This window comes from Zonotrichia leucophrys, chromosome 11 (genome assembly GCF_028769735.1).
Source record: "Zonotrichia leucophrys gambelii isolate GWCS_2022_RI chromosome 11, RI_Zleu_2.0, whole genome shotgun sequence".
NCBI lineage: Eukaryota > Metazoa > Chordata > Aves > Passeriformes > Passerellidae > Zonotrichia > Zonotrichia leucophrys.
The window spans coordinates 4,938,252-5,009,509 of record NC_088181.1 but is presented as its reverse complement, the minus strand read 5'-3'; the positions used below and the strand labels follow the sequence as shown (position 1 = coordinate 5,009,509).

The following is a 71,258-nucleotide window of genomic DNA, read 5'->3' as shown; positions in this document are numbered from 1 at the left end:
TTAATTCAGAAATTGAGAAGTGGGGTACATGAGGATGACATTGCAGAAGCTGGTGGATTTGGGAACCACAGTACTTTGTCATAATATTTTTATGCAAGGAAAGGCAACGCTAAAGAATACAATATTAAAATAAATTCTAAACCCAGTTCTTGCTTTTTATTGATCTCTGGGAAACAATATCAGATTTTTACTAGTTTGTATCATCTGCTAAAAACAACACTAATCTATCCAAGCACACCACCACTCAATACCCTTTTACAGGTGTCAGTGAGCACAGCAGGAAGCTGAGATCACATCAATTTCTCAAACTTAGTTCCTCAGTTTTAAAACCAACATGGTCCCAGCGAAGACTTTTGTCATTTTCACAGCCTGAATGGAGCATGAAGCTCAAAGGCAGTACTTGGACTGGCTCTTTATTCTCTCAAACGTCTCAAATAATGTATTTTCTGCTTGTATTGTTTTTAATGTAGATATTTGCAAATCATTTAGATTATCATGGCTGCCAGAAAGATAAATATTCATGGCATCAAATATTGGAAGGAAAATTCTTCAGAACAAGAGCCTTAAGCCCTAAATTATATACCATTATATAGTAAAATGTATGGAGCTGTCTGAATTTACATCCATGGAGAATCTTGTTCATTTCATATGTCTCCTAAAATATTTTGTCCCTTGGTCATGATACAAACATCAAATTTAGGATTTTTTCATTTTGCAGGTCCTCTAGTGAGCACTACACTACAGAAGGCACTGAATTGAAAAAAAGCATCCAGATGAAATAGTGTCACTAATTTCAAAACATGCAGCTGATTTTTATCACATTTCAATAACGTTTCTAATCTCCTACCATAAAATATAAACCAGCTCTCTGAAAGGCTAAATAACCAACTTCAGCTGCTGTGATCTGCACAAAGACTCTGCTTTATTAAAAGACATTTGCTTCCATCATTTTTAATACATCAGTTTCTGCTGTACTAGATAATCACTTATTCAGGTTTTAATTTCCAAGCTCTGTACTGTTTTATGGTACTTTGCATTTTACAGTACTTTCAAAACATGAAAATCAAGAACAAAAACATGACAACCAAGAGGATGGTGAGGATGATCTAAGAAAATATTTCTATTTTTTTTAACCTGCCTTAAGTGTGTTTTATATTGTGTGTACTGAAATCCTGCAATGACAGGAGTTCATATTAATTACTTATTATTCTCTTAATAAGAATGTTCATAACAGATGCTGGTTCATCTTTTGACATGATCAAGAACTCAAAATTTAAGTACACTCTATATACCCACAGGAGATGTCACATAAAGGAACATTTTTCATTTATTTCTGTTTACGGACATTGCTCCCAATCTTTAAAAAAGGAACAGATTTGCTCTGCAGACACACAGAAAGTGTCCCAGTGTCCTGGGGACAGCCAAATCTGCCCCCAGCTGCTGCTCCAGAGCAGAGGAGGGCTGCTGCTTCACTACAGTGAGAGCCAACACTCACTCATAGCCAAGTTCCCATCAAAACCTTGGTGGAAGAGCTGGAGAAAAGAAATAAGAGTTCACACTTTGTTATAATCTCATTTTTTCTTTTAAAACAATGCCACAGGTTCTTAATCAATGCCTCGTTAAGGGCACCAGATTGGCAATACCATAATACACAACTTCTACCATCAGTTCTTCCCTGCTTTACCTTGCTACAGATCCTCAGAGGCCTTGACCAAGAGATGAGAAGAGAAGGAAAATGGGCCTATTAATTCCTGAAGGAATGTCATTCAACTAATGGGAAACAAAGAAAGTAAAGAGCAATATATTCTCAACATTTTCTTCACCCCTGCAGAAGGATCTCTGCCAATCCTTTAACTGACAGTATGTTCAAGTGTGTTTTCCTGAGATATTTCATAGCAAGACTTCCTTGGGTTCTGTATTCCAATGAACTAATAATATTGGAAAGAGTAAGAGAGAATGGGAAATGAACATGGAGAGCTCCCCACACCCAGAGAGTACCCAAGGTCCAGGTATTTGCAGGCCCTCCCTTCAGCCCTGCAGAGAAGAATCTGGGCTGTGAACAAACACCCACCTTGTGAGGAGTGCATTGCTGGAACAGGTTTATCCCCAGCTGTTCATCACCATCAGCTGCAGAGGTTTCTGCCCCCAGCTGTCCCCTCTAACCAGAACCAAAACCACTGCAGCCAAAACAAAGCAGATTAGCACAGATCTGCCTCTTAATAGTGTTAGAAAAATGCCAATGAAAGCTGGCAATACACCCCTGCCCTTCCCCCTGCAATCCACTCATCCTCTGCCTCATGCAAGCAACAGCACTTAACTGACCCCTTCAGGCATCACAGGATGCTAAATAGACAAATAATGATTTTTTTATTGAACAGGAGAAAAAGCAGAAGGGGGAAAGTAGGAAAGCCTTCTTCATTTGCCAGCTTTGTGTCTTCTGAACTAAAGTCACCAGCAAGCCATGGCTTTATCTTCAGTACACAAATGGGAGAAGGAAGGTTAATTTATTTCACTTAATGAGAAACATAATGTTTCCTCTTTAGCAGATAAAACACAGAATGGGCCAGAAAAGTGTAAACTAAATGTACTGCAAGACAGGTCTAAACTATCCTAGGTCTCCCTCTGCTTTAGAATCACAACCTTCTATCCTTCTCATGACAAGGAAATATTTGACTGCTCACCATTTAGAAAGACTATTCAGATTGGTTTGCCTTACATTTTTCAAACCTGAAACACAGAATGAATAATTACAAGTGTTCACCCTTTCTATTACTTTAGGACCCTCTAGGGCAAGCTGTTTAATTCTTGCTTTAAGGCTAAACACTATTTTTCCTTCTTGAGAAGAAGTTCAGAGAATGGCATGGGTTTGATCAAGAAATATTTGAAATACAGAATAAAAAGAATCCTCTTTTTATTAAAAACAATAAAAATTATGGGCAGATGCTAGGAATCTCTTCCCTCCACCTCTTTTTTCTGTCTTTGAGGAAGACAAATCACTGAAAGTTCAGACATATAAAAACTAACAGCAACATCAATTTTGAAGCAATGTGTATTTCAACAGACAGTACATCAGTCAGTTTGGTTTACAGAAGCTGAGAAATGATGTTTTAACCTTTACTCTTGCTTCTGTCAGAGTAGAAAAGATGTAGTTTTTCTGCTTTGGAGTACAACAGATAATGCTGTCATATTCAAAATTATACTTATTGCTTATGCAAATAATAACTACAGCATTTGTCCTGCATTTAATTTTTTGTCTGAGTTCAAGTGCTTGCTTGGTTAAAAAAAAAGGAGAGAAAACCAGTGCATGTGTGTTCTGCATGTAAGTGCATTTGTTTGATGTGCAGTGTCTAATGTGGGGCCAGGAGAAAACAAAAGGAAGAACTGTTGTGGATTTTAGGGAAGGTAAGGCAAAAGCCTTAAATTATTAATCTAAAAGCTAATTACACCTCAGCTATGGCAAGTGCACCTCTGCAACACAATGGCAACAAACTCAGACCAAAACTTTCTGAACTCTTCACTTTTTCCTGCCCACTGCATAGATAACCCTCACCAGCAGTGTTAGTCATAACTAACATGTTTTAAAGAAACAAGTAAAAATCTTGCAGTGACAAATTTAAGCCATTCACTAAACTGCCCTGCACAGAACTCCAATATGAGCTTTTCCTGCAGAAGGTAAGGCCTGAGCAGTTGTGTTTGTAACCCATGGCAAAAACACCAGGTTGGACATTGAACTGATGTGAACCAAGAAGAGAGGTCTCATCCCTTCCACACTGGAATGGCAGCTGGAGCTGAACCCCCCCACAGCCCAGCCCTGTCCCCTCACACAGCTGGGGGACAGCTGAGGTGAATTCAAGTAGCAAATAAAGCACTGAGGGTTACTCACAGTCCCTTCCCTCCCTCCACACCTGGAGCCCAAGCTCTCCTCATTCCAGCACAAACATTAATCTTTCCTCCTGAGACATATACCCAGGACAGCTTAACTCTGTATCCTAACTCCAAGTATTCAATTCCAGAAACACCAGCTCATTCTCCTTCCTTGAAAACTGGCTAGCTAAAATGCTTTAAGTGCCAAAATATTAGTATTAAGCCAGAAGTGCATTATTCAGCCAGTCAAACAATACCTCAAAAGAGCAAGTACAAGTAGCACTGCAGCAGGATCAATAACGTCCAGAGGACAAGAGCAGAACGGATCCCTGAGGATCAGTCTGCTTGAGCTCACTGACAATAACAAAGACTAAATACAACAGGTATCTCTGGCAGCTGAGGCACTTCACAAATATAGTGCCCTGGCACAATGTACTCTTTGGCCCTGATGGAGGTAGCCCCTTTAAACAACATCCTCCCTCAAAAAATCACTACCATAGACAGTCTTGAAAATTATTGATCTATTCCATCTGTTTCAAAAATGACAATAAGTCCTCACAATTTCACACACTTCCTTGTTCCTCTGCCTGGCCTATATAATTGTCAGCTCTTCAGGGCGGAAGGTAGGGGCATTTTAATACTGCAGAGAAGAGTACTAAACCAAATATGGCTTTAAGCACTACTTTATTGTCAAAACAATAAAGGTCTACTTCATCCAAATACTATCTGCTTTGTCCAAAAAAGCACCATCTAGAATCCTCCCCTTTTCCATTTCTTTGTTCTAAGATAAGTAAACCTTTTGCTGGGTTCATCACTAAAACATATTTGACTCAAAAAGGACCCCTAATAAGACTTCCTCAAGATGCTTCTCTTTCCTCACTGCTAGGACTTTTGGCAGGGGACTCTTCCTTGTTTTGCTGACTCCTCCTGATTTCCCCGTGTGTGTTCGTGCTTACGTGCGCGTGTGCGCATTTCCTCCTCCTCTCCCGAGCTCTTCAAAGCGAGCCCAGCGCTGCACAGAGGCGGCGAGGGAAACAAGGAAGCCAATGTGCCTCAGAGTGGCTGCGAGGAGATGGCAGTGCAGTGGCTCAAGGCAGCATCAGCACCGCTGGCAGCCCCCCCGTGCTGCGGTTCCACAGAGTGAACCGCTCCCGCCCCCCACAAGAAACCCTCCCTGACCTCGGCTGCCAGATGGGAGTGACGGCCCAGAGTCAGCTCTTCCTTTGTCACCAACATTGCTGTATTGATCTGTGGCCCCTCAAAGCACAGAACTCCAGCTCAAGCTCAGCTCTCCCACCACAAGCTGGTTTAAGTGCTGGGGCAAATAAAATATTGAAGCCCCATAACTGAGACCCCCTGCACAACACTGGCTCTTCACCCCGAGCTGGTATTTTACATTTCCCAATGGATAACCTGCCCAGGAGCCTTTACACCACAGCTGTGAGTGCCAGTGCAAGCTGAGAGGAGGGAAGATGAGAGATGCTAAGGTGGCACAGCATTTCATTTCTTTAGCTCATCCAGCCCTCTTATTATTGCTGGAATATAACATTACCTCTTTTCCTATCCTGGATAATCCTGACCTTATATTTTAACACCAAAACTCTCTACATTACTGTCTCAAAGAACAGCAACAGTAGACACCAGCAGAGAACAGCCTGACCTAAGTGGTGCAAGGGAGAGAAACCACTGAAAGCCTCTGTATCCTCACTGTGATCTGTTTTTCCTGCTTCTCCAGGATTATGGGCTACATTTTTTGTTGGTGTGAACCAACACAGGCTACATCTGCATACACAGGGTTGATATCACAAACCTTGTAAACACACAAATGTCTAGAGGAATTTGCATCCTTCAACGCCATGCCAGCACTACCATCTCCTCAGACACGCTCAGCAAGCACTGCCCCAAATGTTTCAACTAAATCTGACATGGTACAAAAAAAAGCTGTAGAAGAGATCTCTAACTTGACAGAAATAGGTTGCAGGGCTGGAAGATGGCCCCCTGTCCACAAACTATTGGAAACCACAGACAGACATCTTTGCCAGATTCAGCTGAAGTCTACACCCATCTCTACCTTCTCATCAATATCCACCAGGACTGTGCCCTCCAGCAAAGGTGGATTAACATCTCTAGGAAGAATTTCCCAGGGAATGTTCACATGGCTTCTACTGCAATACAGAAACCTCTGGCAAAGAAAAGTTTCTGAGGTCACCAAACTGTCCCTGTAGCTCAGAAAAATAAACTTCATTTTATGGTACAGAAACCTCTGAAGCAGATGAAATGATATAAAGGCAGAAACAGCTGCAGTGTGGATCTAGGAATTACACAGATGCTTATGTGACCATGGAGAGCACACAAAGAGGCAATGCAAATAGAGATGGAGGTAAGAAACAATCCCTCCTCAATGGATCTGTCCCTGTGGAAGCAGCAGCCCTTTGGATTTAGATTTACTTTGCACAGGTACAAAGCAAGCAGTGCTGGAGCCACGACTCAGGGCAGAGAATGGCACTTTCCTGAAACTGCTTTGAGACAAAAGCATCTCCTGTATCCCAAAACCAGACTGAAGTACCTAAATCAGCAGTTATTCTCCTGATTGAACAGTTTGAACAAGAAAGGGTATTTTCAGAACAGCTTTAGGTATCGATGTGTGGTAACCACTGGCAGTAAGAAAAACCATAAAAACCCTGAAGGATGATACAGACTTTCCAGGTGTGAAATAGCCACTTGTCTCTAAGAGGCGACAATAGCTACAGCAGTGAATGCTGAGAAGCCTCTGCTGCTGTAAATGTTGTGTTATTTTAATACAATCTTGCCTTTATTTTCACACAGAATCCAGCCCCTTTCCTGCACTGGTAATTTTATGCCCTCTAGAATGCAGTACTGTAAGAAACACTCAACACTGTGGTGAGTTCCAGAGAACTGGTGATGACAGGATATTGTCAGCATCAGTTTTAACATCTATTGAGCTGGGACACTGAACAGGCATGGGGAGCTTCCTCACAGACACACAGAAATTAAAGGCCTCTGTTTGTTCCTGTAACAAGATCAGTATATGCATTAAAGGAGATTCAAAGCAAAAGTAAACTGTATTTCAGAAAAGCCTATGCAAATGGAAAATCAGGTGCATTGTTTTAAGTATTAGGCAGCCTGTTCTGTGATATGGCAGAGGATGCTGGTGGGTCTGAGTTCCTCTGACTCCTTCTGTAACATGTTCCATCCAGGCAAGTCACAGCCTTCCAGCCCCACTGTCCTTGCCATGAATTCACAGGAATCTGATGACACAGAAGCCTGCAGCTGGTTTGGGGGTAACTCCCTCCCTGAACATCCCCGTGCAGTGTCCATGCCCGTGCTCCTCAATCCTGTGCAGGGACCCTGCCCCAAGGAGATTCCATGGGAAAGCTGCCTGGCAGGGCAGCCATGGAGCACGAGGAGAACAGGGAATGATTCCTGCCAGCACTCAGCACTGCCCCAAGTGGGATCGCTCCCTTCAGCACCTTATAGCACCATCCTAGTTAAATTTATAATATTTAAGTGCACAGGGCTTTCTGATTTTTTTTTCCTTTTTAAGGCTAGAAAATGAGGTCATTGTGGACAGCTCAGGTATCTTGGAGATGCTTCTGTGGGGTTTGCAGTACCAATTAACTTTCCCAAGTAATGAGGTGTAATTCCCCCTGAGAATGCCTGCTTCATCTGCCATATACTCCCCACAGAAAAGTGGAAATTTCACAGCCAAGGCTCAGATACAGCAGAATTTTTTTCAGTATTCTTTGAGAAGCAACAAGAATAAAAATTTTACATGGGAGCCCTTCTACTGTTTTCCTCTCTGGGACAAACAATACATAATCATTGAGAAGTGTTTTAACAGTGAGAAATGTAACAATATTTTATAATCAGTGCCCATATAAAACTATGTGTATTAAGAAGTTCAGTCAATCTCTGCAGAAAACAAAGAAGATAAATGATGCTGTGAATTAGTTTAGGGCTGCTCCTACAAGACAGCTCAGTTTCTCTCATATAATAGGTAGTGAAATTCAAAATTTACTCTGGTTTTTATTCACAGCCACTGTAATAAAACACCCCAACAATTTGGCAGCAATACAAATGGTTTCCCATCAACATGAATAGTGCCAGTGTGTGGACCTCTATCTATTTTTACGTGAGCTCAAGTAAATCAGAAGTTAAGCACTTCAATGTGAATTACAGTGATACAAGTTTAAGAAGGAAGAAATCAGACCTGGACACTGATTCTGCATGGCCTTTGCTAATGAAACCAGCTCTGTCATTGTTTTTACCCTCACTGAATCCTCTCACAATCATCTGGATACAACAAAAAGCTCTTGCAGATGGCTGACTGCTAAAGAGGAGGAAAAAAAGAGGTGTATAATGGCCACACTAAAAGGCTTTGATAACAACACATCAACTTCATAAACTTGTGTCCTGCAGCAACACAAGTGAACATTCAGCTGACCACAAGAAACAAAGGAGAATGTGGATGACTTCATCAGCCATTAAGTCTGTTGTGCCCTGATCTAAGAGCATGATTCAAAACTAAAATCAAGGAAATTTGTCAACAAGCATTTCCTCAGCTCAGAAGAATCCTCAATTGTTGTGGCTTTTCCTCTGCACCCATTTGGGAGTGTCACAGACAGTGGATGGGGAGGACTGGGAGCAGACTGTCCCTGTGTTTTACCAGTTCTGAATCAATAAGCCCAGGCAGTGAGGCAGAGGCTCAGCCTGTATGGGGGTTAATTCACTTTAATTCACTCGGGGATGGAACAGATCTGCCCCAGCTCCCTCCAGCAGCTGCAGCTCCTCCTCCTGCCCCAGAGCCAGAGCAGCCCTGCGAGCCCCAGTCCTGAGAAGGGAAATCCAGAGTGACTCTCTGTGCCTGTGGGAAGGTGCTCCTCAGCAATGGGAGTCACACAGAGAACCAAGAACAGATTAGATGAATATTCATTATTCAAAGTAGGATTAAGAAGTAAATGATGGTTTGAGGATGTAAATTATGAGGGAGAATGACACAATCCCATACCATTTAGAGAGTGCCTTCTCAATCTGCCCCCATACTTTCACACCCACACTTTTCCCTTCCCTTAAATGTTAAAGAGCTGGGGAAGAGGCCTCATGCACAGAAACTGCATATGGATACCTACCCATTTTTTCATATATTTGTGAAAAAAATCTGAGCTCTGGAAAATGCAGGGGAAAAATGGCATACAGAACAAATTATTTCAAGGCACATTTCACCCCTCTAGCCAATAAGTATTTCCAACTCATACACAAGATATTATTTTGCTGGTCTAGAACCTTCTTGTACAAATACTGAGCCAGTTTTCTACACCAGTATTTCATACACAACTGACTTCACATTTTGCTTTATCAATGAATTCAATCATTTTTCAGCAATTAATCTGTTGGGCTTTTATTTTTAAAAACTTCTGATTTTATCCGACGAACTGCAACATAAACTAAGATCTTTATTCAGCTTCATCCTTTAGAAATCTACTTTTTGGCAGGTGTTCAAAGCAGCAAATGTTTCTATAAACTGCAAGTACAAATGTGTCTCACAGAATGCATTGAAAACAGAAGATCGAGGAGATATTTAAGAAAACACAACTGAACAAAGGGGTGACCTGGATTACAGGGGTGATTTGTTTTATACACCAGTATTTTATATATTTGTTTCTGGCCAAAGCTCTATTCTTTTGGAGCATTCTGCTGGGTAGTGTAACAGGGAATTCTCTTTGTACTCCAAATTTTCCAGCTTTTAACGGTCTCAGTCTAAGAAAATTTAAGGATTAAAAAAATATCAACAGAGAAGAGAAGAAAGAAACCAAACTAAAGCCTGGGAAGTAACTCCAAGCACTCTACCCATGGCTGGTAATCCCCACTCCACAGACATGGCTAAAGCAAAGGGATGGGTTAACCTGCCTAAACTCACAGCCCAAAACAACAGGACAGTCAGGAACAGAGCCCTAATTCTCCCTCCTCACCTGAGCACCAAGCTACAGCTCTTAGAAATGGAAAAAAATATTCACAAAAAGCCTACTGCTATAAAGGAAGCACAGGAGAGAGCAGCCTCATTGAGGTAAATACTTGTTTGTGCAGATTACTGCTTGTCTCACCAACACCCCAGGGACCAACTTGTCTGCACCCATAATTAGGGCAAGCCCCTCTGTAACTGCATGAGGTCATGTTTTTCTTTCAAGCAGCAGTAAATTACCATGCTTGTTATCACTCCTCTCACTACACAGATTCTCTCAAAAATTAGATTATCTCTAGGGCATCCTTTGCTATTTTGTCATTTGCAGTATCACTCTCAGTATAGTAGGAAAAAAGGCCAAAAAATTCAGCATTTAGGGTTTGAGAAATAAAGATATTAATGCATTAAGGGGAAAAAAGAGTGAAAGAAGCACATCATCCTGGAACTGCCAATTTTCTATATCCTTTGAGGATTAGATCCAAGCTTATAATTTCTGTGAGCAATTATCTAAATAGAAATGCTCTAATTGCACTAGGATTGTGTTTTCTCTGGAGTGTTATTTCTTTCAAGTATCCTGCTGTTTATTTATACTCAGCTAAATAAAAGGTGTGCTGAGTTACCCAGTGATTTACACTGCAGTAGGGACATTACCAGTGGTACACAGGAGACTGCTGGGGTAGCACAGAAAGCCCTCTAGGCTCTTCTAACTTACTACAACTAAGCCCATTCCAGTCCCTGTCTTCTAAACTCACAGTTTAATAAAGAAAACAAAGCAATACTTCCTGGATGAATGCCAATGAGCTGCTTTGTTGCCTCTGGAATCACTGCCAGCTCAGGGAAAAGTAGGGAGAAAATGAGGTAGGATGCACAAGTACCCAAGGAAAACAGCTTCCCCAGCCTGGTGTCCCAGGGGCCTGGAAGTGTCAGAGGAGAGCCTGGCATGGAGGCACAACCACAGGCACACACACTGTGCCCTCAGCACTGACACAACCACAGGCACACACTGAGCCCTCAGCACTGAGCAGTGACACAGCCACAGGCACACACACTGTGCCCTCAGCACTGACACAACCACAGGCACACACTGAGCCCTCAGCACTGAGCAGTGACACAGCCACAGGCACACACCCTGTGCCCTCAGCACTGACACAACCACAGGCACACACTGAGCCCTCAGCACTGAGCAGTGACACAGCCACAGGCACACACACTGTGCCCTCAGCACTGACAGCACTGACACAGCCACAGGCACACACACTGAGCCCTCAGCACTGAGCAGTGACACAGCCACAGGCACACACACTGTGCCCTCAGCACTGAGCACTGACACAGCCACAGGCACACACACTGAGCCCTCAGCACTGACAGCAGTGACACAACCACAGGCACACACACTGTGCCCTCAGCACTGACACAGCCACAGGCACACACACTGAGCCCTCAGCACTGACAGCACTGACACAGCCACAGGCACACACACTGTGCCCTCAGCAGTGACAGCACTGACACAGCCACAGGCACACACACTGAGCCCTCAGCAGTGACACAACCACAGGCACACACACTGTGCCCTCAGCAGTGACAGCAGTGACACAGCCACAGGCACACACACTGAGCCCTCAGCAGTGACACAGCCACAGGCACACACACTGTGCCCTCAGCACTGAGCAGTGACACAGCCACAGGCACACACACTGAGCCCTCAGCAGTGACAGCAGTGACACAGCCACAGGCACACACACTGAGCCCTCAGCAGTGACAGCAGTGACACAGCCACAGGCACACACACTGAGCCCTCAGCAGCTTACATGACCACCTCATGTGCCTCCATGGCTGCTCTGATCGATACCAGATCACTGCCAGAGGCAACAGCACCAGCACAAACAGCCAGGACAAAGAGCCAACACTCCTTAGAGTTCATTCCTAGAAAAGGGAGCTTACACAGGATGGCTCTGCTGTTCCACACCATGTACTCCATTGCTCTGGAAAGGTTCATAAACCTGTAAAATGTGCACACACTGGAGGGGAATGTAAAAACCCTCACAAGGAATTGTGGTTGTCTAAAAAAGGGGTCCTAGTCAGAAGAAAAGCAGCGAGGGGAATCTCACAGCTCACTGCTTTCAGCTTGAAAACCAAAATTGATCACATTGCTCTCCAGATCTTTAGTGACAACATCAGGAGTGGGATATAATCCTTAAAGGGTCAGGGAACACAGGATGTTTTCTATTGCACATATCCATATCAAACAGTACTTACTACCCTGATTTGTGTTTATTTATGTTTATAAACAGTAATGGAGAAACAACAAAAAACAAAACAAAACGAAAAAGAAAAAGCTGAAAGGCCCAAAACGAAGTGAGTTTAGAAAACTCAGGAGATTGAATGAAAATTACATTTTCAGGGGCACTAAGTATCAAGTCAGGAATTATTCCCTAGAAATGTCACTGCTTTTTGAAAATTCCAGTCAAGAATAACTGCCTTATGTTAACAGGAAAGAAACAATGAATAGCTCCTTTTCTTAATGTGCCATCATTAATAGACAACTCAACAGGAGGAGTAAGTGAAGAGGATTTCTGGTTTAATTCTATTTCTGTGTAGAATAAATTAATTTTGACCATTTGCAAACAGGAAAACAACTAATAGAACCACGGCTCTGTTCTCATTTCAAACAAAAAAAAATCCCCACAACAAATGGGAGTTTGTAGAGAAGCCTAATTTTTGTACCAAATTTTACCATGCACATTTTAACATGCACAGAGCACTTGTTGATGAGCCACAGACATCTGTGAAACAGGTCCCAGGAATAAAACACAAAAATATGTTAACTAGCAACTAAACCCATAACAGCAAATAGATTCATAGATTCCAATCCCTGTCAGGGACTGAAAAACATTCATTTCAGAAATACACCTACTTAAACCTAATTTTCTATGCTGCCATGAACATTACCAGCAGTGAAACAATATCTCCTTGCCTGTCCTTTAACAATGAGGAAGATGACTGTGAGTAAAATAAACATGATCATTTCTTGTCCAAAGCTGTCACTCAGACTGATGGAAGAAGTCAGATTTTCCAGAGCTGAATTGAAGGAGAGACATACCTGATAATTTTATTGCTTTTCTCTGTTTCTCCACTGGAGAGAGAACCTTCAGAGCCTGGGACATCCAATACCAGAACAGACAAGTCCTACTTACACATACACAAAACATGAATTAATGCCAAAAAAAAAGGCTCTGCTGATCAGACCAGATTCAAAACTACTCTTAAGGGGAAAAATATTCTATTTTAACCAACTGGAAGTTTTTCTAGTTAAGTGGGTTTCTACCCTTTAAGTCCATAATTCAATTCAGCCATGTAAGAAATATTCTTGCTTCACCATATTCTCACACAGAAAATTTTCTAAGTGCATTTTAATGGCTAAGCCTTTGACACAAGAGGTCTTTGCTTCCTTCTTGTTCAAGTTTACTCCCTTAGAAACATGAGGTCAGCACAGAAAATCTCCATGTGGAAGCAGAAATCCACAATATGAATTAAGGGGATTTTTTTCCTCCCAAAAGAGAGAAAAACCCAGGAAACAAAGGAACCTGATGAAGGGTCCTGGAGAGCAGAGCACTCAGGAATCCCAGAGCAGTCTTCTGTGGGATCTCAGCACCTCAGGACTGAGGTGTCACCGAGACCACCCTTGGGGGGCTCGGGAGTCCTGGAATGTTGCCAGAAGTGTCTGGTGGCTGGACTTTGATCCTACACAGGAGACAACACCTGTATGAGGACAGGAGGGTTTCACCGGGGTGAAGGGATTAGTTAATTAGAGGGTGAGACACAGGGTTTAGGATTTCTGTACAGGGGGGTTTAGAGAAGTAAGATGGAGGAATTGGGGCGTGTCCTGTCCTTCTTCTTCTTCTTCTTCTCCTCCATCTTCTGTGGTGATGGTGGCACTTTGGGATTGGTCATTACTAAAAGTGCACCGGGCAATAAGGGTGAAAGGTATTGGGGAAAAATGATAAATATTGTACACGTAACTATGGGTATAAAGATAGGTGACTGTCTGGAGGGAGGGGAGTGTGCTCATGGCTGGCTGCTGAGCAGAGCTCTGTCGGGCCGAGAGAAAATCTTTTAGATAAACAATTAATAAACACAGAGACCGAAAGAAGAACTGAAGCCTCTTCTCGTCCTTCGATACGCGGGCTGCCCCAAGGCCACCCCGGGCCTTTCCAGGCCCTCCAAACAGCCGAAAACCGGACAGTCTTCAGCTCTCCCAAGCTTCATTTCAGCTGAAAGGGCAAGAATGTGCCAGTGAAGAGCTTGGTGTTTAAAGCATCACACACAGATTTGGGGATCCACCTCTTGCAAGTCCTGCCTGCTCATCTTTCTTCTTCTTCTGCCTCTAGAGGAGCCAAAATGGTACTCAAAGCCAGAGCTCTCGTGGGATTTTAATGACCTTGGGATTCCCAGTGCTCTGCATGGAGCCCCAGATGAAAATCAGGTCCTCTGTAAGTACCCAAAGGTTTATGAAGGTCTCTCTTCAGGATGTTTTGTTATTTTTATACAAATATGATGATATTCAGTGGCAGAAAGAAAGCCTTTCTGAAACAAACTCATACTCTGCTTTGGCTTCCACAAAACAAATTTTTACCACCTAGTTTGCAAAATGTGATTAGACAATTGCTCTTGCCGAATTCCAGCAATCATTCAGATTTCCAGAAAAACAGGTTCAGGGATACCAGATTTAGAACTGAAAACCTGAAGGATGCACAGTAAAACAGTACTTCAAATAGCAAGTACTTTGCTAGGTACTAGCAAACCATTAAATTCTATCAACATTCTTTTAAATTTATTCTTTATAGAATAGCATTGAATAAAAATTAGTAGTTTTCCATCTAGGACAGGAAATAATTTTTGAGATTCCTCACTTAAAGACAAAATAAGAAGAACAGTTTTCTCTGCAATAATTTGGTGATAATTTTTACTAAACCATTCAAGGAAGAGACAGTATCTCAAAGGCTCTCAGTACCCAACATACTTAATGAACAACCTCTGGATTCTGAAGGCACAGTTTGTATCTCAGGCTTAAATCCTATTTTATCTCTGCTTCATCATCTCCATCTCAGTGGAAGACAGTTCCATACTGTTTTCCATGTCATTACTGGCTGCAGTAGCATTGTATTTCTATTTATTATGAGAGCAGTACTCTCATCACATCCTCTTCTGGCTGTTTCAATGCTGCATTCTTAAATATATTCTCTGAACTGTGCTCCCAATTTCCTGTGAATAAGACTCTCTTATATGAAGATGTCCCCTACAATAGCCTTCTCTTCCTCATACATATTCAAATATCAAAAGGAATCTGTATTTCTCATGTATCTTAGTGATTTTTTGCATATTAATAAATTTTTTTAAAAATCAAGACATTTAAGGCAAAAACTGAGGCACTGTTCCAGTCATAATTCTCACACATACCAGAAAAAGAGGATCAGCTGCCTTCCTGGTGGAATTTCACCTTCAGTTTTATTTGATAATTGTGGTTGATCCAGCCCAACAGACAGGCACTGGTCCCTTTCCCAGGGAACAAACCCAATCTGTTCCATTACTGTCCAAGAGAGAGAGGCTTGAAAAGTTGTAAGAAATCATTCATCAGCTGCATTCCTAAATCCTCTCTGCTTATGGAGAGTATTTTCAATACCATTCAGTGCACTGGTGACCTTAAAGAATCAAAGATCCAGGGATGTAAAATGTTCTCCCACACTTTTGTCATTACTTCTCAGGACCTTTCATCTACAGCAGGCAGAGCACAGGAGTGCAGTGGTCACATTCTATGTTCTAGAATTTCTAGCTTTTCATTTAATTAAGAGAAAATATTTAAGCCATCACTGCCTCCATGAACTGTTCTTCCCTAACATGAATGGAGGAAATTACCATGGGGTCTATGAATGAGAAATTTTCCAAACTACTTTTCTCCTGTCCTGAACCAGTCTCTAAGTAAAGATGTTTAATTGCATGTGTGATGTTTAATTGCATATGTGGATGTAGATATACCAAGGTGCCACTTCAGGCTCTATAAACATGGAGAGCACGAGCTTTGAAAAGTTTACCAGTTTGAAACTGCTTAAAAGTTTATGAAAAAAAAATTACAAAAAGTGATACTGAAATCAAATAGGCTACACTAAATGTATGTGCTGTGTACTGCAAAGCCAAGGGGACAGGATCAAATGGGTTTGCATTAAACAAGGGGGTGGGGGTGGAAAAAATACTTCAGGAAAACAGAACAATGGCATAATTTAGAATATTTGTACTTGGGTCAGGTCCAGCTGATTGCTTTGGAAAGGATTCTTCTCAAAGTGAAAGGTGAATGGAGGAAGGGAGTTCAGGAAAGAGGCGGGTGTTTGTCTTTAAAATAAATTATTTGCAGAATGCAATGAGAAGTGAATGTATTACGTGGCAGTAAACACTCCAGATACCTCAAAAATACTGCAGCAGTGTCTTCACTGCTTTGATTGTCATTAGGTAGAAGGCAAAAAAATGTTACTTTGTGGAAAAAGAACCAGGAGCTCTGCCAGGAATGGTCACATCTAACACACATTATTTATGACTGTATAAAGTGCAGAATTAGTCACTTAATGAAAAGCTGGAGGGTGTCTGTTACAGGATATGAAATGATCATAACTTGTTAAAAGTAAAGAAGGTTAAAAATGGGAATCTCTTCACTCAGGAAGCTGCTGTGAGTCTCCACCTCGTGCCTACAGAAATGCAGTCTCAAGCTCCTGCTGGAACACCGACATCACTGCTGACCCTTGTAAATCCCAGAGCCAGCACTGCCTGCTCCGAATCTCTTGCACACCCCACTGATATCTTGGACATCACAATTACCCATCTCTCCCTAAAACTTTACAGTTTATACCCTGGGCTTCTCCTTGCCCCTCTCTTTAGAGCTCCATTCAGTGCCCTGTTCTCCCTCCTCCTGCCTTCACACCCTGGGGACATTTTCCAAGGGGTTTTTCTCCCTCCATCCCTTTCTCACATTGTCTATTTTCACCCTTCTGTTGACCCCATTCTCTCACATGGCCTCTCCTCAAGCAGGGACTGACAACCCTCAAATATTCCTCTTGTGCACACCTGCACCCTGCTACCTTTCCCTTGGCTCACAGACACTGCAATACTAAATATAACAATAGAATTACACATTTATCCCACCTAACCTCATTCCAACCATCGCCTTCCTCTCCAAAAAGAATCTTTTACCCAACTACAGATGAAGATTTTGAGACAGAGCAGTCATAAGATACATATTTTTCCTTTATTTATACCTCACTTATTTCCACTTTGTATTGTTTATTCTGCATATTAAAGAAGGAGAAAAAAAGAGCTGTCTGAGAAGGAGGAACTCTCTTTGGATTTATATTCAAACAAGGAGATGAAACAGGGCAAGAAGAAACAATAGCTTTTTGTTGTTGTTCAGAAGAAAACTGAAATTTTGTGAAATGCAGAGCTCTTTGTACCTGGAATCTAATTACATAAAGTGTTCTGTAGCTCTGCCACTGAATGCTGTGGGTTACAGGGTTTGTTGCTCGGGGGTTTAAATTGGGCTTTTATATTATTTTGCTCTTTTAAAGCAGCTCCCCATTTTCCTGTTTGCAGCCATCAGACTTTGCTGCCTCTGCCACAACAACGTGACCGTGCCTGGCTCAGTACTTGCTCAATCTATTTATTCAGTTTCCAGCACAGCTCAGCACCATGGATCATACACATCGTGCAAAAATTCTGCTCCAGCATAATCATGGTTCTTAAAACTCCAACTTTGCCACACAATGACAAGGTCTCCACATTACCAGAATTACTTTCCCTCCTCCTCCACCCCCATCCAACTTCTCATCAGTCTCCAGCATGACTCAACCCCGTTGAAAAGCTGTAGGTTTACAAGTCATTTCATTTCTTTCAAGTGAGATACATCATATGGAGGAAATAAATAAAATGTTTTCAGTGCCTGGTCCCCAGTGGATAATAGGGTCTATCTGATTTCATAAGCTGCTTCTAACTGGGAATTTTTCTACAGTAGTTTTGGTTTAAGCAGAGTGAAATCCCCATTTTGAAGCCCACTCTCTGATGGCAGCAGAACCTCACCCAGTGGCACAGCAACGTTTCCTCTTGCTCTTGGAGCTGACAAATGTATTTTGGAACTGTTCCTGTTACAATCCCCCCTTATCTCCAAGACTGCGGGCAGGGAAAATCTGCCTTCGGACAAATGCATTTTTCCTAAGGTCCTGTGTTGAGAGCCATCTTGTACTTGCCAAAACCCCAGACTTCAGCTGCACTCTGAGGTTTTCAACACACTTTTAACCATTTCACTTCCAGATCCTGGGCAGTCTATTGGCTAGCCAGGAGATGTTTGTGTATGTGCTCTTCTCTGTCTCCCTCTCACTAGCCTGTGTTAAAATTTATTTTATTTAAAATTATTACAAAACAAAAGGGGGGGGAAAGAAGAAAATTACAGTCATGAATCATCCTAAGGAAAATGAAGTTACAGTATCATGTTTTCATAGTCATGAGAGATTAAAAGCAGAAGAAAATATTTATCTGGACCAACTGATAAACCATAATGATTGCAGCTGCTTCCCCCCCAACAGTTTCATGGTGTTAAAATTTTGAGGATGAATTATGTCAAGTTTTGAGTATCCCCTGCTAGCTGCTACTTGCCCATATTTCTAGTCAAATTACTTGAACTGATCACTTCAGCACTGTGCAGAATTGCAGAATTAAAAGCCCCATTGGAAAAGCATCCCCAAATCTACAAAAATAATTGCAGAAGAATCAAAGGGGGCAGATGTGAAAAAAGAGCAATGAGGGCTAACAGAGAAGAGATGGTTCATTGAATTGAAAGGGGCCAGGTAGTAGCTGAAATTTCAGAATTATAAATAGGACATTATGTAGCTGAACTAAAAATAGGAGTTTTATTTTTACTTGATGTTCCTCACTGCTGGCTGCTGACCTAGAGAAAGAGGACTCACAAAGGAGAATTAAACAATTCCCCACAACCATGCAAAAAACAAAGCCACTAGTCTGGTGCCAGTACCTATTTGTAAACTAAGAAGAATACAATTTTTTAAACCAATTTCAAAAGATGCTTGACTGAAAGAACTCCCTAATACTGCTGTGAGAAGAATGTGATAGCAGAGGACAATTTCTGCAGCAAATCAACAGCAATTACAAATTCCCTGGCTGTATACTCACTTGTAAGAGAAAATGGCTGGTGTGTGTACTGGATTCCTGCACCCCCTGTGTGTGTGTACAAGGGCTCTCTGTGCTGGAAGCACTCACACAATCACTGCAGGACTCAGCTTCAAGGCAAGACTGAGGGAGTAAAATTCTCTGTATTTGCCACCTGCCAACTGTCTCAGGGCAGCACCTTGTGTTCTTCCCTTTCCTAAAGGCCAATTTTACACTTAAACTGAAATCCCAATTTAGGTATGGTAAGATGGCAGCTCTTCTGGCCAGCTGCTGAGGTTGTTCATACTTTGGTTTCATTTTAAAAAGAAAAAAAAAACAATTAGCATAAACCTAAACCACCAAATCTGGACTGAAGTTTCAAGCCAGTGCATCTAATCTTCAGGACAAAAGAGACTTGAAACCATGGTTTTGGTTCTGCTTACAAAGATAAGAGGAAGTTGTAAAACAGAACCAGATCTGAACTTAGGCTCACAGCTGTTCATCCCATGGCTTTTGGAGCAGCCTATCACTAGCTCACATCTAAAGGACTCAGGAGACTTGAGGCTTCCCTGGGCTGATTTTGGCTTTATCTGCCAAATACTGGATCTTTGCAATGTACCACAGAGCCCAAGGGGCTGTGCTCAAGTATTTATCCATCCCCCCTTCTCTAGAAAGCTCAAATGAAGATGAAACATGGGGATTTAATTTTGAAGAGTAAGCCATAATAACTTAAAGGATTTTATAGCATCAACAAAAATAACTTGCGTTACTTCTCATTGCTGATCAAATTGAAATAAAGGCATTTATTATAAGGAATTATTGTAATTATTTAAGGAAAAAAACTTAGCATCTGTGTAGTCTAGATGCAAATCTACTAGTCAGTCATCCTTTCCCATGGGCTGAAAAATAGCAAAATTCTTATTTGCTGTATTTGTACACTATTCACATCTGTCAGTACATCAGTGATCTGATTTGTTTGGGAATGCTAAGACTCAGAACATAATTCAGCACTTAGCTGAAATAATTCTAAAATGCAGGTTAGCACAGAGGCAGATGATAATTCAGAACTTCTTGCTGCTGCTAAGCTATTTTAGCTTCTCTCACTGTCAAAGCCAAGTCAAACACACCTAAATTAAAATGCCTATTTGCAGTGTCTCAAAAGACAACAGAAAGATTCATGTATTTTGTTTCCACTCTTGATTTTTGGTAATATTTTTTCAGTTTTCATACGGTGAATCAAAATCCCCAAATAAAAGTAACACCCTCACCAAGGCTGTAGTGTTGTGTTACTGCTGGGCTTTGATCCATCAGCCAGCTTGAGAGAACAAGGACCAAAACCCTTCCAAACTGGAAATGTTGGCTAAAAGGTCATCTCCTTTCTTTCAATTTTTATGCATTTATACACATAAATGCATAAATACAGATATAGGTACACATGCATGTGGGATCTCAGCACCTCAGGACTGAGGTGCCGAGTCACCGAGACCACCCTTGGGGGGCTCGGGAGTCCTGGAATGTTGCCAGAAGTGTCTGGTGGCTGGACTTTGATCCTACACAGGAGACGACACCTGTATGAGGACAGGAGGACTTCACCCGAGTGAATGGTGAAGGGATTGGTTAATTAGAGGATGAAACACAGGGTTTAGGATTTATGTACAGGGGGGTTTAGAGAAGTAAGATGGAGGAATTGGGGCGTGTCCTGTCCTTCTTCTTCTTCTCCTCCATCTTCTGTGGTGATGGTGGCACTTTGGGATTGGTCATTACTAAAAGTGCACTGGTCAATAAGGGTGAAAGGTATTGGGGAAAAATGATAAATATTGTACACGTAACTTTGGGTATAAAGATAGGTGACTGTCCGGAGGGCAGGGAGTGTGCTCATGGCTGGCTGCTGAGCAGAGCTCTGTCGGGCCGAGAGAAAATCTTTTAGATAAACAATTAATAAACACAGAGACCGAGAAAAGAACTGAAGCCTCTTCTGTTCCTTTGATACGCGGGCTGCCCCAAGGCCACCCCGGGCCTTTCCAGGCCCTCCAAACAGCCGAAAACCGGACACATGCACACAGCACCACTCCAAATCCAGTTGGAGATGCTACCAATAATTTCAACAATCCAACACTTCTGCCTTTTCCTCTTCCTCTTCCCATTCTTTAATACCTCCCTTGCATAAACCAGCCAGGAGTTGTTGGGCACCCTGTGGAGCAGCACAAATGGAAGGAACACAACTAAGGAATGGACAGAGCAGACACCCAGGTCCACCTGACCATCCTTGCCAGGCATGACCTACATCTCTTAAACACCATTTTTGGTGTAAGAAAACAAGGAAACTTCACCTTAGCAGCACCACAACACACTAAAACTGGCCTGATGATCTGTAACTACATCAACCCCAAATAAAAGTCCCAATGATTAATGTCCCAAGTTCCTCCTCAGATATTCAATCTATTAAAAGACATGTTTTCAAAATTCCAGGTTCCCCTCCTGCTGTTCTGTTCAAAGGGAGAATTTTCACTTCCCTTGCAGGTATCTTCACTTTCTGTTCTCCTGTAATACATCTAGAACACAACTTCTGTATGCAGTGTCTTCTAAAACATTTTAACACCTAATTAACAACAAGAGATAAAATTACAACATTTCCAGTGAGTACTGGACACTGGAACTGGTTTCCACTCAATGCACATTCCCTGCAATAATTTGCAATTTCCCAAGCAGGAGATTTAGACCAACTAAATCATTTTTGCCCTCACCTTGAACACAGCCCCAAGAACAGAAACAGAAGCCCATGAACACAAGCCCAGCACAGGAAAAAAAAAAATCCAAGGGAGAATGTCTAGCTCTTGTTATAACCAGATGATTTAAGAGTCTCCATTTTGAATACCAGGCAGCTCCAGAGGAAAGTGTCAGGTTTCCTTGTTGCTGCCCCTCTCCAGCCCTCACCATCTATTCCTGGCCATCCTGCAAACAGAACCAACAGCAGCACAGCTGCATCACACTGAGGACGAAGTGGCTTTCTGAAGAAACTTCTAGTATTTATACCTTCTCCTCACATGAAATACCATAACTCAAATGAGCCTTTTCTATTTTCCTAGTTGAAATAAAGTATCTTATCACCAATAAAAAAAAGCATCTTGACACCCATTTTTCACAGTTGTTCCCTCTCTTGCAGTGAACAGCCAAGAGGTTTTGGAGTGTTTGCTGCCACACACCACACACTTGTACATCCACCTAAATGAAGCCACTGTGGACCAATTATGAAAGATCTGTTATTCCCTTCAGAGTTACTCATTTGGGGATTTGATTTTTGATTTGTTTTCCTCTGAGGTTTTCTTGGAGCACTAGTGGGATGAAGTTTAAATTAAATTGGGACCATCAGCATCCCAAAGACAACTATTCAGTAGCACACATTTAATATTGATTTAGTATGATTATGTGGGTTGTTTGTAACCGCAGCTGTCTAACTAATGCCACTTAGACACAAAGTACTTTATATATTCATTACCAGGAATGTTAGAATATGAACCAAACCAAAACACAGCTAAATAAGCCACACAAATATGTAGCTCTGAAAGCTACAGCAAAGTTAAGAATTAAAAGCTGCAGTTTTCAATTAACAGACACAGCTGAGGTGGATTGTTTTGTGCATTGCATGCATGGTCTAAGGTGCCACTGGATAAATAATTACAGTATTACAGAATACCCAGAACAAGTGACAAACCAATCATTAAGCTACACAAAATGAATCACTAATAAATCAAAACTTCATCCATGCCAGTTGTCTTTGAGGATGATCTTTAATTCCTGGCTGCTTCCAGAGCCAGGTGCATCAGCCAGTTCCAATACCATGCTGAACTACGGAAAACAGGAGTGGCTGTACTAAGGCACAACATAGCTGTTCCTAAAATATCTCTTATAGCTTTAACTACCAATCCAGGGGGAGGAAGAGACTGAGGTGTAGTTTTCTAACCCTACCAAACACCACAGGGATGAGTTTTTGGTACTGTCAGTGTCAATCCCTGCTGTGGTTTGTGGCTACACGTGAGGCCCTGTGCCAGAGCCTTGCTCAGTGCTGGACACAGCAAAGTCCAACCATGTTTGCTAATTTCAACACTTGAAATTAGCACTGTTGTGCTGTTCTGAGCACAACATGGACTTGACTTATATAAATAAAAACATTGGGTGATAAACAGGAGTAGGATTGTACAAGAGAATTCACATCAACGAGCAATCAGCAGCATCCCCAGAGTATACAGAGCACAGGGGTCAGCTGTAACAACTTTGGGCCCATGAGGGAAGAGTGTGGATGTCGTTTTACCTGAGGCAGACACTGTGGTTGGGCTGCACAGAATCTAGGTGCGATGGCACCTCACCAGCACCCAGCACCCGGTTCTTACAAGGACTGTGGCCATTCCTCAGCACAGCACGGGCACCTGGGCACAGACCAACACCTCAACACCGCCAGGCTGCGGCAGAAGCAGCGCCCACCAACATGGCGGTGTGGCCTGAGGGGGCCCCGCCCGCGCGGCGGGAACGCCGCCGCCTCCCGCGGGACGGAGCGGCCGCTGGGCGGCGCTGCCGAGCCCCGCAGCGCGGGGTGCGGAACGGGGCGCGGAACGGGGCGCGGGATGAGGAGAGCGGGATACGGGGCACAGGACACGGGGGACTGGTCGTGGCCGCCGAGCCTGGCGACGTTCCCGGCTGCCAGGCGGCGAGAGGAGACGGCGCTGCCGATCGCGGTGGTCCCGCAGCGCCAAGGGCTGACGGCTGGCCCCGGGAGGCAGCGCAAGCCACCCTGTGCAGCTCCGAAGCGGCCGCCGCCCCGCTCAAAGCACGATCACGTCCGGTGTCTGTCGGCTGACAGCGATCAGTTCTGCCAGCCCTCGGGGAAAATACCAAAGCATTCCCAGTGTTCTTCCTGGCAGTCTGTAAGGAAGGGTTTCCAGTGGCACTGCCGGGACGGAGCCGCAGCCACCGAAGGCATCGCGGCACGGCCGGAGCGCGGTGAGGGCAGCGCGGGGAGCAGCCGCCTCAGGCCGGGGCTGGAGGGGAAATCACATCTGCTTCAAGTGGAACAACTCAAGCGTCCGGCTGCTGGCAGCAAAGGTTTCAAATCAAAGCAAACGGTTTCCAATCAAAGGTTTTTGTAAAAATTAGCCCGCTAATGTCATGCGAATAAAACACGGCCTGTGCTCTCAGTACCTCAGTGTTGTGGATGACATGGGGGTATCAGCGCTACTGTAACTTCGCCACACGTACCCATACTCGTCAAGGCATTTGAAGATTTGCTGATGCTCCATTCTAATCCATGCTAATAAAACTCACTGTGTAACTTAAGTTGCAGCACTAAAATCCATTATGTTGTCCCGGTAGAGAATCTCCTTTGCTTAAGCATTAATGTTAATAATTCATTTTTAACTCAACTGTCAGAATGTGGTATCAGTTTCCAGTTTTCCATTTTTTACCTAAATCCTTTTAGGTATTCCACAGAAGTGTGTTTTCATTTATAACAAAAAAAAAATTGAATTAGATGTCACGATTTTTTTTAAGCACGGGCAGTGCCAAATTCAGGAATGCCTGACTGTTGAATACACTTTATACATGAGGTGAGGAGCTTCAGCAAAGTGCATAACACATTGAAAATATTCATTACAGTGATTTCCAATAACAGAGGGAATAACTAACTCACAGGACTAGTCCTCTCCCAAATTGTACAGTCAGCTCAACTAAATCAAGGCTTTGCTTCAAGGTCCAGAAATGACACATCATCTGTATCAGCAACAAAGGACATGATTCCTTGAGTATGTTATCAACTAAAGTTTAAAGGGAAAAACGAGTGGTACATTCATAATATATGAACATGCAGCACTGCAGCTTAACAGGAGACAAGCCTTGCTGTATAAAGAAATTAACACCAGAGCAAGAACTCACCCTGCTGTTCTTACACTATGCTGCTGCTATTCAGCAGAATATTTTTCCTTTTACTAAAATATAATTTTTTTAAAAAATTAAGGAAAACAGAATGTCATTTAGTTTTCCAGCAAGAGAAAGTACACTACAAATAGTGTTAGCAGGTGTTTCTGGTAAAACTAGAGGGATTTTGCTGGACAGTTATAATTCCCTTTGCTCTGTCCTCCTCCTGTCCATGTATCCTAGACTTTTATGGCACTTCAATATGGAAAATCCTCATCGTTATGGCCAGAGCTGCCATTTCCCTTTTCTGTTTCCCCCTTCTTCACTTTCCAGCATGAAACACACGAGCTTTTCACATGCAATTCAACACGAATTCCATGAAATTTCTTTTCTCTCTCAAATACAATCTGTCAGAAAGAACAATAGGCAAAATGTTCCTATAGACAAATGACATTGCAATAAACTGTCTTCAAAGTCTGTAGAGAAAAGGTTTATTTCACCCAAGCTTGCTTTAGGAAACAAGAAAAACACCCAAATTTACTATTTCACCCTTACCCCTTTCTCTGTCAGATAAATGATCAGTATTTTTACACCAGTGTTTTTCAGCTTCAAAATCAAATTAGCAACATGAATCTCTGTCAAACAAAAGGAACAAAACCCACAGGAATCAATGGCACTCTCATATCACACTACTAGTGGGCAATTAGCAAAGAGAAACAGAAGGAAGACCATGATCAGACTTTCACTAGGTAAACAAAGCTGATCTGTAAAATAGATTTATAAATAAATGTAGTTAAAAGTATCAATAGGAATGGTGTGTGCCATTTGGTCTTTCATTCACTAAGCACATTGATCTTTGCAAACATGATTCTGACTAATGAGCTGTGTTAAGTGGCTCTTGGTTTCTTATTTTGTTGCTTTGTGAAAGACTGGGACTCACAGAAGCTGATTAAGGAAACAAAAGCTTCAATGCTTCTGCACTCAGCTATCAGCTTCTCAACCTAATCTCTGGAACAATTCTCAATTTATTTATTTACTTAAAGGCTACAAATCCTATTTAAGAGCTTGCCTGAAGTAGGTTGTGTCATCTCAAATGGAAGAAGTACCATGGATGCAGAGTTCCCAGATAGGGGAGTTCACTACAAAGTACTCTTTCAAAATACTCTGAAAAATACCAATAAAAGCTGCACCACTTCCAACCATTCAAGTACTAATTCAAGCAGTGCATCATTTACTTGTTCTAAGAAACAAACAGCATGTCAAGATGCAGAAACAATTGCTTCAGCTTTGCTTGGAGCTTTCACTGAAAACATTTGTGGTTTAATTTTACTGATTTAATTGGGTCCATCGAGGTATTGAAAAATAAAATTATTCTATTTCACCCTTCAAAAGAGCCCACAAAATATCATTTTCTTCCAAAAACAGGGGCATGTACCAATTTCAAGATTGAGTATCAACAATGGTTTTTACATCAAACCATGTAATTCACTGTAGAACAGGCACCTTTTTTCCAAAAGTTTTCTAGATACTTTGTATATTTGGCTCAACAAAATTTATATTTTAAAAAAGTCTTTTGCTGCTAGGCAGAACAGAGGCATTATTTAAAAGTAAGGCGAATCCAGCAGACACACAGAGAAGCAGCTCCATCAGTGTATGTTTTCATATCAAATCTTCTGAATTCTGAGACTTGTTCTGGGCTTCCAGCAGTTTGATGGAAAATAAACACCTTTTATAGGCTAACAAGGCAACCTGGTCACACAACACACATGGACTTGCCTGAGAAAGTTACACTTTTCTTCACTTCAGTGTCAGCTTTGCTTCAAGCTCAATTGCCATAATGTGACTTTACTTTTGTACCAGAGAAAATGGAAGAACTTCAGCTTATCTTTTTGGCAGCACTCCTCTTCAAAAATCACTCAGCACACATTGATTGTACTCAACAAAAATCAAGGGGAAGCTTTGTAAATCCCTGGAAATGTTCCATTCTGAATTTCTAAAGCCGCTTGTTTTGGGTATGATGAACAAATTGTCTTACAACAGTCTACACTGTACATATGGTTGGCAGGGAGGATTTGTAATCTTCTCAGCTGAAGACAGTAGCTTCATCCTTTTAGCTCCAATAAAAATACTAGAACTCCAATTATTCCTTGATAGGAAATTCCCAATTTCAAGCCACATCTGTTTAAAATTTCTCTTTCCTAATCCAATTAAAAGTGTTATCACAACACTACAAAAAGTGATGGGAAAAGTAACTTAGTGTTTTGCAATGAAAAACAAACAGAAAGTCCCTACAAAACCTATGATAGGAAAGAGAAACTACTCAACACAAGGATATAAATGCAACTCAGTACAAAGTGGGGAACACATAGTACCTCACACACCAACTCCTCATTACTTAACAACCATCAAAGTACCAGAACAAAGATTTGCCACCGCAGTTTTCTTTTAGAGGTCGAAAATGAAGTCAGGTTGTGAGCAATGTATGGTATTTATTTTTTCACATTGTTTGCCTTGCTGGGAATGAGTATGTATTAAATGCCTTTATTTTGTCACCATCTCACAGACCACAGGCTGGACAAGTGACATCCCTGCCAGCTGCAGCTGCCCGGCCCCAGCGGCGCTCACTGCTCTGCGGCTCTGTGCGCGTTCATTATCCTCTGCCGCTTCTCCCGGTTCCTGCGCCTGTTTTCTTCGTACTGCAAGACACAGAAGGAAATTAATACATCAACTGTTATCATTAAACACATGTGTCAAATTTAAAACTGTAGAAGCATTTTTTACCCAGGAACAGAAACAATGCATTTGACTGATGTGTTAGAAATACAGCTCTTGTTAATATCTAGATATAGGTTTGTTTTTGCTTTGAAATTAACATTTGTACTTTGAAATTAACATTTATTCCATTAAAATACAGGTTTCTAAGTTTGAGGTTATGAAGCTAAAGACTATTAGAACATTCTAATAATGAATATTCAGTTAATCTTAAGGAGGAACTTAATTATACAGTGATCTAACGTACACAGCTACACTTCACACGAACTAGGAAAAAAAAGTTGCACTGGTGCTATTCTAGAGCACAGGTCAGGCTCTTTTCCTTTTGCAAGATACTGATTAATGTGAATCTGCCTTCTGAAAGATGAATTTGTCATCACAGGCTTGGTCTATTTTTGATCCTGGTCATCAACTACAAGCACAGATCAAGCAGGATACCAAGATGAAAGGAACAAAGACAAATTTGGATTGAATGAGAGTAAGGCATGTGGGGATTTTTAAGAGTTTAAACAAGAACCACAACAGAGGACTCCAGTGTAAAATGCAATCTAGGAAGCCTTCACAGGTAAGATACATGTATCAGATCATCATGCTTTCAAGTACTTCCCTGCACTAGCAGAATCTTGAAGAGCCCTTCTTTCATGGCAAACAAAAAGGAAACATTTTCATGGCTCAAATAAATGAAAAATTAAAAATCAATGCATCATTTGATATGTATTTCATGAGAAGAAAATTATTTTTGTCCTTAGGTTAAGAGCATATATTTGTTCAATATTTTAATAATTGGTATCAAGAATAAAACCCAAGTAAGCCACAAATATTCAATTCTCTATATAATGTAATAAACTACGAAAGAAATTGATTTTGAAAAGGATTTGCAGTTTTTGATCCATTATACTGATTGGTCTATAACTGAAATAATGACCCAAAACATTACTTAACATTTACAGAATGTTTAACTTTTTCCCTTGCCAATATTTAATTTTTCAATAACCCATCCATGTTTTTATGGGGAATGAGAACAATGGATCTTTAAAAACTACATCTTTACCTATTCAATATTGGTGAACAACCTTTCAGGGGCTTCTTAGTAATGGCATATCAATATAGGCACATTTTAAGAAGGCAGATAAATATAATCATCAAGAACTCCTCTAATGTAAAGGCTTCAGTGGAAGAAAAAATAAGAATAATAAGATTATGTGGAAAGAAACTTTTTAGTACAGTGAAATTTATGTAAAAATTAGAAAGTACAGTTTAAAGTTAAAAAGTGTGTGAAATGTTCATTTTTATGTTCTGTCATGTAGGTACAACTACCATAAATATAAAGAGCACTCTACTGAAAATGTGCCTATTAAAACAGTTAATGCACCTAAACTCTGTCTTCATTCCTTCATATCTGCAGATATTTTCATTTAGGGCCTAACTCAGCAACTCATTAAGCAGTTTCAGTCAGTGTAACTGACTTCAGCTTTAAGTGTTATTTATGCAGAAGTGACCATTACTGCTTTATATTAAATTCTGTGCAAATACCACTACTAAAAAAAAATTAAGAAAAAAGTCAGAAGCAATCTGTGAAGCATCAGTTCCTATCTGCAATATTTGTTTCATTAAAATGTGTTTGCCTATTTCTGTATATCAAAAATACACCATGCCATTTGTTAATGCCAGATTTTATTTGACAAATTTATTTTTAAAAGTTTGGATTTGGTCTCAAGTGCCCACAGCAGAACGTGCTTGAATTTATTGATTCATACTACTTAGTAAAAAACAACTCTAGTTCTCTCCCATTTTTTGTTAAGCATTTAACTCACAATATTTATAATTTATTGCTTACCTCTTTCTTTAAGCACTTCCTCATCTCACGGTCAATATCATTGCAGTGGCCAAAAAACTTCAAAACATTGTGCTGATGAGTTAAGGAGAAAAAAAAATTACAATTCAAAGGTTTCTTCCTCTGAAGCTCTATATTTATTTAAATTCATTTGCATTTTTCAACATATCCTGGTCTTGTGGAAAGTGGTGTTTGGTAACTTCTTTTCCAAGCAGGAAGAGTTCACCTGAGCCACCCCTGCCTGGCTGAGAGTTGAAGGAACTCACCATGCATAACCAGAGTAAAGGAGGACACCTAAGCTGAAGCTGTTGTTTAAATGCAGAACATCATTTTATTGATCTGGAAGTCAGTCTCACAACTCTCCCTCACACCAGTTTAAATAACATACAAACAATAAATACTCTGAACTCCAGGTTGTGGTACAGAGGCAATGTCCTCCCTGCATTGCTTTTCATTATTTCTTTGTGACCCAGAGAGGCAAAGGACTCACTGCTCCATTGCATGAACAATGTGCTGTTGGCCCAGAAGATGCAGGCACCAGGCTTAACTGACTGGAACATCAGAACCAGTATAAAAAAATCTCTCTGGATCTTGAGGTTAATAAATAAGCTGCATTTACCATCTTTATGGCACAGCTCAATTGTGGGCCTTAAGCACATTCAGGTGTTCCTTAGTTTCTAAAAAACTGCAGGTCTTGTTCTCATGAAGGCTCTCCACAGCTAACATGATGGTATTCACATTAAAATCTGTCCTCTTAGCCAGGATTCCTTAGAACAATTCCATTTTTCTGGCCATTAAAGCCCTCTCAGAATGCATGGCTGTGGGACTGCCTATTCAGGGCCATGCTGGTGCCATGCTGCAGAATCTCAGGGCAGGACCTGGCAGCAGAGCACCCCAGTGAATTTAGAAGACCTGAAGGAGGGGATTTTTAGTAGATATTTGCAGCTACACAATGAATGGAGACAACTCAGCCAATCTTACAGACAACTCATGAATTTAAACAAAAAAGACCAAGAAGAACAAAACAGATGCAAATGAAGTCCCTTCCACATTTCAGAGGAAATCCTATGTGCATTTCCACAGCTGGATGGATTCATACAAGTGATCCATGAACACTATTAAGGATTCAAACTATGAACAAGATCTCACCCAACAGAACACAACTGAAGTAGGAGTGGGTTAATAAAGTTTATGACAAACACTTTACTACAGCAGTGCTATAATTAGCTTGTTTATACCTCTGTGATTTATAAAGGGCATCAGGGGACTGAAGCACTTGCATGGAACAAGTTGTCACTTTACTGCACACCGATCTTGCTTTTACAACATTTTCATTCCAGCTAATACAGATTTAATTTTGCATTCTACTTGCATACCTGCATGTTAAATTTCAAGGTGAACACTCACATTTCAAGCTAACTCCACCCTGACTAGTGCATACAGTGGGTTTAATCTATGTTTATTTAGCCAGATTCCTAAAATGTCAATTCTTGGCTGAGATTATAAGGGAAACAAAGAATCAAAAATAGCTATTATATATTTCTCAAAAATAGCTATTACACCTATTACAGTGATACAACTGCAACACAATACACATTTCTTTGAGCTGCTACCCATAAAAATTCGTCTATTTATAGCACATACTTGGCACCAGAGTGGAATTATTAAAAAAAGAAGTGACATCAAATAGGAATCCCATTAACCTCTCTTCACTTGATACAAAACTTGATATACAGGGCAGGTTCTAGATTAGGGATAAAGTAAATCAAATTGACTGTTGTGAAAATGGACACCCAGTTTAAAAATAATGCTTTTCATCCCTCAGGAATGGCAATTTAAATGGCAGATTAAGGTTCTTAGGACATTTTGGCATTTTAAGAAAACAGCAAGTAGTCACCAATAACTCATTAATATCACTGACTTCAGATTTCAGTGAGTTCAATTTAAAAAGAATATTTCAGTACATTCCCACTGAATTTCAAATGAAAAAGTATGGCTCCCTTTCAGCTGAGTGTGAAAAAGTCATCGTCACCCTTTCTGTTCTGAGACTGCCAGCACAAACATCCTCTCCCAGCTGAGCACAAGACTGACAAAAGTAATTCCTCTTCATGCAAAGATCAACTTCAAACAAAACCAAGAGAAGATAATTCTGTGCATGATCATTATTGCTGCTCCCAGTGCCTTCATAAGTCAGGCTGACAACAGATTCCTTTGAATCACTTGCTGCCAGGGAGTTCAGGTGCACCCTTTAGTTCCAATCCTCAAGGCAGTCCAATAAGCAACATCACACAAGTCCATGACACTTCTATCTTCACATTCATTTAAAACAAAAAAAAAATCCAAACCACAAACAAAAAGCCAGCCAACCATTCACTACTTGCAAGCAGTAAATCAATACTGCTGCATTCCTAGTCAATGCACAGAAAGCCCCCCTATGTATTCAGGACAAATCTGAATGTATTTTCTTTCCTAATTGGATTTCACAATTATGAAAAAATAATTCCAATAGTTTCACTTTTTAATGCTTACATGCTGCCTGTTCTCCTAACTGATGGTCATTTGGCAATCCTTTTGATACCTGCAGTCTTCTCACTAAATTCTAGCTACAGAACATTTACCCATATTATAACATTAAAGTTGTTGCAAAAAATATCAACTAGAAAATGAAGGGAAAAAAGTTTCTATAGTCTCTCAAACTACCTAAAACATTTTTAGGCAAATTAAAATTTCTGAACTCAGAAGAAAAGCGTAATTCCTACATTCAATTCAACTTTTAGTTTTAAAGCTTGGAGATGTTCTGTGCAGGAGCAGTGGAGATGGATACCACCTCAGAGGTGAGATGGTACCAACAGACTGCAGTGTGCTCATCTTTCAAGATACTGCACTCCAAGTGCCAACAAAACAAATTACATGTTGCTGAAGAAAACCAGAACAATATACTCCCTGCAAATGAGTTTTAGTATTAAAACTCTGCTCCCTTCATTGCTGTAATTTAAAAGTCATAACAAAGTGTGGTGCTGAAAATGGTTTTTAATATGTTACTTTAGCTATATTAAAATCTTGCAAAAATGTTGTTACCCATCTTTCAGATAAAATGTCTTCTCTCACATTTTGTGAATTATCAGCCTTGCTTCTCATCCTGCAATGGCTTTTGAAAGGAAAAATTTACAATTCTGTTCAAAACAATAAAGCTAACATTTGTATTGTTTTAGAATCCAACTGCATTAGAAAAAAGTATCAACATCACAACCAACCATGGAGGTGAAAATATTGTAGATTGCATGTACTGGTGTAAATCAAGAGTTTTCACATGCATAATGAATACTTAAATATATTTTTATCTCAGTAAAAAGAATGAAATTTAACTATTTTATGCACTAATACCGCAAGATTATTTCTGCAGAACATCTGTTTAGAATATATGGGGAAAATAATTAACAACACTGCAAGGATGCTGCAGAAAGCTTTTAATGCAAGGGCCAAATATTCTACATTTAGGAGATGCAGACAAAGCAAATTTCTAAAAAGGCTTTTAAACAAGTGAGATAAGGATTCCATAATCCTGAAGCAATGAAGAGCCTGGAGAAGCCTGAAGACAAGTTAGCATTTCACATCCTTGAGTGGGTGCCCAATAAGATGGAAGTCAAGGAGCAATTCCCCATTATCTCTCCAAGCCCTGAACATCAGGCATGAGGCTGTTGGGATCCCCATCCACACATCTGCTTTAACCACCCTGAATCATCTGCCCCAGGCACAGCTGGAAGATGGAGATGCTGTGAGCATACAAAAAGAGAGCATTTGAAGCTGATTTTATCATTGTTTTTTGAGGGGTTCACAGCACTAAGAGATGCAGGAGTTATTCCAGTTCTTAAAACAGGTCCCTAAGTGTTAAGCTGTAGCACAGAAAATGTTAAGGTATGTTGTATTTCCTAAATAAATCACTGGCATGATTTTACACACAGTCATCAGACAGCTCTTCAGTGCAAACACACCAGTTCTATTTCATGGCTGTTCTGCCTAGAGGAGGGTTTTCTCTCCATGATCATGTAATATCACCACTAATTTATCTGACACTCATTTCCCCCACCCACCCACTCTTTTCTCTGCTCAACACTTCTTACCTCCCTGTGACACTTCTTGAGCAGACTGATAATTAGGTTACACTCTTCAGTGTGCAGATGAGGAGACAGGTCTGGATGCATCTTTAGTTAGGGATGATTTTAGCAGCACAGGGACAGGAATCAGAGAAAATTTCCACCTGCCAACATTAAAACAGTGTCACTAGCAAGTCTGATTTAACATAAGATATTATCACTGTGTTATTTTATCAATATTTGAGCTCAAAATGCAGTTAATAATATAATTTATATTAAATGGTTACAGTCATTAAACCCAGCACATGTCTGATCTTCAACACAACCCAAATGAAACAGTCAGCTAGAAGTTTATAATCTTGGCTATCACAGACAAACACAAAACTAAGATTTTAATTTTCAGGGATTCTCTAGCAGCATTAATCTTTCTTGAACTCCAGATTATCTTTTCACCTTCCTACTTCAATTTTCTGTTTTCTTACTTAAAAAAGTTGACTGTATGTGATTTTCTTTCTACCTTTCACAAAGATTACAACAGGAAGCACAAAGCACTTGGGGAACTGGCATCTTTTTTAGCTATCTACACACTTCAAAAAAAATCCTAATCCAGACATTGGTGATGCTTTAAAAACCAATAATCACTTCATCAAAACAGTATTGGTAGTTTTTCTAAATCACAAATAATTGAAATGTCCCTTCTTGCAACTCCATGCTGCTGCCTCTTGCTCTTTCACCGTGCTCCTTTGAAAGCAATGGGATTGCTCTCCTACATGAATCCCCCACCCCATCACAGTGGAAGGAAGCATTTAGGTTTCTCTGATGATTTCTCTCTGAAATACTAAAGAGGACACCCTTTCCTGCATGATTCTGTGGGGAGGGAGCAAGTTCTTTAGCTGAAATGGATTGAAAGCATTGTATGGCAGTGGCTGAAGGAAGATACCATCTTTGTTCAGGAAGATCATGAGGAAGGGGAGGAGAGAAGTCCAGTTCATACCACGATAAACAGGCTCATCTTGGTGAAATTTTATTTTTATGGCCCATACTGCCACAGAATTTGAGAGATGCCTGTTTGCTTATTGGTTTGTTTGCTGAGTATTTTGTCATTTCCCCTTCTCCCAAAGGCATCACCTCTCCAGCTGCAATACCCCAGGCAAACACCACCACAACCTGCAGCAAGCAGCCAGCACTGTGTTAACACTCCTGCTAGACAGACTGGACCAATACAAGCAGCCAATGGTCAGATTTTATATTGCAAAATCCCAAAATTCAGCTGCAGGGCTGACAATTATAATCTCCACTGTTATTCCTAGAATGCTCAAGGAATATATTCAGCTTAATATATATGTACACTCATATATCCAGTACTTCCCATTATGTGTTCAGCTTAACAAGAGTTAGATTCCCACAAGCAAACTTGATTTTAAAAATCCAAACATTTAAAAGCCACTTGAGAACCATGAGAATATGTTCCACATAGTGTTGTAGGGATTTCTTCCAAAACCTTCCCCATTCTATCTGGAAGTCCAATATTACACTACACTTACTCTTAGCACAGAAGTTGTTGGAAACTGTACAAGTTGCTTAAGCATTCTTTCCAACAAATTAACAAATGAACCTTTAGAAATGTGACAGCAGGAGCACGACTGTAACAGCAAAGTGATTCAAAACCTGCTGTGTTATTGCCACCAGCTTTTGATTGCATGCCACACAAAGTCAATATGTTTTAAATTTATCAGTAGAGTTTTTTGATAGCTCTGGAGTTAGCATTCCCCTGAGAGGGTGACCAGCTCCATGGCTGTGTGTTACTTTACCACGTGGGAACAAAGATGATTATTAAAGCTCTTCATCATTCAGCTCTGCCTGTGCCTCCTACAGCTGTCATCTGAGCTGGCAGTCAGGAGAAAGCCAGAGCAGTGTCCAGAGAAACTGGGAATGCACATCAGCACAGGCCAGCAGGTCAAATGGAGCATTCCAAGGAAAGAGTCATCATTTCTAAAGCAAGAACAGCAATCACTGCCATTGTTTGCAGAAGTATTCTCACACCCTGGATGAAAGCCACCAATGCCACCACCAGAGGTGATGGTGCATTTTTAGTTAAAAGCCTTCTAACAACTCCAATCGATTTTCCAGTGTCCCCTCTTGTGGAATAGATACCACAAATCAAAGGTCTAAACTGTCACACCAGTTCATAGATCAGGACTCCTGACATTTTCAAAGAACATTCAATATTAGAATGTTTCAAGTTCTAGCACTCAGTTCTTGCAGGATGTGATGGACTAAGGAACAAAACATCTTTCTGAGCCTCCCTGGATGTGGGATCTCAGGATCTGAGTCCTGAGGTGCCGAGCCACCGAGACCACCCTTGGGGGGCTCGGGAGTCCTGGAATGTTGCCAGAAGTGTCTGGTGGCTGGACTTTGATCCTACACAGGAGACGACACCTGTATGAGGACAGGAGGGTTTCACCGGGGTGAATGGTGAAGGGATTAGTTAATTAGAGGATGAAACACAGGGTTTAGGATTTCTGTACAGGGGGGTTTAGAGAAGTAAGATGGAGGAATTGGGGCGTGTCCTGTCCTTCTTCTTCTTCTTCTTCTCCTCCATCTTCTGTGGTGATGGTGGCACTTTGGGATTGGTATTACTAAAAGTGCACCGGGCAATAAGAATAAATGGTATTGGGGAAAAATGATAAATATTGTACACGTAACAATGGGTATAAAGATAGGTGGCTGCCGGAGGGCAGGACAGTGTGCCATGGCTGGCTGCTGAGCAGAGCTCTGTCAGGCTGAAAGAAAATCTTTTAGATAAACAATTAATAAACATAAAAACCGAAAGAAGAACTGAAGCCTCTTCTCGTCCTTCGATACGCGGGCTGCCCCAAGGCCACCCCGGGCCTTTCCAGGCCATCCAAACAGCCGAAAACCGACACCTGGAGGCTTTAGGCACTCCTGAAGTTAGGACAGGGCAGAGTTCCCAGTGCTCAATATTAAACTGATGTTCAGAAATGGCAGATCAGACAGTGGTCTATAAATGAGCAGGGAAGGCTGAAATATTTTTGCTGGAGGGGAATGACTCTGACAAACAGAAGAGTTGCAATAGAAACAATAATTTGTGTGAAGAAAGGACATTGGCTTCCTTAGTTTCTTTTTAATAACATTCTAATGAAAAATAAGAATTGCAAGTTGCCATCTTAACAGAATCTAACTCCAAGTGGACAGAATTTTATACAGGTAACTGATACATAAAAGAATACTGGGAAAACAAAACAGAACAAAAAAAATCACAGGAAAAAATCATGAATAAGCAATATAAATTGCTCTGAGGAAACTACTAACAGAAATATGGGTAAAGAATGCCAAGGTAAACACACAATTTCTGTAGAAGAAATACTGGAAGTGAAGTAGAAGAACAATATTTAGAAAATACAGGAATTGCTTCAGAACTGCAAAATGCTAAGCAAATGTTAGTATCTGAAGTGAATATTTGGAGAGAAGTAAAGAAATGATCTCTTTACATAATGGCACTGACATATTTCAGTGGTTTGCACAGAAATGTTCTGCCCTTTAATGTGTTTGATAAGAGATTCCATGCAGTTTTTTCTTTCTTGATAAAAATTACATTACATAGGTATCTCAATAATTTGGTTAAAATACCTCAAAAAAAACTTTTCTATAAACTGTTAGTCTCTGAACATAGAAAACATGGATAAAGATAATTAATCTTTCAACTTCCTAAACCAGTTTCTAGATCTATGTTATTATCCTGGGAAAGAAATAATTAAGAAATTGTCTCATTCCAGTATCATAACCTGCCTGGTTTCTCCTTAAGTAGGGAAAATATAGGATATTCTAGCTGTATTGTTTCCATCATAAACCAGATTTTTTCAAAAGCCTAAAGCTGAAAATTCTCTGATAATGATCCTGAACTTCCAGTACTAGTATTTCTGTTTAGAAAAATAATGAGATCATTCCTTGTAAGCAATCTTGGGAGACTGAGCATCTCAAATTTTAAAAGCAATCAACATATAAATTATTGAGATGTGATAGTCATCCCTAATGTGAAAATTGATGTATAGGTCTGTTCAATACATTACATACTTCCTATTATTTGCAAAAGGAACCTACAGGTACTACAGAATTCAAATAAAACTGCAGACACACAGGAAGGAGGCAGAAACCAAAGGCTGACACAAAAAAGGAGGGGAAAACACCGTGGGCATTCCATGTTTGACACCAAAATTTAGGATAAAATTTCTCTCCATGTGCCAATTTCTCCTCCCGACTTCCTCACACTTCCCGTGTGGAGAAACAAAGGCTTCAGTACATTCCCAAAATCAACCATGAGGTCAGCATGTCAGGAATCCAGGGAAGTTCCTTTCTTTTCTCACAAACTCCCATAAATATGAACTAACCAGCTCCCTGATGCAGCAGGAAAACTGAATTAGGTGCCTTTAGTTTTGCTGCTTAGCCCAATGCTGAATCTTTCCAAGCTTGAGGGGCAACAATGAAGGGAAGGTTTAGGTCCAGGTAATTGTTTCCATAAGATGCTTTGTCTATATTTAATTAAAATATGTAAACAGACTACTTTTTAAACTGAGTTTTACTATTTTTCCATTTGAAAAGAACACAATCATATTTTTTTCAACTTTCTAAGATCAATGGTAAAAAATACCCAAACCACTGTTCAGAAACATGACCTCTTAAAGCAAAATGCAAATCCTTGTTTAGCAACCCTGCTGATGAAAAATGCCACCTGAACAGCTGCATTGCTAAGGATGGAGCTCTTTACAGGAGCACAGAACACAAACATTTCCTGCAGGCGCTCAAACAACGCCCACAAGGCGGCAGCAGGAGCGTGCAGAGCCCAGCAGGGAGGGGAACAAACCCACCACTCCTCTCTCCACGTTTAACATTTCTTTTTGTGGTTAATGTCACTGTCTAACTTGATTAATGCAAAACATTTGGAGTTTCGCACTCTCGGTTACACGGTATTGTTCTGTTTGGTGTTTGGAAAAAAATATCTAAAATCTCAACAATTTTTTGTTTACTCAAATCCTCTTTTCTCTAAGATTGATTGTATAAATTTTTAGCATAAAAAATCCAGCTCCACACCCAACAGGCTGGTATTTATCTCAAGGTATCATTCGTGCCACTTCAGCAGAACTCCTGCATTCCTAAATGTTCTTTCCTACACAAAGAATTATGACAAAAGCTCTGAATACTCAATGATCAGTGAAAGGATAAACCACAGTTGACAAACACCATTTCAAAACCCAAGGGAACTCAAAACTCAGGACTTTGTTTCTACCTTTCAATAACATCATTAACATCCTCCAGACCAGGATATTCAAGTGTCACTCTGTGCTGCTGTCCTTTAGGCTATGATTAGGCACATTGAGAATGACCCCAAACTTTCCAGCATCTTCAAGAAATTTAAAAATCCACTTTAATAAACCAAACTTAGCTAAATCTTACAAAACTTACTCATGACCTCTTGTATTTCAGTCTCTAAAACTGTGCACTGGTTTTTCAACATTACTTATTAAAATGAGGGAAAATAATTTACAAACATATCTATGAGGACTAGAAAGGAAACAGAAAAAGGGTCAATTATGTCTACTTTGAGATCTTTTAAATTATGTAGAATGCATTTACTTTCCCTGAACCTAAAGAATAATATTTTTTTAATGCTGATAAATAAGATTCATATTGATTTTCTTTTTACATGATTGTTTTCTGCCAACAATTCAACCTCCCTCACAGCAGCAGAATGAACTCTCCTGCTTTTAGTACCTGATGAAACTACACCATACCTGATTTCATACTTAGCAAAACAAACTACGGTGTTAATCCTAAGGAACAGAGCAGGTGGAACACCAACTTGAATACTAATTTCTACAATTTTATTTAAGGTTGAATAGGTGATTGAGTAAAGCACTCAATAGAAGATGTTTTCACTTCCTGGCAATTATTTAAGGTCGTATTCATACAAGAAACAGCAGAGTTGTGGCACGATTAGTGGGATATAGTGCAGAATATGCAGTTAAGAATGACAAGATGCAGACAGCATAAAACAAAGCGCTGTCCAGTGGAAGGTGTCCCTGCCTGGGGCAGGGGCTGGAACAAGATCATCTCTGAGGTCTCTTCCAACCCAACTCACTCTACAGTTACATAAGGACAAGGCGCTGTCACCGAATTCCTGCTTTGCCAGCTGCTCTCGTACCTCAGCTGCATCCACCACACCAAGCTTCATTCCATCTCATCTCCATTTTATTAATTTCCCAAAGAAGAATTCTATGAACCTGTCAAAATCTTGTTAGTGTAAACCAGCTTTTCCCCTTCAGAGAGAAAGGGACCAAGAGGATTTGTTTCCATGTTGGAAATGACAGGCTCTGACCCCTGTAGCAAAGCGATCCCTGACCAAAGGCAGGCGGCACTCGCACAAAGTAAACATTGCCCAGGTTCTGCCATGGGCTGCGAGGGGCTGGCAGCGACTGTCACCACGTTAATGCGGGGGTCCCACTGAAGGGGCTCCGCAGCTCCTCACCGCTCCCGGGAGGCCTTAAGGAAGCGAGGGACACACGGACACACAGACACAGGAGAAGCAGCTTACGGCAGCCACAGCGGAGAGACCCCAGAGCCCCCTCAGGGCTGCCCTCCCAAAGCCCTCCGGGAGCTCCGCAGGACGTTACGCGGTCAGTGCAGGGTCCCAGAAGGCGGACCCGACCTCGGCTCGGCACGGCCCCCCCAAAGCCAGGCGGTTGGAACGGAATACGGCAGGAGGGGGGAGAGTTTCCCTTTACACCCTCTTTTCCCTGAATTCTTCCCTTTCCCGCTGGCTCTGCCCGAGGCCGCCCCTCACTCACCCCGGTGCGGGGCGGACGCAGATATTCGGCCGGCCCCGGCCGGAAGCCGCCTCCCAGCGGAGAGCGCAGGCGCCGGAGCGGGGCGGGGCTGCGGGCGGGGAGCCCTGTGATTGGATGGACGGGGGACGGCGCGGGGTCTGATTGGTCGGTTCGAAAGGCGGGCGCGGGAGCGGCGTGAGGCTGCCGGGCCGGGGCAGATCCGGTCCGCTCGGTCGGTGACGGGGTCTGCGCGCCCGTGGCCACTGTGCGAGGGCCCCGGACAGACAGCATCGGGCCGGACAGACAGCAATAGCAACAGCCCTCTGCTCGCACCAGGCCTCGGTCAGTAAGGGAGACTGCTAAGGGCGTGACGAGACTTGGTTTGTTCAGCTTGAAGAGCGGGAGACTGAGGGGGGAACTCATGGCAGTGTGCAACTTTCTCCTGAGGGGAAGGGGAGCGGCAGGCAGTGATCTCTGATACCAGTGACAGGATCCCAGGGAATGACATGAAGCTGTCTCAGAGGTTTAGACTGGATATCAGGAAAAGGTTTTAGACCGGATATCAGGAAAAGGTTTTTCATCCAGTGGGGAGTTGGCCACTGGCACAGGCTCCTCAGGGCAGCGGTCACAGCACCAAACCTGACAGAGCTCAAGAAGTGTTTGGACGAACGCTGGGACTCCTGGTGGAATTCCTGGGGTGTCCTGCACAGGACTGGGACTTGGACTCTGATCCTTCTGTATACTTACCAACTCAGGATATTCTATGGTTCAGTGTCTAAGTAATTTATTGCACATATTTTAACTTGCCAATGTCTAAGTCTGTAGTAGTGCTGCCCTTAGGACTGCCATCAGTGCCAGCCAGTTGTGCAGCTCTGTACACCTTCGAAGGGAGCAAGTCCCCTGAGTCTGCCTGTGGCTTGGTCTTACTTTCTTTAACCTTTCAGCTTTCCAGGTGGCTCCATCATGGATGAAACTGTGGCTGAATACATCCGAAGAACTGTGCTAAAAATCCCAAAGGATGAAATCAAGATGATGCTGCAGAAATGGGGCTTTCTCTCTGAGGCACAACTGCAGACTCTAAATTTCCACCAGATAAAGGACAACATTTCCCAAGAAGTTGTTCAACTCTGTGAGGTAAATCCTCTCCTTCAAAAAATGTCAGTGGCATATAGGATGCCTGAGAAGCATCATGAAAAAACATTGAAACATTAATCTTTGACCACAACACAGCCTCAAATGGCACTTTGTAGTTTGGAAAATGTAAAGCTCAGCTTGTAACACCATTGGTTTTGTCTGATCTGTGGGAGTGAAGAACAGTCCTATACTAAGTATTCAAAAATATCTTTTGAGGTCTAAGTTACATATGGTAGATAAAAGCTCAGTATTTTAAACCTTTAAAAAATGGATGTGTTTCTAAATTGTAAAATAAAGGCATTGATTGAGATGTCTACTCATTGCAAACTCCTGATTTAAAGCTATTTAGTATGGGTAATGATATCACTAGTTTATATCTTTTAGACTTTTAATTTTTTTTAACTTTCCTTGGCCAGAATTACTTCCATTCAGCATGCTGTAAGCAAAAAATTATATTATCTAACTCTGAATTTAGTGTACCAGAAGTCTTTAATATCATAACCCAGATAAATGCAGTTATCACTGCTACATCTTGAATTCTGTAACTTTTGGTATGATTCCCTTGAATTTCATACTCAAAAATTGCTTACCTGGAGTGTAAATCAAACTACAGCAAAGAAACTCTTTAAGTTATTCTCATAAGATGGCAAATGCCATATTTTAAAATAGCATTTTTTTCTGAAATACTTGTATCTGTAACAAATTGTGTCATGCAGTTTCTTAAAAATCCTTTCATGCTGTAGAGCATAAATAAGCAATAACCAGTATGTTACAACTCCTGATGGTGAAATACCAGTCACTGTTGCATTGTCATAAATACCCATTAATTTTCTTTCTAATGCTGTAAGGATTACATTCCTCTTGCTGCCTCTGCAGAGGAACATTGAAACCTTGCTGAAATAGTTTTCATTATTGATTTCTCACAACTTGGGACCAGGTGTGGTGCCTTTGAAGAGAGTGTGTGTGCTGTGGCCTTCAGTGCAATGTCCTTTAAACTAGCAATAACAGGATTATTTTTCACTTGATAAACAGTGTGATCAGGTCTTCTGGACCTGTAGTTCATCATGCACTCTTGTTCTTTCTAGGAAAATTCTGCAGACATCAAGCAAGCAGCAGTTCTAGACATAATTTGTAAGTAAAAAGTGAATTAAAATGACATTTGTTTTTTCTGAGTAAGTTGGTAATACCCTTAATTACACAGAGATGACCCTTGTGGGGTGCAGATGCATTTGAGGTAAGCACATCACATTTTAGATGAATCTTATTGGATGTGGCCTCTTTTACAAAAAGCTCAAGATAACAAAAGTATATAACTCCTAACTCCAATATCAATTCACAGCTTGTTTATACAATAGTTTAAATCTTGAGGTTTTTTCTCAGTCTATGTCTTACATTGGGCAGTTGAGGTAAAACCCTTCCTTAAACATTGAACCCCAGGGATGCCCTTTATTAACCACTCACCAAATTAGAAAAGAACTTTGCATCTCTTTAATTAAAATAAAATCTTTTTTGCTTTTATGATTGCTATTAAGAATGTTAATATATTATTTTGCATTGTCAGAAGTCATATTTTTTTAAAGTAACCTGTCTGTAAAAGTATTGTAAAATTCTTTGTTCCTTTAATTTCTTGTTTCATAATACATTATGTTATTGAGCAATTCCTATTTTTCCTAGACAACCACATCTACCAAAACAAAAGAATGTGGAGTGTTTACCAGATGAAAAAGTCAGGTAAAATGTCTTTCCTTGCCATAATCCCACAATTCTCAGCAATTTAGTGCTGTGCTGCCTCATATCCTACATTTTAACCACTATCCTACATTTTCATGTAGTCTCATCTGGATGTTTTCTGTTGAGAGATTTTTAACATTTTACTGCAGCCTAGTGTGGATTTTTCAATGGAGATTATCTTTAATGTTTTTAGAATACTTTCCATTAACTTCTCAAGCAATTATTACACATTAGTAATTACTAATTAAATCTTAATCTTTTCTCTGTATAACAATAACATGGGTCAGAATTAAAATACAGCTTTTTGTATAAGGTTATGCAACTTTATTTTTTTCTGCCTAATTTTGTTTCAGCAAAACTAAAAACTTCTCTAAACTACTTACAAACACAATCTTATTTCTGGTTGGGGTTTTTTGTCTCATGTAACAGGAGAAGAATTGGAATATTTTGATATAACAGATTTCAAAAAAAAGTTTAAAAGAAGACTTCGGTCAGCCTTGAAAAATGTAAGAATAAATCCATTCTAAATTTGCTTCATGGCTCTGGTGTCAATATGTTGTTTTCATAACTGTTCCTCACAGTTTGAGTCAAGAATTAAATGGAATTATTCATTTGGGAATGATAGGAACTGCATGTGAAATAGGAAAAATGTATTGCATATCTGATTTAGCAACTTCACAATTGTGCTGGAAGGAAATAAATTGCAAGTTTGTGTTAAAATGTGACTGCTTCAAGAAAGGCAGCATGCTGGTGGTTTTTTATCAAATCTTTGCCCAGTTTGCAGGAACCTTTGGTTGCTTTAGCTCACCAGCTTCATTTGGGCAAGGGAATAGAAAATGCCTCTGGCTGATCCCTGTGTCACTCCCTGGCACCCAGTGGGTTCCCACTCACAACAGGAGGGGCAACAAACCCAAATCACACTCACAGCCCATCAGCTGCAGCTCACATCACTCTCATGATAAAGTTTTGCAAAATTTGGGGTTTTTGTTGTTTAGGTTTTTTTTTAAGTCAAGGTAAGAAGTAAACAAGGAGCAAATCAACAATAGAAAAGGGAATGTTTAGACTTTTGATTGTGTATTCTTGAGCAGTGTTAAATCTTAAATTCAGGTCTAAAATGACAAGTTGATCAAAAGTTTAGTTTCTCCAAAAATGGACATATTGGAATTATTGCCACTAGCCCTCCTTCTAAACAGACATCTTTGTGTTGTTTTCCCAAATGAGAGATCAGTGCTTTTGTAACAAGCTATTTTCTATTTTCAACCTTCAGAAAAAAAAGTATACTTACAGGAAGAAAAACAATAATAGAGTTTGAAAGGTAGTTCTTCTTTTTATCCCATTTGTAAGGTGTTTTTCTGTGGAAATTTTATTTCAGTCCAATCCTTACACCACTTAGTGGTTTTTTTCTTATTCATGCAGTGGTACTAAATTATGCTTGGGTCTTGTGAACAGAGATGTTAAGAGATAAGAAAATGTTTATGGATACCTACATGTGTTGGTAAATCAAAACTTTTCTATTTCTCTCAGGTCACCATCACCTTTAAGGAGTATGAGGACAATGCAATCTGGATTAGAGTTGCCTGGGGAACACCACATAAAAAACCAAACCAGTACAAACCCAGCTATGTTGTGTACCACTCACAGACTCCCTATGTCTTCATCTCTTCCTCACTGCTGAAGAGCACCTTGCCTCTGCTGTGCCAGGTACAGATTGAACTGCTCACACTGACTTCCCCACTCATGTAGAGCTGCAATTGGGTTAGCTTTGAAGAGGGTTGGTAAAGACACCTCACTTAACATAATTTGCAAAACTCCTTTTTTTTTTTTTCTCCTTAGCTCATGATAAAAATGAGGCAAAACCCCAAATCTTTGGATTGGTGCATTGTGAATAAATTCAGTTTATTGGGATTTTTACTGCTCCTGAATTTAATTTCTTACCAAGTCTCAGGCAGTATTCTATTAAATTGTCTCACAGAAGTGGAAGAATATTAGATAACACTGTTAACTTCAAGAACTAAGCATATGAGCTCATCAGGGAATCATTTCTGTTTATTTCTGATGATCAGCTTTGATAGTATGTTTCCCTCTATTTAGAAATTTCCTCAAATTTCTGTAGTAGTGATTCAAATATCTTCTGTTTGTTTATTTTTTTAGCTGAAAAGACTATGGGACTTAGCTTGTTAATACTGTGAATGCTTTTAAATATTAAAATTTTAAATTAATTTTAAATATTAACCTGAGCTATATAACAATCTCTGCAATGTTTTTTCAGAAATGAAAATCCTAGAAAAAGGGCAGTTGCTTACCTTGGAACAAAGACATCACAATGTCTAGAGATGCTATTTTTTTTACATATTACAAAGTGATGATTAAGTCTGATGTTAAAACAATTTCAATTTTTATTTGAAGGCCCTGATTGTTGCTTCCAATTACCATGACATCCGTGAAATGGAGCTTCGAAGTCATTCTTTAAACTCCCTTAAAGATATTGTGTTTAAAAGGTATAGCCAGGTGAGCCACTTCCCAAGTAAATCCTAAGTCTTGCTTTTTGTTTCAGGCCTAGTTCTCAGCCCTTAGCAAGGGGAAAATTCACCTTTTGCAAGAGACCATCAAGTTAAAATAATATTGAACTACTGAGGTCAACAGCCTTTCGTGAAGGTAACATTGCAGTGGGGATGTAATTATTTGGTATCCCATATACTCTTTATTATTGTAATTCCTGATGGCAAAACTCAGATTAAAAATTACATGAACAATTCAGTCCTTAGCTTTTTTAGGATCCTTTCATTAGGCTTCTAGAGCCATGAGTTGAAGGCTGTTGGAATGGGTGCTTAGTCTGCTCATCCATGCAAAACTTGTAAACAGAGAAATGTTCACAAATATCCTAGGACAGGCTTTTTTTTTTTTTTTTCCCAAAATTATGTTGGCTTCCAGACTTCTAGTAATGGTCAAAATTTGGAAGATCATTCTTCCAGAATAAGAAATAAAAGGAAATATATTAAAAGTTCTTTTCAGCTAGAGGTTCTAAAAGTAGAACTGAACTAAAAGAATTTTTCCTCTCTCTCTCTCCATTTAGAACTTCCAAACTTGCACTCCAAAACCTCTTCAAGGAGGGAATGTAGAACCAGAAAATGGTATGTATAATTGAAATGTAAAGGCAGTTTAAATGTCATTCCTGCTAACTTGTGAAATGAGATTGATAAAAGGAAATGTACATATGTTCATTTCCATTATGTTATCCATCCCTGGTGCCTTTATACTGGCTGGCACTGGGAGAGGTCAGCATTTCCCATGAGTGGTACTGGACATGGACACCAAATCCACTCAATGCCCAGTATCTCACATTAGCTTGTGTTTTTCTCTTGGTAAGAACTGAAAATATAAATGGTAGAGACAACTACCTTATCCAAAAAAAGAGTGCAATGAATTCATGAAAATGATTATTTACAAATTTTCATTGGAATAATCTGATCAGAAAAACAGGATTGCAGCAGCTGACAATGTTGTCTTTCTGTGTTCTTTTCCCTACTCTTTTTCCCTGCAGCAGATATAAGGATAGTTGAAGAAAACAGAAGTGAGAAAGAAAGAATCCACAGACTGAACCAGGAAGTTTTTGGTAGTGGTCCCCAACCAATACTCGAATTTGCACAATACAGGGTAGGAAAAGCAACCAATTTGATTTGGGGTTTTCTAATTTTAATGTAGTGGTAGTTAGATTAAATTTCAAACTTAAAAAATATATGGGGTTTTTTAAACTTCTAAAATTTTAAGGACATTTTAAAATTAATGAGTTAAAATTCTCTGTAACAGGCTGAAATTTGATCAGAGTTTTAGACTGTGTTTCAGTCTTTCAGCCTTGTGAACTCAGCATTTTGCCCTGTTTTGGTAACAAAAGTAGATTTAGACTAGCCATGTGTTGGAGCATGACAAATAAGGGTTATTTTAAGTACATACAAAGCTTATGCTGTGTATGACACCATAATTAACTTCTCAGTGATGCACAGGTTTTATTGCATGAACAGACAAATTGAAAATTCTAAGAAATACTTAATGTTTTACAGTATTGCTGAACAAGCTGCTCTTGCTTTCAGCAGAAAACTCTGCCACATGGTGGCACCCTCAGATTTTACTACAACATTCCTCCAGCTGGAATCATGTTATCATTACAAATTGGAAACAGTCTTATTAAAAGTGTAAATGTAATATGTAATAACATAAATAGAATATATTCGTTGTTTGTACTCACTGGTTAAATTTTGTGTTAACAGCTTGAGACGATGTTTAAAAGTGATCCTAAAATGGAAGTTTTGGATAAAAAAGAGCCATTCAGATGTTTGGTCAAGTTTTCTAGTCCCCATCTTTTAGAATCACTGAAATCCTTGGCACCAGCAGGTAAGTGTTCCAACTCTGTAAAAAATTCCAGAGTTTTAAATATTTTTGGATGGAAATACTCTGGACAGAAATTCCAGAGTTTTAAATATTTTTGGATGGAAATACTCTGGACAGAAATTCCAGAGTTTTAAATATTTTTGTCACCTTACATTCTGCTTGTATCTCACATAAGGGAGCAACTTCAGAGTTGGTTTAGAAAAAGAAACACAGTAGAATAAAGATGTTACCACTTTAAAAACTTATGTCTAAACAATTTATTCTTAGAATTACTGGTTTGTATGTGGAAAAAAAACTAAAACCACTCAGGCTGTGGTTTTAGTTTTAGTGGTTTTGTGTTTCAGTTTTGTTAACAGTTATTAAAGGTAAGTAGTGTTTGAGTACAGCTGCAATTATCTGTGTCTCTCTCTCTCTCCCCAGGTATGGCTGATGCACCACTCTCACCACTCCTTACATGCATACCACATAAAGCTAGGAATTATTTTAAAATTAGAGAGAAAAAAGGTTTATATCCAGAAAGTTTTGTAAGCCCTTAATTTAAAACTGATTCATGGAGAAATATGCAACTCATTTATTACTGGTATTAATCTAAATCATCATAAGATATTTTAAAATAAGTTATTCTTTCTTAATACCCTAAAGTTTTTTCCATATTATGGCTCTGCTTGAATTATTTTTCCACAGCTGTCTTTAACAGAAGTTAGCCTTACCTAATAAAAGCTAGTTGCAAAGTTTAAACAGAGATGGTAGTTAATTTAAATTTAAATGTGATGACTGCTCTTAACTGTATTTTAATAGTATTTGTGAAGTTAATAAAGACACAGTCATAGCTGTAGATGGCTGCAATATTCCAGGTGGCCTTTCATATTCTGGACAGAGCACCTGCCCTGTTTGGGACATGGGAACAGCCCCTTTCAGATGGCTGGGGCTCCCTGGCTGCAGCTCAGGCATGTTTTTAGCTAAGTACAAAAATTGTATTCTGAGACTATTCCAGGGCACGGGGGAGAATGGACTTTTGGAATGCAGATGTCAGCACCAAGCTGCCATCCAGCTTTAGGAGGGATTCATTAATTCACCTTCCAAGGGCAACAGCCAGTAAGAAATAATTGAAAATCTGCCTGTTGCTATCAATGTCTTAGAAAATTTTGTCTCAGAAGAATACAATGGAAGAGGCAATATTTTCTTTTGAGGAAGTTACATCTTCTAGAATATCTCAATGTTTGATCCTTCTCAAATCCTTGCCTGCTGCCACTGGATTTTTGCTTGGGAACAAAGTTTATGGAATTGAGATGGCAACAGTCATTAGTGCAAACAGCTTTGCAATGAAATTCTTTAGAGCTGCTAAACATTGGCAGTTGTATAGATATTTCCTGCTTTGTTTTTTGAGATTGATTTGATCTGAAGATTCATTTTAAATGTACCAGTTTTTACATTTAATTCTGTTATCTGGATTGTTTTGTGTGCACTAGAATATCCAATATACTTTCAATATCTCAGTGTACAGAAGCAGCTGTATTTCCAGAGGTTTTATGGGCATGTTTTTTATTGTAGACTGGAAATAAATGTGTAGATTCAGTCATCTCATGAAAATTTGTTTGGCCTGACTTGAAAACATTACTTACCATATACAGACTTTTGGTTTGATTTTCAGCATCTCTATACCTCACACATGAAAATGGGTTTAGGACTATCTGCTGGTGCTATGGATTTTAGGAATTCCACCTGTGTGATTTAAATGTTGATTTGACAAAGTACTTAACATAATGTTAGGATTGTGGAAGAATTCCAGGACTCTTACCATATTCCACCATACTTCCAGGATTCAGGTCCATTAAGATTCCAGCATGTATTTCACTCTGTGCAACTTGTTCTTCATAATGCTCTCTCCCAAATAACCTAAATGCCTGAGAGGGCAGGGATTTACCATCAAGGTAAAGTTCCCAAGTGCTCTAGAACACTGGGAGTACCTGGCCTGCTGCCTCTTGTTTCTGGGAAAGGCAGCCTCCATCCCCTTTTTAGTATCTCTGATTTTCAGAGATGTTTTATCTCTTAACTTCCTGTAAGCAGGGATATTCCAGGAACTACGCAGCACTTCCAGGCAAGGAGGTGTGCATTTATTAATTTGTCAGGAAACATTTGCAGCTCTGGGGTTCCTTCTTGCTGAGCAGGTGTCCCCACGGAGGAGGTGAGAAGGGGGAATGTGGAGACCAATCTTCCCCATTCCAGTTGGTCTCTTCCAGCAATTTGGAAGGTCTGGATTGGATTAGATGATATTTAAATGTTCCTTTCAACCCAAACGATTCTGTGCTGTCCCCAGGCAGCAGAATGGCTGCAGCTGAGGGCGCAGGGGCTGCAGGAGGAGCACACCCATGGCACAGCTCTTCCCAAAGACTGGTGTGCATCTTTTCCCTGAACTTGTCCAGCTCTAGGGGAAAAACCTCTGAATGTTGTGTTGGTGATTCCAATATCAGGAAATCATAGAATATTTTATGGGACCCATAAGGCTGCTCAAGTCCAGCTCCTGCCCAGGACACCCCAACAATCCCACCCTGTGACTGAGTGTTCTCCAGATGCTTCTGGAGCAGTGTCAGGCTGCTGCTGTGCCATTCCCGGGGGGTCTGTTCCAATGACCGTGCTCTGGATGAAGAACCTCTCCCTGATACCAGCCCCACCCTCCCGCCGGAGCTTCGGCCGTTCCCTCGCGTCCCGGCCCTGACCAGCGGAGAAATCGGTGCCTCCTCTCCACTTCCCGGTGCAGCACAATCACCGGAGCCCCGGAGCGGTGTGCGCCGGGCCGGGGCCGTGCCCAGGCTGCCCCTCGCCGTTTGTCCCGGTGCGCGCTTTGTGCCGCGGGAGCGCGCACGGGCCCGGCCGCACCGCTCGCAGCCGCCGCCGCGGGGCGCTGGCGGCCGGGGGCGGGGCCGCGCCACGTGCCTCATGAATATTCAGCAGCGCCGCCGCCGATTGGCCGTCGCCCCCGGAAGCGGAGCGGGGGCCGAGCAGCTGACAGCAACATGGCGGCGGCGGCCGGGCGGCGTGGCGGGGGCTTGGGGCGGCCCCCCGCGCCCGTGAGGGACGTGCCGCCCGCCGGGGAGCTGGTGCGGCCCTCGGTGACAGAGCTGTCCCAAGTGCGGACCAACATCCTGTGCACCGTGCCCGGCTGCGGGAAGGTGCTGCCCAACAGCCCGGCCCTCAACATGCACCTCAGCAAGGCGCACCCGCTGCAGGTACCGCCGTGAGGCCGGGCCGGCCCCGCTCGGCCCCTCACCGTGCCGCCGTGGCTCTGGCTGGCGCAGCGCCGTGTTCCGCCCTGGGGCCTGCGGCCGGCTCGGGACCGGGCCCGGGGCCGGGGGGCGGCTGCGGTGTTGGCTGTGCTGGGTTTGGTTGGTAGTGAGGCTCAGGGGCGGTGTGATTCCCACCCCGAGAAGGACCGGGATTCTTCCCGGAGGTTCTGAGACAGTTGGGATTGTTCAGCCTGGAATGGAGGGTGTGTGGGGTGACCTCATTGAGGCCTTCTGGTACCTGAAGGGAACTCCCAGGAAGGATGGGGACAGGAGCCTGGAGTGGCAGGACAAGGGAGACGGGTTCAAATGCAAAGAGTAGGTTTAGGTCAGATATTAGGGGGAAGTTCTTCACTGTGAGGATGGGAAGGCCGTGGCACAGGTTGCCCCATCCTTGGAAGTGTCCAAGGCCAGGTTGGACGGGGCTTGGAGCAACCTGGCATTGTGGAAGGTTTCCCTGCCCGTGGAGCAAGGTGATGTTCAAGGTCCCCTGTCAACCCAAACTATTCTGTGATTCCAAGTGGGAATAATGAAGTGTTTCTCGTTGTCTTTTGTTTAAATTTCCCCTCGTGAAAGGCCCTTGCAGGTCCCTGTATAAGTACAAAAGTGTGTATGTGAATGGGCTGGCCACTTGTGTTGAGGATTCCTCTAAAATTGCTTACAGAAAATAACCAATTTTGCACATTTTTGTAAACATACCACAGGCAGTTAGGAGTTCTTTGGGACACAGCTTCTGTTGTTTTACTTGCTTATCACCAATCTTTCTGCAGTAAGACTTTAAAGCTCCACTTGTGAGGTGCTGTGCAAACATGCAGCATTTCCTAACCTTATCAGCTGGCAAACCATCTCCATCCCAACGCCGAGGGCTGTTATGCTGAGGTTTTGTTTGTTTTTTTTTTTAAATGTCTGAGCTAAAAAAACCCCAGCAAAACAGATGGATGCCATTTTGGAAACAAGCCCTCATTTCCATAATACTCCTGAGCTAAGCATGTGCTGGGGGGGAGGAGAAGCACAGTTCAGCAGGCACACATTGAGAGTGGGCCTTTTGGAAAGATATCCTTGCTTTTCCCAAAATTGTGATGCCAAGTGTGCAAGGACAAATTGTATTCCTGGAAAACTTCGAGTGCAGCATTCATAGCTGCATTCTGAAAGTGCAGCCTCGGTGGGGGAACAATGAACATCCCTGTTCTGTGAAATGGCTGCAGAGTGAAACGTGGGTCACACGTGCTCCTTGGTGAGGAACAAAAGGAAATAGTGTCAAGTGTACCTGCTGTCTTGTGTCCCTGGGATGTTTTCATTTCATTTCCTATACCAACCAACAGCTTCACTGTGTGTTATGTGTTAGATCTCACATGTCTGTGTGGGGAGGTACAGCAGAAGTTCCAAGTGCTCTTTAAGGTCAGCAGAGTCATTTTGGTTGGGAGCTGCTGCTCTGAGCGTGCAGTGCAGCTGGTGGGTTACATAACTCAGGCTATGATGGGTGAGCAAATGCTGCTTTCTCACCCAGCTTGCTGTTAGCCACCAGTGCTTGTAGAATTAGAGCAACTCCATGCACCTAATTACTGAAGCTGGGGATAGCTTGGAGTAAATACTGAAATGTGGATGGATGCAGACTTCCAGAAACTTCTTGAGTTGTTTCAAGAGCATTGTAATCGAGACTAAAACGTTGTTGAGGTTTAAGGGAGACAAAATATTTTAATATTGGTATTCCCTATTAAGAGGTAGCTGATTTCCCAGATAAAAAATATTTAGTAGATTGCATTTATTAGTGAAATATTAAAATAATGAAGAGGCAACTTGGCAAATGAGATGGTAAGGTGCTATTGAGGAAGGAGAGAACACTCCTGAGGAGAAGGGAGGATGACTTGATTAATTTTCATTAATAAAAGTAGCACCAGTAGGATGTTTTTATACTAAAACCCAAGAGGGATTGCAGTGGCAGAGAAAGGACATTTACATAGAGACTGCCCTGTAAAAACAGAGTCAAGTGCAGCAGTACCAGATTTTAGTCTTGTGAAGTGATAGCAAACAGTTTGATCAGCTCTGGTTTGTAACAGAAATAACCTGAGGTGGGAAACACTTGCAAAATAATTTGGTCATACACGAATGAGCATTTAGGGTAAAGCTGCTGTGAAAAGGGCAATCCTGAAATATGGCAGAGGGATATTCTGTGTCAGTACTGTAGAATCTGGTTCAAATAAGTTTAAATGAACCAGGAGATGTATAGAAAATAACTGCTAAGGGTGATTAATGGCAAGTGTTTCTGACAAAGGGAAATTAGAAAAATTTGGCTTATTTTGCCTAACAAAGAAAATATGAAATGTTGATATAATTTTTTTGGCTCCTTGACAGAGGATAAGCTAATTAGAAAAATGAGAGCAGTGGATATAAACTTGAATTTTTTATTTTAATTCTTTGGTCTTTTGGCTGTATTATTTTATGGGAAGAAGGGGAACTAGATGAGTTTAGTTTAAAATGAAGCTAGAAAAGCTGATGTAAGGGAGAGGATTCTGTGGATTACTGTGATAACTGGGAGCCTGTAGTCAGTGTGAACTGGAAGGGGAGCACACCCTTGGGGTGAGTTACTCAGATACTGCACTACCACAATGGTTGTTATAAGAATAAATGCACTTCTCTCCTTGTCCTATTTAGTAAAGAAATGACTGAACTTCTGCTGCAAAACCCCCATGTTTTAAATGGTTGACTACAGTCTACTGCAGCTTCATTTCAGATTAATCCTTTGGAGTAAGCCTTTCTGGGGCAGGAAAGTGAGACGTCACCAAGTTCACCTTGACTCAGTCTGCAGCAGGGACTGTTAATTCCTGCCTTCCCAGCTGGTGTCACCAGCCATGGCAGGGTTCCTTGCACTGCAAGTGTCTGCACTGGGAGAAGTTCATTGCACCAATACCTGCCAATAATTGTGGTGGGTGGTTGTTGTAGAAACGTGGGACAGAAAATCAGATGGGTAAGGAAGGAATCTGTGAGAATGTCTGAAACAGGTCTGGCCAGGTGGGCTTTGAGAAGATGCAGGATTAACCATTTACAGCCACAAGGACTTGGGAAAGGTCAAAGCAGGATTACTGTCCATAAACAATATCTTATATGTGTAGAGTATGTCCCAGCTTGTCACAACTAATGTGTTGTGGTCTCTGCCACTAAAGGCTGTGTTCCAGCTGTTAAAAAGGCATTTTGCTGGTGTCTGTAAAGCTTTTAAACACTTGGTGTTATTCTACACCTTAGTGTTTCAGTCATTTTAAATAACCTGACTGAGGTTTACCTGTCAAGTGGCTGAACATGTTTCCCATATTGCCCTGTCAGTTGTTGGGTTGTGATGTTAAATATAACACATTAAATAACTTTATTTAGGAATAAGTAACTCTAATTGCCAGTTACTCAGCATGTTGGTATCATCTGCAGTGGGAGAGGCCAAGCTTTGACTTAAAGGCAGATCTTCTTTTTTCATGAGGACTTTAACATGTGGTGAAAGTGTTCTGTGTAAGGTCAGGGTTAAAAAGTGGAATTGGGGCTGGAGCAGCTCGATTTCTTTGTGTCATGTTCCTGTTTAGGGCAGTGGCTCTAGGAGGTACAACAATAGTCCCAGTGATGATTCAGCAGAGATAGAACAGGCCTGTTTGTGAATGGGCTGTCCACAGGGAAAACTGCTGTACAAGGTGCTTAGAAGGTAAAAATGTTACATGAAAACTCCCTTTTTAGAGACTTATTCCGGGTTTTCTTGATATGGCAGGTGATCATTTTGGTCAAGAGGCTCTAAACATTGCTTGAGTCTGATATGTCATTGATAAACATGAACTTGTGACAATGGCAGCAAGTAGCAGTGTGGTGTGGAAATACAACTGAAATGTTGCTTGAAGGGATTACATTTTACAGATTATTTTAGCTTAAAAGGTGATTTGAGGGAATACAAGATCATTGAAATATCCCACTCCCCAGCTTCCTGAGGTGTAAATGGACTTCAGAAGCAAGGCCTGGGTGGCTGAGGACAGCACTGCTGGGCTGTGAGTAACTGCAGCTGGGTGAGGTGGGGGTGTGGGCAGTGAAGCCCTTTGGGCCCTGGCACTGAGGTGCCCTCTTGGTTTGCCTCACGCTGGGAGGGCTGCTGTGCTTTGTGCATTCTCTGTGTTTGGTGTAACTGGGTAAACAGCACCAGCTGGAGATCTGCCCACAGAGGTACTGAGGGAGTGCCTGGTGGGAAATCAGCCTTCCATTACTGACTGTGCTCACTGTCCTCCTGCTAAGGAAAATCAGGTGCACAGTTCAAACAGGGCATGGTCCCATTTCTTCCCTGAAAAATCATCTTGGGGATGCCATCATGGGCTGCACTAACTGCCTCTGGGGACTGTGTTTGGCTCCAGTTCAGCCTCAGCATGGAAGGACACTCATAGCTACTCTGAGCATCAGATTTTAAATAGTTCACTTTTAAGTTTTTGCTTAGACACAGATGCCTGATGCTTCCACTGAGACCCTTTCAGCTAGGGTATGTCTTGAGGTATATGACTTGTCTGGTTTCCATGCCAGTGTCCTCAGCAGGAAGGGATTCTATGTGGTTGAACATCTGGACAATCCCACTGGTATGTCCTTCTTGTATGTACTTTGAGGTCCTCTTTGAGCAAGTTGTGTTGTTTTCTTCATGTGAGGGTCAGTGAGACAGCTCACATGGAAAGCCTGGAGAGATTGGTCACTCAGTGTTTGGAGGGTCAGAATTACCATACCAGTTGTTTCATAGACTTTAGTGAGATTTGGTTCATGATCTAAATTAAGTGGCAGAGCATACTTGGCAGTTTTCATTTTTATTACAAGTAAACTCTATAAACAGTGCTAACAGAATTCCAGCATCAAGGAAGTTGTGTTTCAGTGGCTGATCTTAATGGAGCTTCACATTCTGAGCTGCTAACAAGTAAAACCACATTGAATCAGCAGTCTAGGGTAGTATCTGTATGGAAATTTTTTTTGCTGAAATAACAGGAAACATGGGCCAGGGAGTGTCTTGGTAAAAGTAAATAGCACAGTACCACTGCTCCATAGAGCTTGTTGTAATTGCACCTGGTAATTTTGATGGGGTATTTGCAAAGTGGCATCCATTCAGGGCAAAAATTCCATTTGAACTTTCAAATCACATGGGAAAGTGCCTCCAACTCACTGAGATGAGTAAACTCAATGAGCCATAGTTGATGTTTATTCTGAATGTTGTCTTGAATATGGAAACCTGTAGAATTGTCAACCTCACAACTGGTTCTTTTTCAGGATGGAAAACTGAATGCACCGATAAGGAAGGGTTTGAAAACTTCACAGAAATTCTACTGCTGTCCTATTGAAGGCTGCCCTAGAGGACCAAACAGACCATTTTCCCAATTTTCTCTTGTAAAACAGGTATTCCTGTTTCCTGAAGTATTTTCACACTGATTTAGTCCTGTCTCTACTCCAGAGAATGTGCACTTTTGCATACAGATACGAGCATAACCTCTCAGCACATGGCAGAAGTTAGAGAACAAGTGCATATGTGATTCATGAGTTTGCAAGTTTGCATGTTTATATTTGAGGACTTGAACCTTTTGATCAGACAGATGCCAGTATGTTCTTCTAAACTAGATCAGAGCCCCTCTCCACAAATGAAATAGATGGAGAAAGATTAAAGAAGAGGGGGAAAGAAATCTCAGTAGCAACTGATGAAGGTTTTAACTGTGGCTGATGCTTTTACCTGCTTTTTTCAAGTGGTCAAGGATTAAGAGCTTTTCTCTGCTTTAATACCAAAATGCGTTTGTTTACTAGTTAACCTGTTTAAGGAAACATCTAAGACTTGTTTCTGCATTAGTGAGCAAAAAGAGCCCTGTGCTGCACTTGGTTACCTGTGCTGAGCTGGGGTTACCTGGAGGAGCTGAGTGGCTGGCACTTGGTGCCATAGATGAAAAGGAAGAATTCTGGTGTTTGCTCTGGTGTTGACCTGTATGATTGAGATTATTTGCTCACTTGTACATCCTCAGGAGTGTGCACATGTTGCAGCACAACCTTACTGTGCTCTTTGGGCAAGGTTGATCTGTAGATTTATTGATGTCCACAGGAATCCTTCAATGGCATTAGAATGGGGAGATGTTTATCTGTGCTTTTAAGATGCATGTAGCATCAGCAGATTTGCAAACTTCACATTCTCTCTATTGACTTCTTTAAATTTATTTGTAGTAGCACTTTAAAAAAATAATTAATGCTACACTTCAGTGCTACTTAGCAACTAAAAAATTGCAGATATTTTCTTCCCTAACCGTGATTTTCTTCTTTTAATCTTCACTGAATGCTAATGTTTACTTTCCCTTGTGTATTCTAGCACTTTATGAAAATGCATGCTGAAAAGAAGCACAAATGTGATAAATGTAGTAACTCCTATGGCACAGAATGGTATCTGAAACGGCACATAGAGGTCTGTGGCAAGACTTTCCAGTGTACTTGTGGGTGCCCTTATGCCAGCAGAACAGCATTACTGTCTCACATTTACAGAACTGGCCATGAAATCCCTGCAGAACACAGGTAAAAGTGAAGCAGTGAAAAAATGCTAATTCATCACTAAGTCCTGTGTGTCTCATGTGCTGCCTTTTTGTCTCCTTTCTGTTGATTAAATAGGAAATTAGGACATGTTTTAGCAGTTTGCAGTTTTTTGTTGCTTTTAGGAGTTTCTGTTTTGTGGAAGGCAGTGGTGGTCATCTAATCAGTAAGATCTGGTTTCCCTACAGAGAAAACAAAAAGTACTGATGACACTGCAGTGCTTGGCATAAATGGTGGTGGTTCTTGTTGCATCTGCTTTTCCAGTTCTGTGAGAGTAGAAGTGATTTGGAGATATTTATAGCTGGTAACTGAGGTGTGGAATGCAGCTCAGGTTACTTTCTTGTACAGTCTAGTCATTGTTGCAATTGTTGGCGGATGTATTTTTTACCATCTATGTTTAGATTTATAGTTTCAATATATCCATATATTTCATAAAGGGCAATCTACTTTCTGAAGCCTAGCCTGTCCTTGAGGTTCAGCTGCTGCAAAATTTAAGTTTTGTGTGAAGAATTGCTATTTTTTATCTTCTATTTCCATGAGAGACCATTACCTGTACACATATTGTAAGAGCTCTGTCCCTTCAAGGCTCAGTCTGAGTCAGTGTCAAAATAATACATTAAAAGTCTTCAAATCAGTGTGCTTAATGTGAGAGGGGAATACACCATCTAAACTTGGACATCCATTTGAAAATAGGTCTCTATAAGGGGTAGTATTTATTCTTATTTAAAATGAGAGAGTGAGGAATGACATTTAGCAAAATTGAACTTCATGGAGTCTTTTTATGCTTTAATCTGGATTAATTGTCTTCTCGTGTCCAACCTCACCTGTGACTTCAGTTGGTATTTTCAATGCAGTGACTCAAGAGAATGGAAGGCAGATGTTCTGTGTTGGAAAGAAGTATAAATTATTGATCTCATGTTCACAGGGATCCTCCTAGTAAGAAAAGGAAAATGGAGTCCTCCGTTCATAATCAGCAGTTGGCAGAGAAGGCCAACGAAGCATTCAGCAATACCCACAGTTCTGCTCCTGGCACTCAGGAATTGGAGTCCTCTGAAGTGAAAGTAGCCTCTCTTGAAGGCTCCTGCAGTTCTAACTTCACAAACCAAATGCAGCCAAAATGTGCACCAAAGATGCTTTTACCCAAGCCCAAGGTGGCTTTGGTTAAACTTCCAGTGATGCAGGTTGCTCACTTGCCTGTGTATGTATCTGCAACAGACTCTTCTGTCAAACCTGCTGTAGTGGCTTTTGATAACCAAGGTTCTGTTGTAAGTACTGTTCATTTACTGCCTCAGTCTATAGGAATCCTGATTCCAGCCCTGGAGGCAGAAACACTTGTATTTAAAGACACTATGCCTGTTTCAAAGGTGACAGCTTCTGGTGATCGGGAACCAGTAAGTACTGGTGTGCAAGTTGAATTGGACAAGGTGACATCAAATAACCCAGGACAAGAGCTGGGGAATGTTTGTCACAAGAACAAAATTTCTTCAATAAATATACAGACTGACTTATCTTACATCTCCCAGAGCTTTGTACCAGCTGCAGCCTGGACTCCCAATTCTTCTGTGTCCTCTTGTTCTCAGACAGATCTGTCATTCAGTTCCCAGGTCTCACTGCCCATCAGTGTGCAGACACAGACACTGCTGCCTGCTTCCAAGCTGACTTCTTCCATAGCTGCTCAGACTGATGCTTTCAGCCAGGGCTGCTTTCCAACGTGTGGCATTTCCAGAGAGACTCAAACCAGCAGGACACAGGACTGCATTGATGGAAGGGTACAGATGGACCAGGCTGTAATGTGCAGTGACATTTTTGACAATGTTCCTTCATCATACAATGTTTCTACTCACATTGAACTTCCAGAAAACAATTTAATGCCTGCAAATATAGATCAAACCTTGCTGCAGAGAAGTAGTTGCAAGAGCCTGAATCAGGATACAGTTAAGTCTGAATCCCTTATCAGCTTCAATACACAGACTAATATACTTCCACCTCAAAATACAACAGATAATCAAACCCAGACAATGGACCTGCTAAGTGATCTGGAAAACATTTTTTCAGGAAACATGTCTGGCCAGACCCTGGATAATCGTGGCCTTTTGTCTGAGACAAGTTCTAATGCTGACACACATCTTCCATCTGCTCCATCACAGAGCACAGGGATAGACTTCGACATTGAAGAGTTCTTTTCAGCATCCAACATCCAAACTCAGACTGAAGAGAGTGAGCTTGGTACCCTGAACTCTGAGCCAGTTTTGGAGTCACTGGACATTGAAACCCAGACTGATTTCTTATTTTCAGATAGTGCCACTCAATCCTATAACTGCCGAGGCAATTCTAACTTCTTAGGTTTGGAGATGTTTGATACACAGACCCAGACAGACTTGAATTTCTTTTTGGACAGTACTACCCATCTGCCTTTAGGAAGTATTCTGAAACAGTCCAGTTTCTCGATGAGCACTGACTCATCTGATACAGAAACGCAGACAGAAGTATATATGGCTACTAAAAACACACCTGCTCAGAATATTGAAAGCAAAGTCCAGCTCAGCAGTGCTGAGACCCAGACTATGGATAGCTGCTTTGAGAATCTGGGGAGTTTATTCCTTACCAGCAATGAAACACAGACAGCAATGGATGACTTCCTTCTGGCTGACTTAGCCTGGAATACAATGGAGTCCCAGTTCAGTTCAGTAGAAACACAGACCTGTGAAGAGCTGTGCTCCTTGTTCCAGAGCTCTGACAAGCCCAGCCACTGAGTGCTACATAATAGAACTGTTTCTTGTGGTTTGAATTTAACTTATTGGGGTGGGAGAGATGGCTTTACCAAGTGATCCACTTTGCATTATTGAATGTACTTGTCACGAGCAGTTGACCTAAGAGACTTTTCATGCTGAAGGTACTCTATTGAATATGTAACTTTACATAAACTATGTGTGTATAAATAGAGGGGAAAGGGGGGGCTGTAACATGTTAATGTACATTTGAACCTTAAAAAATTATGTGGTGCCTATGTTTTTTCCTCAAACTTCTTTACGAAGCTGTTACTGCTTTCATCTAAGTGGAAGAACTTTTAAAGTTGTTCTCTATATCTCTCTCTCTATTCCTGGCTTCCATGCAGGGTTCCAATGTGCTGGACCAAAACCCTGAGCTGTTCAGTTGAGATGCTTCCCTGAACTTACGGGGGAGGATTCTATTAGTGTAAGCTACTTCTGTTTACTTTTTTTAGTAGCTTGTATTTTAAATCCGGCATGAACATAATCAGCCCTATTGTCTTCTTTTACTTTATGCCTTCACAGCTCTTTCTCCTGCATAAGCTGACATTTTCCAAATACCTGTCCAACACACTAGACACATAGAGATTCTTGAATTGTTGAAAATATTTATTATTAAACAAGTGTGTAGAAAGCAGTATTTTTTTTTCCCTGAGTGGCACTGATGCTCTTTGAAGGGTAGGAAAAGAACTTGGAATTCATAATTGTAGGGAAAATTAGTATGTCGTCCTTTTAGCTAGTGTAATACATGGGACTAACATTTTTTAGAGTCTTCAGAAGGGATTTGCTTAAATTATTTCTGTCTTGAAGATGCAAATGTTACAATGTGTGTGCCTCAGAGACTGGAATCATTTGGTTTTGCTGAAATTCTCCTAGCTTTATTGAGATACGAGTTCAGAAATGTTACAGTGGTTTACTACCTTAAGAGAAATCTTTAAAAATGGACAATTAAATTCCTTAAAACACTCACCTTGACTTCTGGTTTTGGACTTCCTGCTTCCAAAAAGAGTTGGAATCCATAGAGCAGAGCTGGGAGATCAGCTCACAGAAGCCCTTCCAGAACAGCTCTATCTTGCTTTTGCACTTTGATCTGCAGCCCTCAGTTCCTGCAGCTTTCACAATTTCCCAGAGTATAGTCAAACTCACACAAACTGATTTTTCAGAGAAGAAGCATATGACCTCTTGGCACCTTTTTTTTAATGTTTTGGTTGCCCCTCATGCCACTGTTTGCAGTATTTTCATTTACATTAAGCCAGTTGTGAATGTATGTTGGAATTTGGCCTTAAGTAATTTTTATCTCTTACTATATCTGTGAAATGTAGGCCTCTGGTTTTGTACTGGACAGGTTTTAGTTTTACTGTAACCTTAAAGGAAAACTCTTTGTGTCAAATTCCTGAGCCTGTAACAGACTTTACTCCTCCATTGTCAGAGGAGAGGTATTGGCTGCATATTTACTGTGCAGCCCAGCAGCAAATGTATGTCCAAGCCTTAGGTTTTGAGGACTCCCTGTGCTTTGTGTTGCATATTCTCAGTTCAAGGATGTGGGAGTTAAATTACTCATCCATTGCAGCCAGTTTGTTTTTGTTGCAGATGAGCAATACCTTTCTTTTTTCCTTTTTTTTCCTTTGTCTTTTCTTAATACTCTTTATATTGCTGTGGTGAGTGTCTTTACTGAAATAATCTCTTCAGATTCATCATGAAACTCATATTGGCCTCCTGAAAACTGTGTTGCCTGTTTGATTTTTCAACATTTCTAGGTATGATTTCAGACACTTGCAGTCTGGCTGAAGAAACTGCAGAACAGAATCTTGCAGTTCCTCAGGAGAAAGTCACTGCTGTGGGGAATGCCCCCAGCTTTCACAGTGTCTGTAGAGTTCTCATCTCAAGGGTGGGATATATTTTAAAAAGGAAGGCCTCACTTGTAATTTTGTTTCTTGTGAAGATGACTGACTCATATTTACTTGCCTACTTTGAAACTGAGATATAAGATAAAGAACAAAATTAAGTTAATTTATTCTATTGCAATATCTTTCTGGTAATGTTGCAACTTTTCTTCTCCTTCCTTCCCCTGGCTGGAATACCAGAGAATGCTTCTTCATACCCTGATTTGTGTGTTTGCCATGTGCAAGTTGTCTGTACTGACACGGGAAAGTGAGGCAGTCACTATAAACCTGGTTTGGGAAAAGGGTATTTTCCACAGCTCTAGAAGCTGTTCATTACCTCTGGATTTAGAAAGTCAGCCTTTACTCTGCAGGAGAAGGAATCTTGGGTGCTGAGGAGCAGAATTACTGGAGGGTTTGAATTGTAGCCATCTGAGAGAACAGCGAGGTTTAAAGTACTTTGAAACTAATTTACAAATTAGAGTGATAATTGCCATGTTACTGTGTAAGCCAAAGCCCTTAGCATCAGGGACTGTCAGGAAAAGACCCAAAAGTTTGTGTGGACAAAATCTTATAATGTAATCATTACCCACTTATTGTAGTTTTTAATTAAAAGTCTTTTTGAGCTTTGTGTATTTTATTAGAACATTCAAATCACAATCCTTTCACTCATTCTATTTGTTTAAAACAATTTGCATTTTGATTAGGTGAACACAGCACTACAGCATGAAGTCATTTACTGAAAGTGCAGTATTAAGAAATTATTAAATGTCTGCACTGTCTTAGGAAAGATGAAATCAACTTCTGACCAAAATTAACTTCTTTCTTTACTAATTTGGTTCTCCATAAATTATTCATTAAAGTCGTAATAAAATTATTCATTCAAAAACAGGTTTGGATCATGTATGTCTGGCATATGTCACTCAGTTTGGATTTATTAAGTACTTTTGTGAAAATGTGAGGACTGCAGCCAGACTTCATAGTTTGGTGAATCCACAGAAAACTTCATGAAACACTGTTGCTGAATATTACAAATTCTTCGTATTTAAACAAATTTTGAAAAAGGCTGATTTTCTATTTTTGCCTTTGTTATAAAATAAACTTCAGACACAACTATTTCTGGGTAGAACTAAAATGATACTTATCTCCCTTTTTCTGCAGTTTGTCTCTGATTTGATTTTCAAGGCACTGTAAGTATTGGTCAGCAGTGACTTAACTGTCTCACTCTCTTTTGTATCCTCTATTGCCATTAGAGCTGCTATACAGAAAGTAACATCAGATTCTCTGTAGCCTCTTAGCACATTTTTTTATTTGGAAGTGATACTAATGTTATGTGTACTTACCCTTTGTGTTTCTGCTTAATTCTGTTAAGCTGTGATTGCTGGATCTTGATCTGGATGCCTGTGTAACACTATTATAAAATTGAATTAGTACTTTTGTAGTTTCATTTGTGCTTTTCTTTAATATATCAAGAGTCAAACAAAAGAAACAGCAGATTTGGAGCTTGCACTCTGTGAGAACATAAGCACAAATAAGCTGAAAAAATGAAAGGTCTGTCTTGTTGCCTTCCATATTTGTTTGTCAGAATGCTGAAAGTTTGTCTGACAGTAGATGTTTCCTCTTCTTACAGCTTTATTTGTGTCTGTTTCTGCTAATACACCTGTAAATACTTTTTGTTGTGGGTAGGGAGGGTGTCCTCCCCAAAACTTTGTGTTGGCCTAGAAAAATTGGTAGTTTTAAGTCAGAGTTTGCTAATGCTACGTATTCTTAGTTATGCGAAGCTGCTTGAGTTTAGAAAATTCTCATTTCCAAAGGATATGAAAGCATTAAAAAATGTGTAAATACTTGCAGCTGTGAATTAAACAGCTGTAAAAGAAACCTTGTGAAACCTCGTTTTGTTTTGAACAACTTGATCAGTGTCTGTAACTTAATGTATGTAATTAACTCCTTAGAAATTTTTATTTCAAGGCACAATACACAGGTTTTTTTCTGTTGGAAACAAGAGGCTGAATTTCCCTGTTAATCATATGGACCCCAGTTGTGTAGGAGCAAGAGAACAAAAAATGATGGCTGCCTTCCACTGTTGTAAATCCTTATGCTGCTAAGATGTGAATTGATTTTTTTGTGAGGTTGGGTAGAAATGTAAGAGTTGACAGGACTGGGGGCCCAGGGGGCTAGAGGGAGTTTAATAGCCTTTTAACTGTAGGGAAATTTAGTAGAACTGATACTGAATCAACATAGGGTGCTGAACTTGCAAAAGAACATGTTCCTGAAATGGCAACTCTGAGTGAACCAAATGTGCTTGCCTTTATCATTAAGGTTGTACAGCTTCCTTTGCTTTAATATGTTTCTGACATGTGCTGATTTTTTAAACATGATCTTAATGTACCATTTACTGTTCCAAATACATTCACACCAAACTGTTGGTAACGTTCTGGGCCTTGCAAGCTTTTTCATTCCTGTTTGGTTTAAGGTGCTGCTATGCTTGTGTCCTGGTAGGATGGGCCTCCAGTAACCAGGCTGCCATTGAGAACAGGAACACTGTGAGGATTTGGCTGTTTAATGGTAGCAAACCAGTGTATGGTGCAATCATGCATCTTCTGTTTCTGTTGTTGTTGTTTTTTAAGAGTTGATGTGAATTTAAACGCGTGCAAGAAGGACTTGCTGCTTAGAACAGGACTGAATTCTCTTGTTTCAAGTGCCATTGCTATGCAATGAACAGAACTCAGCGCTCAGCCCCACGGTCAGGGTGAGGAATGTTTGTGTCTGTGTGTGTGACTGCACTGGAAACGTAACCAGACAGCCTGGAGTGGTGGAAACGCCTCAAGGAACTGCTGGGTTAAATAACAGAAGTCCCTTTACTTGTGACCATTTTTCATATGCTGGCTTTACAGCACCTGCAACAACTAGCTGGGGAATATAATAGATGGCTTGTGGTGATGCCAGCTCTACATTTCACAACATCCAGTGCTTTACATGCTTCAAGCACCTGCATGCAGAGCTAGATTGACAGTACCTCTATCTACAGACATTTGCAAGTGCATCTCTGATAAAGCTAGGTATGAAATATGGCCATATCTTTACAGCTTAAAGACTTCAACACCTGATAACAATCTCATTTAAGTTTGTAATTATTTGCAATGAATGAGTAATAAATCTCATGTGGGTGAGTCTTTCCCAAAGTGTGTGTGAGTTAATCTCAGCAAGGCTGAGAAATGTCCTTAAAATATTTTTCTTTTCATTGCTGGTGGGATTTTTTTTATTTAGTGGACAAATCTAGTTTTCAAAGGATGTTCATGTTTAATTCTTGCTATTTAAGCCAGTAAACTTGCAGTGACCAGACAAAATCAAGCATTCATTTCTTAGACCTATTTTACAAGTGACAATCCCAAAGAAGGAATGTTGTCCTAGTAACTGTGAAACTTGTAATTACATTATTGCATGCAGAGAAAACCTTGTGCCAAAATACTGTTTCATATTTCCCTCTGTTGGAAACTGAAGTGTTACACAAAACTACTAGTAAGTTATTCACAAGTATTGAAATGTTTTGTTCACAAATGAAGCACTTATTCAGTCCTGTAAATTATACATATTTTGGAATAAAGTTAACTTCAATCATTTTTTGCCTTCTGTTTTAATGGCCATGACCTCTCCCTGCCCAGGCCTGGGTGGGGGATCCAGTGCCTCTTGGCAAGTACCACCCATTGCTCCTGAACATCTTAGTTTAGTTTACAAAATCTCTACCAACTGAAAAGCTTTCAAAATGTATCCTACAATGTCATTCTTGATCTCGGGAGGTGCAGAAAGCTTCACTATCTTAAATCTCTCATCAGCACAAAATATAATCTTTGCCTTTTACCTGCAGTGGAATGGGAACTTCTGCAGTTTCAGCTCTGTGGCAGATGCCTCACCTCTACAACAGACTCTCAGGACAGGGCTCCTTTGCTTTCTTCCTCAACCTTACCATCCACCCCTCCTGTAGGGGTGATTTAAGATCTCTAGTAGAAATTCACCTGCAATATGATGGTTGGTGTTCAAGGAACTCTATTCTACTCCTTATTATTTTGTAATGTATTTTATTTAACTGAGAAAATATTTTTTGCTACTGTAAATATTAAAATAACGCCCAACCCTAGAGTGGCTTGATTTGAGCCTGTCTCATACTCTGTCCTGTTTCTTCCTGCCCAGCTCCCATGCTTAGTGGTGATCCCAACATTTTCTGTTAGTTGGAGGGTATAAAATGCTGATTTTTGGTGTTACCTGTAAGTCTTGCCTGTGTGATTCAGAGGAGGTGAATGAGCAGAAGCCTCGTGGCTGAAGGTTCATCAGCACTGTTCCCTCAGCTGCAGTCATGGATGGAGCATTCCCTGATGGACAGCAGGGGGCTGCTGTTCAGCCCCATCACAGCCTGAGGTAAGCATTTGCAAACAGCAGCATCCAGGTATTTCCAGAGGAGAAGGGGAGATATTTCCAAATGGGAAGATGTCATAAATATCTAGAAACTAAATTCCTGTTTGGACCATTTAAAATCATGGAACAGTCAGATGTGTAAGATCCTTCTGGAGTAACAGCCCTATTCCATCATAGGGGTGGTTCTGCTTTAGATTTGGTTGTTGTTTCAGGCTTTTCATCATTTAGAATGGATTTGACTTATAGGCAGAAATCAGCTATTTGACAGACTGCACCTCTGGAAACTTTCCCAAATAGTAGACAGTCCAAAAGGCAGGAAAAACTAACTCTTGACTGAGAACAGATTAAGTGGCTGTTCAGAGATAGGGAAGCCCCATGTATTTTGAAACTACTTTCTTGCCTGCTGTTGCTGAGAATTTTGCTGGCAGTGAAATTGTTCCTGACTGGTTTGGGTTTAGTTCCTGAATTTCTTTCACTTGAAGGAATTTCATGCTGGCAAGCTGATTGTTTCCCATCAGAACAATGCATTGTCAGAGGCTGATTTTCTTTCTGGCTCCAGGATTTGACAGTGAATCCATCCTTCGGATGTTTGAACCTAAAACAATAAGAGAAAAATGTTGATTTAACTTTCAGGTGTTCCATCATTGCATTTCCACATTGTTGTCAACAATTCACATGTTTTGTTCTGGCACCTTGAATGGAGGAAGCGCTTCTGGCTGATCCAGCCTTTAAATTTGTTTCCTTTCCTTGAACAAGATTGGTGTTGTTCTTGAGAGAACTTAACACAAAAACAAGAAGCTGCTGTTTCCTCTGCTGGAAGAACCCAGTGTATTCAAAGGCACATAACTTGATTAAGTTTTGATGGCTGAAGTGTTGTGTATTTGTTTCTTTGTTATTTGTTCTAGGTCTTTAATCAGCAGCTTTTCTGGCCTTCTGCTGCAGGTCTTGTAGAATAATCTGTGGGTGTAGTCTGTGTTCTTGGATCAGGTTGTAGTAAAACCTCTGTCTAATCTGACAGTTTCAAAAAACACAGCAAAACTCTTACCTGGTATGAAACACTGGAAAACATGGAAATAATCTTTATAGTTTTTCCTACAACTTTTTTTTTTCTTTTTATGTAGTTCTAAAAAACTGATTGTCTGCAATGGCTGCAATTTAAAATTAGTATAACAAACGTCTTTGGCTTTACTTTCAATTGGTAATACATTAATTTTTCAGCTTTCTCACTGAAGCAGCATTATTTTCAGTTGTCTGAATGGAAGAAATTATCTCCTTCTGGACTTTGAAAAATGTTTCTAGTTTCACAGCTAGATATATATATATCTATCTATAGATAGATCCTGCATTTTCTATTTGGTGGAAAATGCAACTGAAACAAGTATATATGAATTTCTTTATCTTGGGGCTATTTGTGAAGGATGTTTCTTCTATAGAGGTTGCATTTGTATCTAAATATGGAAAACAGATTAGAAAATATTTTACTATGAGGGAAAGGTACAAAGAAGGGAAGAAAATGGTCTGTTTTCTTCTAACGGTGAAAAAAAAATAAAGTATGCAACAAGGTTATTTTTGGTTCTATAAAGTCATGAATTAGTGCCACTGAGACCATTTGCAGTTCATAGGAAGCCCTGTGGTTATTTTACAGCATGGTATGAAGACCGAGTCACAAGGACTCTTACCGGGAGATGGGATTTGGGGACATCCCTAAGTGCATTTTTTTCAGATACTTGTGTGAAGAGTTGTGTTAAAATTTCTAGGACTGAAAGAGTCCCAAACCTGCTTGCTGTTACTTAATCCTTGTTAAGAAAATTCAAACCTTCCAAGAAGTGCAGAATTATTTCTATAAGAAAAATAAATGCTCTTTGTCATTTTCTCCAGAAATGTGATGTATACATTAGGGTATTTTTTCCGCTTAAGAGTTAACAGACAGTTAATGCTTAATTAATAAAATTTTGTGTGAGCATCATCATCCTCTAAGGCAAATTCACAAGTTCATGAACATAGATAAACTCTTAAAATTCTATTTTCTTGTTAATGCCATGTCTTCATTTGGATCCCAATACTTTTTTTTAAAAAACCAAAAACAAAACCCTAGAAACCAATACCCAAGCACAAAACACCCTTAACAAGTGTCACATGTCTTGTGTAGCAGAACTTTTAGCCTGCTTGAATTTACTCACTAATTTGACATCAAATATCCTTGATATAACTCTATGAATCAAAGAATTTTCACCTTAATAGATAAAGACTGCATGACCTGGTTGGTAAAGATAATATTTGACACAGAAATCAATACCATTGTTATTTTATATACCTCAGGCACACTATCTGATTCTAATCTGGCACTTCTTGAGATGTGACTAAGATATTTTCTTGGGGAAATAAATAAAGTCTGAGTTAATCATCAGTGTGGGAAGGTATTTTTAAAGTAGAAGCATGCAGAACAACTGTATCACACAAGGCTTACAGACTGCCAGTGTAAATACCATTGTCACATTCATGTAGTCACATAAGATTATTAAATTTGGGGGTGATATTCTCATGTAACACCTACATAGTTCATCAGCTTCAGAGGAGCTGCATAAATGAGAGTAGCAGTTGACCTTTACAGTTCATGTACTGAGTCACAACTTCATCTCCAAAGCTGCTGGAACCGTAATGCACTTCGCCTTTACATCCATTTTATCTGCCTGCTAAATATAAACCTGTTCTGGAAAGTTAAAGTGCACATGTGACAGGGGCCACTTTGGATAAGCCCCAGCACTCAGACACTCTGCCCTATTAATGGTTCCATCCTGGTTCTGCCTAATGCTCCCCAGCGCCGGTGTTTGCTTTCTCCTCGATTACCTGGGCTCACACAATCTATAAAAGCAGCAGAGGAAAGCTCCCCGTTCATTTTCTGCTACAGTTCTGTCTCTTGCTTTGCAAATCTTTTAACAAAACAGGACCAAACTTCTCTGTTCATTTAGCTGGAAATTGTCAAGCATCAGATGGATTTTAAATGCACTTTGGCATGGCAGAAATGTCAGGGGCATTCAGCTCACATAGGCAAACAAGGCTGTCTTTAAAAATTTTGACATCAGCTGGAAGATGCAGGGAGAGGTCAACAAAATGTTATTAGGACAATGTTAATTAGGACAAACCTTTATCCTGTGACGGTGCTATTTAAATCTGCAGAGGGAGAGGAATCTGGAGGAATGGAAACCGTGCCTGAGCACCATTTCCTAAGGCTGTCAACACTAATTGCAATGTAAGACCTTCTGTTCTTCTTGCCCTATAACAGAGCAAACCTGCATAGCTCTAGAATTTACAGGATGCTGTCTCAGTTACTGCTGGCACCTTCAAAATTATCTTGTCATAAAAATACTACTTTCCAGCAAAGAGATAATAGGTATTTCTTTAAAGGGGGTAGCTAGGGCAGTACTAATGATTTCTGTATCAGCTTGGTTTTGACAGTATTATTTAGAAAAGAGTCTTGAAAAATGTCCTTACCATAGCACTATAAAAGCAGAGACAGATAAGGCTTTGAAACTTCAGTGTTCAAAATGTTGTGAACTAAATTAAGATTGAGGGGGTGGTGGATGGCTGCCTACTACTGCATACATTAAACCATAGTTTCTGTGTGTGGAACTGCTTACTTGCTTCTAAGGATTTCAGCATTTGCTGTGTACAAATATTTATAGTAGGCAAACCCAAAATTTCTTTTTAAATTTCCTTTTAGAAACGGTGCCTGATGCTTCCCATCTCTAGCTCAAACCACAGTTTCCACATCGCAGAAGGATGCACAAAGCTGCAGGCTATTTGAGGGAATGTCTGCGTGAGTATTTGTTAAATTTCAGTGCTCAAGACTTTCATTTACTGCATCTGTCTTAAAATTCATCAGAGGGGGCAGACCAGGCTGGTAATTAAGGACACCCTCAGAAGTGAAAGGCGTGGGTGAGAGTCCCCACAGCACACTTGGCAAGTGAGCAAGAGTGAAAAGGAAGCAGCAGCATCCTCAGAGTCAGTGAGAATTGCTGGGAATGTTTGGATTGTGAGAAGAAAGTGAGAAATACCATTGTGAGAATTCTGGTGGTGTTTACACAGTGACAGTGCTTGAGACAAGGCTGAGGTGCCCCTGCATCTCATGTTGCCTTGACCTGGCTAAAAAAAAAAAAAAGCTTATTGTGCTGGTTTGGGTTTTTTTCCCTTTCTTTTCACTGTGATTTCTCAGGTTTTATGCTATATTTTTTTGCTTACTACTTTGTAGGAATCTTTATTTTCAACTCAGTTACATGAACTACCTGACCTGCAATCACCAGAGAAGAAGGGAGGGAGTTGGGTTTTTTGGTTCCATGAAATACCATGGTTGTGGAAGGAAGAGGAGACCTGAGAAACCCAAAAAGCAATAGTATTACACAAGTTTATGATAAGAAGAAGTTGGGCAACTTACATTACCAGAAGAGGGGAAGTGAAATTTTTCAAAGGGACCCCAATTGTGTAAAGTACAGCAGAAGCTAAATTACTGTGAAGTTGTGTTCCCAGGAATACCACAAAAACATCCAGACCTGACTGAATGTGTAATTTGGCTTAAACCAATTTAGCCTGTTTGAGCTGATAGTTTCACAGTGGTTTAAAAATGCAAAGAC

At 40.7% G+C, this 71,258-nt stretch overlaps 3 protein-coding genes across 8 annotated transcripts; 2 read left to right on the top strand and 1 right to left on the bottom strand.

The window, feature by feature from the left end:
• Positions 1-25,414: 25,414 nt before the first annotated feature.
• Positions 25,415-40,599, bottom strand: CMC2 (C-X9-C motif containing 2). Of its 3 annotated transcripts, none has more exons than XM_064723389.1 (4): positions 40,510-40,599; positions 33,674-33,810; positions 29,556-29,627; positions 25,415-27,642 (listed from the first exon to the last, which is right to left on the bottom strand). In XM_064723389.1, the coding sequence occupies exons 2-4, from the start codon at positions 33,752-33,754 to the stop codon at positions 27,568-27,570; spliced, it is 228 nt and encodes a 75-aa protein (XP_064579459.1). In that variant the 5' UTR covers positions 33,755-33,810; positions 40,510-40,599; the 3' UTR covers positions 25,415-27,567. The 3 variants fall into 3 exon arrangements, with proteins under 3 accessions (XP_064579459.1, XP_064579460.1, XP_064579461.1); XM_064723390.1 differs by lacking the exon at positions 40,510-40,599 and adding an exon at positions 40,257-40,506; XM_064723391.1 differs by lacking the exon at positions 40,510-40,599 and adding an exon at positions 40,371-40,493.
• Positions 40,600-40,686: 87 nt separating this feature from the next.
• CENPN (centromere protein N) lies at positions 40,687-49,325 on the top strand. 2 transcript variants are annotated; one of them, XM_064723174.1, is made up of 11 exons: positions 40,687-40,830; positions 41,433-41,622; positions 42,708-42,753; positions 43,297-43,353; positions 43,783-43,859; positions 44,878-45,054; positions 45,760-45,861; positions 46,427-46,484; positions 46,895-47,007; positions 47,619-47,742; positions 48,160-49,325. In XM_064723174.1, the coding sequence occupies exons 2-11, from the start codon at positions 41,452-41,454 to the stop codon at positions 48,273-48,275; spliced, it is 1,041 nt and encodes a 346-aa protein (XP_064579244.1). In that variant the 5' UTR covers positions 40,687-40,830; positions 41,433-41,451; the 3' UTR covers positions 48,276-49,325. The 2 variants fall into 2 exon arrangements, with proteins under 2 accessions (XP_064579244.1, XP_064579245.1); XM_064723175.1 differs by having other exon boundaries at positions 40,700-40,830; positions 41,441-41,622; positions 48,160-48,413.
• A 1,428-nt stretch (positions 49,326-50,753) lies between these two features.
• On the top strand, positions 50,754-65,838 carry ATMIN (ATM interactor). Of its 3 annotated transcripts, none has more exons than XR_010441750.1 (5): positions 50,754-50,966; positions 56,283-56,408; positions 57,358-57,557; positions 58,498-60,465; positions 60,688-65,838. XR_010441750.1 is itself a non-coding variant. In XM_064723575.1 (4 exons), exons 1-4 carry the CDS (start codon positions 50,754-50,756, stop codon positions 60,323-60,325), a joined length of 2,367 nt encoding a protein of 788 aa, XP_064579645.1. In that variant the 3' UTR covers positions 60,326-65,838. The 3 variants fall into 3 exon arrangements, 1 of the variants encoding a protein (XP_064579645.1); XR_010441749.1 differs by having other exon boundaries at positions 58,498-60,767; positions 63,382-65,838; XM_064723575.1 differs by having other exon boundaries at positions 58,498-65,838.
• The last annotated feature ends 5,420 nt before the right edge of the window (positions 65,839-71,258 follow it).

Excerpts from the sequence above, each read along its gene's own strand:
- CMC2 (XM_064723389.1), bottom strand. The coding sequence starts at position 33,754 with ATGCATCCAGACCTGTCTCCTCATCTGCACACTGAAGAGTGTAACCTA. Across the intron at positions 29,628-33,673 it reads TCAAGAAGTGTCACAGGGAG|CACAATGTTTTGAAGTTTTT; the intron begins GTAAGAAGTGTT and ends TTAACTCATCAG. Across the intron at positions 27,643-29,555 it reads GGAAGTGCTTAAAGAAAGAG|TACGAAGAAAACAGGCGCAG; the intron begins GTAAGCAATAAA and ends TGTGTCTTGCAG.
- CENPN (XM_064723174.1), top strand. The coding sequence starts at position 41,452 with ATGGATGAAACTGTGGCTGAATACATCCGAAGAACTGTGCTAAAAATC. Across the intron at positions 45,055-45,759 it reads CCTTGCCTCTGCTGTGCCAG|GCCCTGATTGTTGCTTCCAA; the intron begins GTACAGATTGAA and ends TTTTATTTGAAG. Across the intron at positions 47,743-48,159 it reads GAAATCCTTGGCACCAGCAG|GTATGGCTGATGCACCACTC; the intron begins GTAAGTGTTCCA and ends CTCTCTCCCCAG.
- ATMIN (XM_064723575.1), top strand. The coding sequence starts at position 50,754 with ATGGCGGCGGCGGCCGGGCGGCGTGGCGGGGGCTTGGGGCGGCCCCCC. Across the intron at positions 50,967-56,282 it reads GCAAGGCGCACCCGCTGCAG|GATGGAAAACTGAATGCACC; the intron begins GTACCGCCGTGA and ends GTTCTTTTTCAG. Across the intron at positions 57,558-58,497 it reads GAAATCCCTGCAGAACACAG|GGATCCTCCTAGTAAGAAAA; the intron begins GTAAAAGTGAAG and ends TCATGTTCACAG.